The following is a 72,089-nucleotide window of genomic DNA, read 5'->3' as shown; positions in this document are numbered from 1 at the left end:
TTTTGTAAAAATCTAAATTTAGTTACATAGCCCATTGTGTTCAACTGACTAAATGATAAGCAATACAAAATTACATGTTTCTATTTTATTCCCCGTACCTCAAAAACAATCACAATATTTTTTATTACAGTTAACTGTGCTCTCTGCATTTCTGCTCCCAATCTATTGAAGCAACTCTAATTTAGAATTTAGAAATATAATGAGTGATGACATCCAGGAGGATCTCTATTCTTCTAGAACAGTGGTTCTCCACCTTCCGAATACTGCTACCCTTTAATAGAGTTCTTTATCATAAGTTATGGTGAACCCCAACCATAAAATTATTTTATATCTACTTCATAATTGTAATTTGCTAAATTATGAATCATAATGTTTATATCTGATGTGCATGATATCTTATATGTGACCCCAAAGGAATCACTACCCTAGGTTGAGAATGGCTGTTCTAGAATATTCTGATTCAAAATTTCATTTACATATAATACTGCTATTTTCTGCTCCAAATTCTAGCATAGCGTGTTATTATTCTAAAAAGAGAGGGTTTTTTTTTTGTTTGTTTACTTATTCATTCATTTTAGTTTTTGATGTTTGGTTGTTAGTGGTGATTGTAGTTGTTGTTGCTGTTGCTGTTGTTGTTATTGTTATTGTTATTGTTGTTGTGGCAGGATCCTGCTTATATAGACCAAGCTAGCCTGAAACTTAAATGCATCTTAAACTGGCTTCATCAGTGCTGGGTTCTCTCTCCTTCTTCCTCCCTCCCTCCCTCCCTCCCTCTTTCCTGCTCTCCCCCCCATTTCTCCTTCTTTTTCTTTGTGAAATCATGTTGAAGAAATCCTAAATATTTTTAAACTCACTAATTGACTTACTACCTGTCTGAGCAACATTGGCCAAACATCATTGGAAGGCTTATATCTGTGCTGAGAATTATTATTGGAATTCCTGATCATTGAAACACAAGTTATACCATGAACATTTTAATGATCCAAAAGAAACATTTTATATGCCCTTTCTCTCTAAAACTATGTTCAGCTCTCTATCCTCAGGTTAACTCTCTGCTTGTTTGACTATGAAAAAATCACATAAACATTATTACATTTGAGAAGGAATCACTCAGAAATTTTGTTTCCCATCAACAAATCTACAACCGAATGCGCACTTGAGCCTGTGAATTTTCCTTTCCATTTGATGTAAGTGTTGGTTCCACCAGAGCCACAACTACTAATGTCACTGTGTTCAGTGTTCAAGGTAAAGTTAGCCACTCTAGTAAGACTTAAATCGCTAGTCAGCCCCAGATTCCAACTTTTCTTTCCATTCTGGATCATCTATATCTATATAGAAATATGATTTAGAATGTACCGAAAGAGATGTACCTGAATGATTCTGAAATCTTCCATCACGGATCTGAAGTTTTTCTCATATGATACATGGTAAAAGCTTAGTCACCAGCCTGAGACACCAAAGAAGTGTTAGAAGCTTTAAGAGGTAAGACGCCCTTGAGAGGAGTTAGGCCGCTAGGGCATGTACTTCTAAGGGACATAGATACCTAAGCCCTAATCTCATTCATTCTCCCTCACCGTTATCTTTCTCTCCTGGATCCCCCATTCTATCTTTACTTGCCTTTTCCCCTTTCTCTTTTTCATGATCCCTTTCCTCCTTCCTGTCCTTCATGATGTGAACAGTTTTCTTTGTCGAGGGCACTTATTCCATGGTGCTTACAAAACTCCAACTAACCATAGAATAAAATTTCTGATACCAGTAAAAAAATTACCTTACTTTTTTTTAATATAAAATAGTTATCTAAGTTATTATTATCATAGCAGTAAACAAAATGACCTTCATACCTTCACTGATAAATCAGTCTGAAGTGTTTCCTGTGGTCAGCCCCAACACTTCTAATAAAATCTTATCCTCATCAATATTTTGCAGAGTCTGGCTTCATGGAACACAGTCTTTGCTATTTAAGTATTAATTAATTTATTGGAATGTAATTCATTTATCATAAAATTTACTGAAGTCAATATTTCAGTAGTTTCTATTATTTTCATTTAGTTTCACAAACATTGTCACAAAAACTTTAACGTGGTTTTATAACTTCAAAAAGAAACCCACACCCAGCCATTTTTTACTCTTGTGCACTGACATTCTGTCCCCCACCATTTAGTCCACTGCCAATTTTAGTGTTGTTTGTTTTAGATTAGTTTATCCTTGGTATTTCACAGACTGTAGTGATAATCAAAGATCCTTTATGAATACCTTTTTTCATGGAGCATAATTTTAGAAAAGATTATCTAAGTATAATATGCCAGGATTTTGGGTAATTCCAAAGAATAATTCATTGTATAGAAATTATTTATTAATTCATCAGCTATTGTACATTGGAGTTGATCCAGGTTTGGGTTATTATGAACATGTATGGATACACTTAGGAATATAGATGTTTCATTTTGTGGATATACATGGGAAGGGAATTGAAGGGTCATATGGTAGCTTTAAGTTTATCTGTGAGAAACTAACATTTTCAAATGGTTGTTGTTCCATTTTCTATGCTCATAAAACAATTTATGAGAGTTCCATCATCCATATCCTAATCCTATGATTTCTCTCATTTTTATAGGTTTTATTTCAGTCATCCTAGTGGAATCCTAGTGGCTTTTACGTGCATGAATTTGATGGGTAATCTATTGCTTTGTTATTTGAAAGATTTCTGGAGACAGTCTAAGAGAATGGTGACTACTACTCTAATAATTTCTTTTAGTTTCATAAATCACCATGCCTGTGTTGTGTCTAAGATCCCAGTGAATGTGACTAAGCTCAGAGCACCAATTCTCAGTCCTAGAGTCACTGAAAATCATGGCAGAATCTTATAGTAAATAAGAGCACTGATGTTGGTAAGAGGGAGTGGTTCATACTATCCATGCAGCAAGATTACTCCAACACTTTCGTGTTGGATATTTGTCCCTACCTCTATCCAAACCCACACAACATAAAAGGCAAGCATAGACCCTAATGTAAATACTGTGAGTGACACGGATGTGTCAATAGAGACTCATCTATTACAGTAAGTGTGCTAGTCACTGTAGATGTCCTACCATGAGAGATCATGCATGCTTGGATGCAAATAGTACACAGGAATTAGGTACTTTTCTATGAACCTGAAATGCCACTAGAATGAAGTCATATAAAAATGGAAAAAATGCTCCAGAGCTTCTGCTATTTTGCAAACTGTATCTGTTTCATGTCCATTTAAAATCCCTCTTTCACCCAAACTTGAAATATTTTATCTATATTCTCTTTCTAGGAGATTAGTCCCTGTCTTTAAATACCAAATATACTCTTACTAGTCTTCAATTTTAGTTTCTATCCTTGATCTTTTGACCTGTTTCAATTTTCAGGAAATTTAAACCTTGAATTTATTATTTCCAAATTAAATTTGCATAGCATCATCACCAGAATCTAGTTATCCTACTTTTTTCATCTAACTAACCCACACCATCATCTAGTCATTCAGGATCAAAACCCACACGATCTACCTATATTTTTTCTTTCCACACTCTGCCTGACAAACCAGTCAGCTTTGTCTTGAAGATGCCATTTAAATAGAAATCCATTCCTTTGTTTCCTCTTTGTCACCAGCTACTTGGCTTCACAACACACAAAGGCAGGCAACACCTACATTGTTATTTATACTCTAGCCAGATGTATAAGTTGATGTCTGCACAAAAGACACTACAAGCCTCTTCAAGTTAAATTGGATTCTACCATGTTCAAGCAAAAGACTGTCTTTCAATTACTTCTTCTTAGACCCTGGAATAAAGATGTAGGGAATTTTAAATGTAGATGGAGTCTATCTACTTACTTAGATGCCTATGGATAAAATATCTTGAGTATATTTTAGGAACACTATTTTATAATATTGGACTAATGGGTAGATATGGACATATTTTAATTATTATTTTATGTGTGTCATTGTATAAACCTATTCCTTAGAGTAATCAAAGTACTATTAGGATATTATGTATAAATAGCTATACCTTTCTGAGGTATGAGTTAGTTCATTAATTTAATAAAATAGTAACTAGATAAAGATGCATAAAGGAAGAGTAATGTAAGTTACTAAGGTTGCTGATCCGAACATGCTGGGGTGCAGGTAACTTTCCCCACATCAGCTTTGACATCATGGGAGTAACCTCCAGTGCTATGCAACTGCTCTAATCATGACTTTTACAAGATATTTACTGGAAATGTCTGACTGCTGATGCCAGGAAGCCTTTGGCACTATAAGTGCCATGTTTTGGTCCTTAGGAATACTGCCAGACTATAAAGAGTAAGCAGAGAACAAGCTGTTTGTGCTAGAGTAAGTACAGTAAAAGGAGAAGTGATTTTTAATTTTTAGACCAAATAATTAATTGGTCAAAAGTCAAGTGATTAAGAAAAAACTTATCTCCTTAAAAGTGATAATCTTATATACAAATGATCCTTTTAGATTCTGTAGAATTGTGATTAGTAGTTAAAGATAAATATCTCTACAACTGCAATCTCTATTAATTAAGAGAAACCTCAGGCAAAATTACACTCAGTAGCTTTATAATACCTTTGATTTGCAGTGCAGGTCTTGCAGAGAAGAGAAGAGAGGAGAGAGGAGAGGAGAGGAGAGGAAAGGAGAGGAGAGGAGGGGAGAGAAGAAGAATTTCTATGTAAATATTGTCAAGGTCACAGAAAAGGATAATTGAATGATACCTATTAACATGAGAATAAAAGTTTTAAATTACTTGTCTGAAGCTCCCACCATCCAAAGAGTACACATGGACAGACCCATGGCTCCAGCTGCATATGTAGCAGAGGATGGCCTTGTTGGGCACCAATGGGAGGAGAAGCCCTTGGTCCTACTAAGGCTAGACCCCCCAGTGCAGGAGAATGTGGGAGCAGAGGGGGTGGTTGGGGAGAGGGAGCACCCTCATAGAAGAAGGGAGGGGGATGGGATAGGTGGCTTATGGCCAGGTTACTGGGCAAGGGATTAACATTTGAGACATAAATAAAAATATCCAATAAAATTTTTTTTTATCTAGGAAAAAAGAAAGATGGATTGATATTGATTATTTATTACTTCACCAATGGCAGTAAATTGTATTCATATAGCCACAGAAATTTCAAGTTTATAGGCACCAAAGAAGAGCACAGTAGATTTCTAAATGTGAATTTGTATGTTGCACTGACAGACAAACTGAAAGATGGATCTGCTTTGTCTCTTTGAAATCTCCCACTCAGCAAAATAAGGTGTTCCTGATGTTAACATCACGTATATCCATGGACAACCAGAAGCTCTATATAGCTAGCTCCTGAACCCAGTGATGAGACATATTACCTCTAGGCATAGCCCCTGTGCTTGTTGCCATGGCACCCACTGCACATCCCTCCATGCTTGTGTCACATGCAGAGTTATTGGTCACCTTAAGTATTGGGATGGTTTCAAAGCTCTAGACTTATGTCAAAACAGATCATCTTGCCTTCTGCTTTAGACAGTGGCCTCAGCCTACCAACTTCTTCACATTACCCCAACTTCTCGCCTTGGCTATGTGTACCCCATGGAACTAACTATTTCCAGTTATAGCTTCTCCAATGACCCTGCCAAGTACTTCCCTGACCCTGCAAGTAACTTCCCCTCACCTTTTATCAGTTGCCCTGACTCCAGTGTTGCCAAGGACCTTATACCTTTTTCTATCTCTCTTTTTGGCATGGCCGACTGTTTTAAAACACTCAGGGCATGTTCTATAGGAATGCTAAGCTCTCTAGACTGCACCAGAACCAGAACCCTTGATACCTCATATCTGCCACAGTAACCTAGAGTCCAGAACAAGTCGACTCTCTGCAGTACTCAGGTATGTCATTGTCTACCTGCCAGCTGGTTACGAATTTGCACGTTGGTGTTCCTTTTCCCTGAATTAGGAGTAAACCATGGAAAAAATTGTCTACCAATCTCAATTGGAGACACAATACCTGCCCAACATAACAAGAGGGCAGTTCAAATCATATGATTCCTGGTCACTGCAAGAATAGCTATAGGTATTGGTGGTACTGAAATGGCAGAGCTGAGTACCTCCCTAACCTTATACAATAAGTTCTCTTCTCAGCTTGACAATGGTTTCCAAGAGGTGAGCTAAACTATGCTCTCCCTCCAAAGACAGATCTGGCAGCAGTGGTGCTTCAGAACTGACAGGGACTACACGTTCTTACAGCAAAAGAGGGTGGTTTTTGCCTGTTTCTCCAAGAATACTGCTTCTATTTCAACGAGTCTGGGATAATGAGAAACAAAATCCAGCAGCTACAATCACACATCCAAAAAGTAGAGAACAGTGCAATTCCATATATAAAATCCTATATGGAAGTAGCTACTGCCCTTCTTAATGCTTATTTTCCTCATTTTTAAGGCTTTACTATTTGCTCCTGCCTCATCAACCTCGTCTCCATAACAACTCAAAAAATTGTAATCGAACAATGAATTATTTCCTTTCACTGGATTATTAGCCACTGTCCACAAAGGAACCTTATTTGAACAACTATTGAATGAGCCCCAATGGTGAGGGTTGGCAGCTTCATCCCAAAATAAGGAAGCCAGTAGACAGCAGGAAGTAGTTTAAGAGATCTGACGCTCCTATTCCCACCTCACCATTACCCCCTTTCTTCCCTCTCTTTATAATAAGAAAAAGAGAGGAATATTAGCATCAGGTACATCCATGGACAGCCAGAAGCTCTTTATTGTTAGCTCCAGGACCCAGTCACAACACACATCACATCTAGGTGACAGCACTATTGTCATAGCATCCGCTGCACATCCCTTTGCTCTTGCATTACATGATAAAAGATTCCTACCCCGACCCACACCTCCTTCCTTTCTTCTACCCTTTTACCCCCTTAGAGGTCACCTCTACCAATCAAACTTCCCATGTGAGACCTGCAGCTTCGTGTGCTCTGTCCAGCATTGCACAGCTTATTCTAACCGCTGTCCCTGCAGGTGTGTAGGGCACCAGTTCTTTTAGCACTTTTTGAGAATTTAACAGAATTCTGGAAGTGGATATGATAGATTTAGGACAAGTTCACTTTGGAAAGTAATTTTACTTTTGTTCTTCTTGGCTTTATATAATTTTGTTGAGTTACAGTTAAAACCTGATACTGAAATTCACAGTTTAATTGCATAATTTGATCTGTTTGGACATAAATCAGGGGCTTTGAAACCATCCCGATACTTAAGGTGACCAATAATTCTATAACCCTACCTATGTTATCTGTGCCATCCATCCACTCCTCTGCCCATTCTTCTGAAACAATCAACCTACTTCCTGACAGTATAGATTACTTTTATTTTCAAAAGTTCTAAGAGAAGAGCATCAAGACCCTAGAGATACCTGCTTTGCTGGTTTTTTCACTTAAGCTCTTTCTTGACCAGGTCAAGATAGCCAAGCTTAGTCAGTAGAAAAAAAAGCTGGTTTACATCCAGACCTTGCTCACTAACACTTTTAGTACAACATCCTGCACTAGCTTTTATTCACAAATGGCATAGGATCTACACATTCTACAGGATTGCCTGAGCTAATGAGGAAGCTATAAGTATTCAGGTTCTACTCTCTATATTCATAACATTGTAATCGCACTTCTATTGTGACTTTATCTTTGCAACTGGGTAAAATTCTCTACTGAAGTAGATTCTATAAGGCCTATGCCCATCTCAGATGTTGCTCTGAAATTAATGGTAAGCAATGTGCATTAAATTACAGTTGAGCCATGTCAACAAATAATATGACACCAGCCAACAAAATCTAAGGAAAGGGAACACGTTTTAATTTCTATGAGCTTTAAAAATGTAATATTTGCATGATAATGAGTTGTAGTAATGAGATAGGCTTATCAGTAAAATCTTCAAGACTGTGTGGCTAAGATGAATCTTAATTTATTCATTAAGGCTTGTATTTATTGACATCCAAGCATCACACAGGGGGCAGACACAAGACAATGATTGACACTTGGGAGACCCTAAATCCTAAGCTAAAGAGGACACATTTTAGCATCACGTACTACAGAGTGAGACAGATACTCTGTCATGAGACCCCTTCCCTATCACTTCTGCCTATCACCCTAGTCAAATTTAAATGCTAAAGCATTTTATAAAGGATAGGGTAGTTTCTAGGCTGACTGGAGATATCTGTTAGAAAAATACTCTTCTTTTGAACTTTAAAACCAAGTATATAAAAGTTACCATGTTCATTACACTGTTTGGTTGAAATAATGTAGACTTTCAAACCAAATAAACAAATTCTACCATTGAGTAACTTTTGGCAAATTTGGTCAAGTTATGTAACTTGTATGGCCATATTTCCTCATCTGCAAACTAGAAAAGGAAATAAGAAAACATGGGGACACTACTGGATAGTTTATTTTTTGCCAGATGTGAAGGAAATAAGAAAACATGGGGACACTACTGGATAGTTTATTTTGTGCCAGATGTGTGGCTGATGTGCTGCCCACACTGTCTCATCTATTACCCACCCCCACATCTGACAGTATTGTATGAAAACTATTTCTCACCAGATCTGCCACAATATTACATACTAAATAACATTGAGTTTTAGCCTCTACCAGCCATCACTAAGTTAGCTTTTATATGTATTGATCAGTCAACACATTTAATCAATTTTTTCCATAGTCCGAGTCTTGATTTTTATTACTTAAAAAAGTTGCATATTTAATTTGCTTTCTGACTCTGTGCTTGTGCCTTCAACACTTCCACAACGATTTTCTGCTCCTCAACAAGAAAACCCCACTTGATCCTGTCATGGACACACTTGGCACACATAGAGCCACCATAGGCCCTGATAACGTGCTTCTTTGTCTTAGACAATCTCATAAGGACTTGGGTCTCACAGCAGGAACCCCTCGCAGTCTGCCTGGATGTAGGCCACATGCAGATTTAGGTGCTTTCCCAACCTTCTTGGTGTAAAGGTAAAGAATCCTGTTGCCAAGGGTTCCAGACAGCCTAGTTTTGTTACAGGCTGTATTGTAGGAAAGCCTACAACAGTATGTCAAATGCTGGACCATCCTGAGTGCCTCTAAGTACTGTCCCCAGAAGAGGAAAAGGAAGGGCAGGTGAGTTCAAAGGTCAAATGTAATGTAACCATCTTAATCAATTTATATACAGTGAAGATCATGTCCTGATTTGCTGCCAAAGTATTAATCTCGGGTTTGGGCTTGCAAAGAGAGATGAATTGTTCCTACACCAGATTGTGCAGGAAAATAGTTTCCACTGAATCGGGCAGCATTTATGCTTTCAACAAGTAAGTCATTTTCAATTGAAACATATACTCAAACTTAATAGTATGTAAAGAAAAGAAATAAAGATTGACCTTGCATGCTAAGTCTATAGCACAATAAGGAACCAGTTTATAAAGACAATATACAAGGATTAATCAACACTTTATATCGACAGTCTGGTGATGAGCTTTATGGCTACTGCCTTGTAGCAGCAAATACTTTAAAGAGTAAAGTATAAATTCCTATTTAATTTAATTTAGTATTTACATAAGAGTCTTAAAACTAAATCACAAAACAATTGCTTGCAAAGCAGAGTAATTTTAATATTCTAGATTAAATTTCCTAAAAATGTTTTCAAGTTAGAAAGTGAAAATATAGCTTATTGTATTCCCTTTGCAGTTTACATTCTAATAGTAGTAAAGACAATACAGGCAATGTTCTCTATGAGCCAGCTGCTGGGAGAAACAGAAGGAGATTTTGATTGTGCATTTTGCATTTAGCTTTAGGCAACGTAATTTTCAGTGCAGAAAACATAATCTTGTGCATACAAAAGGCTTTTTAATGGCATCTAATATTTCCTGGCTGTGGACTTCTGTGGACAATAAATGACTTTCTTTTCAATGATTCCTAAATTAAATTGGAAATGTTAAAACAACCAGGACACTCATTATTCTTCCTATTTCCTTGGTATAGAATATAGGACTTCCTGTAAAAAAGACATATGGAAGATATTTGTGATTGCATTTAGTGATGAATCAATTTTGGATGCTGAAGCTCTTTTAATTACATGATAATATGTAAACTGAAGAAGAAGAAGAAGAAGAAGAAGAAGAAGAAGAAGAAGAAGAAGGAGGAGGAGGAGGAGGAGGAGGAGGAGGAGGAGGAGAAAGAAGGCAGAATATTAAAGCATTAATGTTCATTTGAGGTATTGATATAATCTTCCATGGACAAGTTGTCCATAATAAACTTAGATGTGTGTCCAGAGTGAAAGATACATCCCTGCATCTTTGAATACCTCTGTGGTATTTTCTAGAGCATCAGTTTGATCTGTTCCAGTGAGGATTATGCGCATATCTTTTTGAAGAGTGAGACTGTGGTAGTCCTCATGGAGTTGCTTGGCATTTGTGTACATTTGACACAGGTTAGGTTTGGTTTCCCTTCTGTAGCCAAAGTATTTCATATAATTTTTGATGCATTTCATGGCTTCAGATTAGCCTTGTAAACAAGAAAGTCACGGGATATCAGTTATATATTTGACACTCAAAAGAATTTCTAGCCTATGAATAATGAAATAAAATGAAACATTTGCTGAAATTTCTGAGAAATGGGTTTGCAGTACTTTCATTGGCTCTTGAACCTGAGAGAATATAAACACGGAAGCTGCCAGTGTTGCTTGGTACCAGGCACAGACTAGCATTATTTACAGACAATTGCAAACAGAAATTTTCATTTTCAACTAGGTTTTTCTAATGCATGTACTAATATTCATTACGATACATTATTTAAGCCCATCACAATATAAAATTCTGTTACAAGCTTGTTATTTCAAAACGTTGTCATCTCACAATACCATGCCTTCTTTAATTGCTCTAGCTGAAATGGAGGCTTCTTAGCATGTGATTGTGCCACTGACAAAGTCAGCTTTGGGCAGAAAGTTATATGCTAATGATGTGCTCACCCATATAGCCAATACAATTATGCATTAATATAGGCTAATTCCCTTTCTACCTTCTTCCCTGGGGATGAAATCCAGGCAAGTATCTATGAGATACAAACAACTCAACTTTAGAGATTGAGAGGCTCAACAGAAACGCTCCAGTGCATTGTGATAATCAAGTGAAGCTAAGGGTAGAATTGTTGCATTTGTCAGAGTTCTCCAGAGAAAGAGAATAATGTAATGACCTGCTATAACTGTTGATTATTATGAGAAATTTATTATTAAGTCAGTTTACTTTAAAATTGTAACATCTGAATCATACCCAAGGGGCTGAGAATCCAGTAGTTGCTCAGTCTGTGGGCTGGGTGATTTGGAATCCTCAATGTTGGGCAGAAAACCTAAGGAATTCCGGAGGAGCTGCTGGGAGACATGAATTTTGATTTTGGAGTCACAGTCATCATCAGTAACATGCTTCAGAGTGAACAAACAGGTGGAAAATTTCCTTCTGCTATGACCCTTTTTATCTGGGCTGCTACCACAAAGCGCTGACCACATGGGGCGGGGTCTTGCCATATCAATTAATGCAGTTAGAATGATTCCTCAATGGATTCTCCCTCCTCAGTTGGTGCTAAGCAAGTTAACACTGAATCTGATCATCACTCGTACAACAGAAGAAAAACACATGCTTTCGCTTGTCAACTGTAGCCTTCTTGCCTTCACTTCTACCTTCCCAAGTGTAATCTCCCTTTCTACCTTAATCTCTTTCTGAGTTTCATACACATACATATTACACACCACACACACACACACACACACACACACACTACACAACACACACACACACATACACAGAGAGAGAGAGAGAGAGAGAGAGAGAGAGAGAGAGAGAGAGAGAGAGAGAGACAGGAGAGAAAGAGTACTCTGACATAATACTTTTCCCTAAAGTCTTTGCTGTGCACAAATTTCCCTTGCCAAAATGAAAAAACCTTTGCCTTTAGCAGGAAAAGCAATTTCATTCCATTTCTCCAATGTTTCTTTCTCTGCTCATTATACGCCCATTAACGTATCCCAAAGGACATATTAAAGTTCACTAAACATATTTTGAAAAAAGTAGTCTCTTCTGAATGAGGAAACAGCCACAATTCTAAAAACCATTAACTCCTCTTCAGTGGCAGTCATTCTAGAAAAGATTTTTGCAAAACTTACTGAAAACACTACATGTACTTCCTGGATCCCAGCCATCCCACTCCTGGGTCGACATTCTGAGGAACACTGGTTTGGAATTCTGGCTTTGTTATCATATGTTCAGATGCTTCTTCGTGCATTTCCTGGGAAAGAAATGTGGAAGGAAATGGAAGAATCTACCAGTAAGGGGGAGGATAAATGAATGTGGTACAGCAGAGTATTATGTGATATCATCAGCAATTTGAAATATGGATATGTCTCAGAAAACTAAAACTCAAATCTTAGCTTATAGCCTACCATGTCTGTAAAACAAAAATGACAATAACACAAAAAATACGTTCCATATTTTAGAATTATTATTTTACAGAAATAGACAAAAATGAAAAATGTGGTTCCTGAAAAAAAATCCCTGCATGTATAATTTCTAATTTTTGGTTGAGCAAATTCTTTATAGCTGACAAATTTTGCAAATAAAAAGTAAGTCAAGAAAATAAAATTCTGAATCGAATCATGAGTAGAGCAGCAGAGTTTACATGAAAGAAACACTCAAACTTGGCATGGCAGTCCACATTTCAGAGAGGAGCACTGTGAAATCAAACCTCTGCCACAGACATCCATAGCAATACGAAATGGCAGCCTGCTCCTGCAAACCCTTCAGACATTGTCACATGTAGTTTACAACAAATTCACTTCCCCAGTGGTACACAGATTCCTAAATGAGAGAATAGGAGCTGCCTCTAGTGGAGAGCCCCTCTGTTATGATTAAGGAAAAGAGCAGCACAGGCAGCAGATCAGCAGCTACTAGGAGGACATCTGAAAGGACTAGGAGGATGTCTGACAGGCACTAGGAAGGCATCTGACAGGCCCTAGGAGGACATCTGACAGACACTAGGAGGACATCTGACAGGCAGGTTTAGGACCATTCCTGTGACGAATTACTTGTGTGCAATGACATAACAACACCGATGTATATTTTACCACGAACAAAAATAGAATTATATTTAGATACTATAAATTGTTTTTATTTTACTTTATTAATCCACAGTCCACTAACTTTGAAGGTACTGTGTCTATATTATAAAATGTAGAAAATAATGAATTTTTAAAGTGTAATGGAAGATAACTTATATGCAGCTACAAGGGGGTAAACAGGTTGAAACACTTTTGAGGCAAGGTTTTTCTGGTATTCTCCGTGTGTACACATGAATGTTTTGAATAAAAATGTCATTATCCTTTTGTACAGAAGAGAAAAAATTAATGCTACTTTTCTATTCACTGCAAACAGCTATAACAAAGTACCATAGGCTGGGTGGCACATAAACAAACAAACAAAAAAACTAATTGCTTCTCTTCTGAAAGTAAGAATCCTGCGTTTGGTGTATCATCATGATGTGATTCATATAAGGCCCCTCTTCTATATCATAGAAGGCCGTGTTCTGATTTTGTTATGATATGAAGGAAATATCAGGAATCTCTTTTAGATACTTATTTTAAGGGATCTAATAACATTCCCGAGGGTTTCATCCTCACTACTTAATCATTTCTTAAATACAGGCCTTCTCTTCAATATTGAGTTGATGACCTAACTTTCAAACTGATGTGTGTGTATGTGTGTGTGTGTGTGTGTGTGTGTGTGTGTGTGTGTGTATGTGTGTCCATGTTTATGCATTTGTTCAAGTTGATGTTATGCTAGCCAGGTACTTATGGTTTGAAAATAATTGTTAAAACAATTATCTGACTTAGTGTTGAGCAAACAAAGCAGTGCACTATTACATTTTTCTGTTGTTTTATTCTTTGTTGTACGATTTGTTCAATTGCTGGATAACTAAATAGCAAATGATCATTGCTTCTCTTAATGCAAAGCAAGAACACATGCACATGCACATTTGCTTACAGTGATCTGCCCTATATTCTTTTATACCAACAACATGTACAATGTTCTGAAAAATTCCTTTTCACAACGCTTGGGGCCAAAGAACAAAGGATGTTATGGCCATGGGTTGTAAACTGTTGTTTTTTCCATGTCCTTTTAACATGGGTTGCCCTATGTCATCTAAGGAAAACTAACTTCAATTGCTTGCAAAGATAAAACTTAGTGACAGGAACCATGTTGAAATGCAGTTATTTTAGAAAGTTTGGCCTTTTTGTTAACTCCGTGTCTCAGATGATTTAGTTTCAAATATCTGTACTGAAAGTTCAAAGCTTTCAGTGCCAGAGCTATTTTTAAGTGAGTTGTATTCACTTTTAATTCTTTGTCTTGTGAGTGTGTGTGTGTGTGTGTGTGTGTTCATAAATACCTGGATAGGATGCTATTGTTAGAGTTTGCTGCATAAAAATTAACTTGATTTTTCTGGAGATGAGAAACTGTTTCATTTGGCTTAGTAGGTACACACTAGGAGCAAAAGGAGAGTTTCCTATGTTGTTGAGGTTTGAATTTATCAACTACTACATATGCTTTTCCCCCACTGGATTTAAGGGAACTGAGAAGAGAAGTACAGTGGATGAACAAATGGAGGTCAAAATATCGGCTTTCAGCTGGGCATGGTGGTGACCCTGTGAAATCCTAGTGCTCAGAACTGAAGCAAGAGGAACTGTACAATGTGAGGCCAGCCTGGACTAAATAGTGAGAGTGCAACTCTAAAAACAAACTGGTAAATCACTGTGAAAGGAGTTCCCATCTGCAGAGTTACAGAGGGCTTTTGGTGATTATGTTCTGTTGCTCTTCTATAACCTATGTTCTTTGCAAGGGCCTTGGCAAAGGTCAAAAAGAGGCTGGCAAGACTTTCTTGAGGTTTTAGCTGGTACATAAAGATAGCAATGAGAAGAGATTTTAGGGAAGGGAGGACAACTGCAAAAGCAGGCAGGCTTAAGCTCCCCACTGCTCAATTCTTTGCATGAAACTTAGTGCCATATGCATTTTGTACCCTCCTGACAAGTGTCACTGGCCTTCACAGCAGGAAACCAGAAGCAGGAGAAAGAAATTTACAGTGAGTTTCTTCATCTTCACTTTTATATTACTTCTGTGGAGGGTTGTGTGTCTCATGATACTGATTTGTAGTTGATTTTCCAGGCAGCCTTGGGATCTTTCTCAGTTATGAACTTAAATTCACTCCAGAACATCTAACTTCTGCCCTCCTCTGCCTCTCCCTGGGAGCAACCTTCTAACATGTGATATTGTGTCAATCATCTGTTTAAACACTCAAATATATATATCATCCATATACCAATGCTCCAGATATTCCTTTGCTGAACATCTTTCCAAAGAATATAATGTTACATGACAACAAAAGGGCTTACTTAAACATTGATAGCAGCCTTAATTTCAATTGTTGTACATGAAAAGAAATGCTAATAGCCATGAACTGCAGAGCAGATTTATAAACTGAATCAAAGTCATACAATTTGATAGTATGAACTAATAGATATTAACATGATAGTACTTAACTAGTATGACGTTTAACAGCAAAATAAAGATAAAAATATTGTGATATATCTCTTCAAAGGCAGACAAAATATTACATAGAATAAGACCTCATATAAATGAAGAATAAACACATGGAAGAAATTGGGAATTGGCCTCCATCTTTGGAGATATCAGTATTTTAGTTTTACTGTAAATGCTTTTTTCTCATATAATATATCTTGATTATGGTCTCTCCTCCATCTATTCCTCCTATAGTCTTCCTATCAGAATACATGCCATTTCCATCTCTTGTTAAAAAATAAGCAGTCAAAAACCCCGTGAGAGAGAGAGTTCACCGCCAAGACAGGTGGGCACTCCTGAGACTGCCCACCCTTGCCCACATCCCTGGCCCAGAGGAAATTATATAGGGCCTCTGGGAACAGGAATATAGGGGCACTCAAGCAGCAGGTCCCCTGAGGTCCAGACACTGCCCGGAACTGAAGGGACCCAGGCAACAGCTCCCTGCACCCAAATCCCATGGGAGGGAGAGCCAAACCTTCAGAGGGGCAGACACGCCTGGGAAGCCAGAAGAGACTACACTCTGCCCACATTTCTGACTCTAGAGGAAAGCACCTAACACCAGCTGGGACTCCTGTGCACAGGGGCCCAAGAAAAGGTGGGTCAGGAACTTCTGGTTGCTGCCCTCACAGAGAGCTGAAACACAGCACTCGAGGAGAAACTTCAGGCCCAAGAACAGAGGTAAGACCAACTTTTCTGCTCCAAATGACCTGCATGGTGGACTCAAGACATGTACCCACAGGAACAGCTGAAGACCAGTAGACAGGAAAGACTACATGCCTGAAAACAGAACACTCTGTTCGCATAACTGACTGAAAGGAAACAGGAAAACAGGTGCACAGCACTCCTAACACACAGGCCTATAGGACGGTCTAGCCACTGTCAGAAATAGGAGAACAAGGTAACACGAGAGACAACCTGATGCTGAGAGGCAAGTGCAACAGGAACCAAGACTGACATCATCGGAGCCCAATGCTTTCACCAAAGCAAACACGGAATATCCAAACACACCAGAAAAGCAAGATCTTGATTTTAAATCATATTTGATCATCATGATGGAGGACTTCAAGAAAGACATAAAGAATTACCTTAGAGAAATGCAGGAAAACATAAATAAACAAGTAGAAGCCTATAGAGAGGAATCATAAAAATCCCTGAAAGAATTCCAGGAAAACACAATCAAACAGTTGAAGGAATTAAAAATGGAAATAGAAGCAATGAAGAAAGAACACAGGGAAACAACCCTGGATATAGAAAACCAAAGGAAGAGACAAGGAGCCGTAGATACAAGCATCACCAACAGAATACAAGAGATAGAAGAGAGAATCTCAGGAGCGGAAGACTCCATAGAAATTATCGACAAAACTGTTAAAGATAATGTAAAATGGAAAAAGCTATGGTTCAAAACATACAGGAAATCTGGGACACAATGAGAAGATCAAACCTAAGGATAATAGGTATAGAAGAGAGTGAAGACTCCCAGCTCAAAGGACCAGTAAATATCTTCAACAAAATCATAGAAGAAAACTTCTGTAACCTAAAGAAAGAGATGCCCATAAACGACTCCTGTCACATAATAGTCAAAACAGCAAATGCACAAAACAAAGAAAGAATATTAAAAGCAGTAAGGTAAAAAGGTCAAATAACATATAAAGTCAGACCTATCAGAATTACACCAAACTTCTCACCAGAGACTATGAAAGCCAGAAGATCCTGGACAGATGTCATACAGACCCTAAGAGAACACAAATGCCAGCCCAGGTTACTGTATCCAGCAAAACTCTCAATTAACATAGATGGAGAAAACAAGATATTCCATGACAAAACCAAATATACACAATACCTTTCTACAAATCCAGCGCTACAAAGGATAATAAATGGTAAAGTTCAACATAAGGAGGTAGGTTACACCCTAGAAAAAGCAAGAAACTAATTGTCTTGCAACAAAACAAAGAGAAGAAAGGCACACAAACATAATCTCATATCAAAATATGAATATAACAGGAAGCAATAATCACTATTCCTTAATATCTCTAATCACCAATGGACTAAATTCCCCAATAAAAAGACACAGATTAAAAAACTGGAAATGCAATGAGGACCCTGCATTCTGCTGCCTACAGGAAAAACACCTCAGATACAAAGACAGACATTACCTCAGAGTGAAAGGCTGGAAAACAACTTTCCAAACAAATGGTCTGAAGAAGAAAGCTGGAATAGCTATTCTAATATCGAATAAAATCAATTTTCAACCAAAAGTCATCAAAAAAGATAAGGAAGAACACTTCATATTCAAGAAAGGAAAAATCCACCAAGAGGAATTCTCAATTTTAAATATCTATGCTCCAAATACAAGGGCACCTACATACATAAAAGAAACTTTACTAAAGCTCAAAGCACGCATTGCCCCTCACACAATAATAGTAGGAGATTTCAGCAACCCACTCTCATGAATGGACAGATCAGGGAAACAGAAATTAAATAGAGACATAGACAGACTAAGAGAAGTCATGAACCAAAAGTACTTAACAGATATTTATAGAATATTCGATCCTAAAACAAAAGGATATACCTTCTTCTCACAACCTCATGGTACTTTCTCCAAAATTGACCATATAATTGGTCATAAAACAGGTCTCAACAGATACAGAAAGATAGAAATAATCCCATGTGTTCTATCAAAGCACCACAGGCTAAAGCTGGTCTTCAATAAAAATAAGGGAAGAACACCCACATATACATGGAAGTTGAACAATGCTCTACTGAATGATAACCTGGTCAAGGAAGAAATAAAGAAAGAAATTAAAGACTTCTTAGAATTTAATGAAAATGAAGGTATAACATACCCAAACTTAATGAAAGCTGTATTAAGATGAAAACTCATAGCTCTGAGTGCCTGCAGAAAGAAACAGGACAGAGCATATATCAGCAGCTTGACAGCACACCTAAAATCTCTAGAACAAAAAGAAGCAAATACACCCAGGAGGAATAGAAGGCAGGAAATGATCAAACTCAGAGCTGAAATCAACCAAGTAGAAACAAAAAGGACTATACAAAGAATCAACAGAACCAGAAGCTGGTTCTTTGAGAAAATCAACAACATAGATAAACCTTAGGGAGACTAAACAGAGGACACAGAGAGTGTGTCCAAATTAACAAAATCAGAAATGAAAAGGGAGACATAACTACAGAATCGGAGGAAATTCAAAAAATCATCAGATCCTACTACAAAAGTCTATGTTCAACAAAACTTGAAAATCTGGAGGAAATGGACAATTTCCTAGATAGATACCAGGTACTAAAGTTACATCAGGAACAGATATAACAACCCCATAACTCCTAAAGAAAAAGAAGCAGTCATTAAAGTCTCCCAACCAAAAAGAGTCCAGGTCCAGATGGGTCCAGTGCAGAATTCTATCAGACCTTCACAGAAGACCTCATAACAATCCTATCCAAACTTTTCCACAAAATTGAAACAGATGGAGCACTACTGAATTCCTTCTATGAAGCCACAATTACTCTTATACCACAGACACTCAATAAAAATCTTGCAAACCAAATCCAAGAGCACATCAAAACAAACATCATGATCAAGTAGGCTTCATCTCAGGCATGCAGGGATGGTTCAATATACGGAAAACCATCAACGTGATCCATTATATAAACAAACTGAAAGAACAAAACCACATGATCATTTCATTAGATGCTGAGAAAGCATTTGACAAAATTCAACACCCCTTCATGATAAATGTCCTGGAAAGAATAGAAATTCAAGTCCCATACCTAATCATAGTAATAGTCATACGCAGCAAACCAGTAGCTAACATTAAACTAAATGGACAGAAACTCGAAGCAATCTCACTAAAATCAGGGACTAGACAAGACAGCCCACTCTGTACATATTCAATATAGTTCTTGAAGTTCTAGCCAGAGAATTCAGACAACAAAAGGAGATCAAAGGGATACGGATTGGAAAAGAAGAAGTCAAAATATCACTATTTGCAGATGATATGAGATGATATGATAGTATACTTAAGTGATAGCAAAAGTTCCACCAGAGAACTACTAAAGCTGATAAACAACTTCAGCAATGTGACTGCATATAAAATTAACTCAAACAAATCAGTAGCCCTCCTCTACACCAAAGAGAAGAAAGCAGAGAAAGAAATTAGGGAAAAGACACACTACATAATAGTCCCAAATATTGTAAAATACTTCGGTGTGACTCTAACCAAGCAAATGAGAGATCTGTATGATAAGAATTTCAAGCCTCTGAAGAAAGAAACTGAAGAAGATCTCAGAAAATGGGAAGATCTCCCATGCTCATAGATTGGCAGGATTTATATAGTAAAAATGGACATTTTACCAAAAGCGATCTACAGATTCAATGCAATCCCCATCAAAATACCAATCCATTTCTTCAGAGAGTTAGACAGAACAATTTGCAAATTCATCTGGAATAACAAAAAACCCAGGATAGCTAAAACTATCCTCAACCTTAAAGAACTTCCGGGGGACGCACTATCCCTGAACTCAAGCAGTATTACAGATCAATAGTGATAAAAACTGCATGGTATTGGTACAGAGACAGACAGATAGATCAGTGGAATAGAATTGAAGACCCAAAAGTGAACCCACACATCTATGGTCACTTGATTTTTGACAAAGGAGCCAAAACCATCCAATGGAAAAAAGATAGCATTTTCAGCAAATGGTGCTGGTTCAACTGTAGGTCAGCATTATAAGAATGCAGATTGATCCATTCTTATCACCCTGTACAAAGCTTAAGTCTAAGTGGATCAAGGACTTCCACATCAACCCAGATACACTCAAACTAATAGAAGAAAAAGTGGGGAAGAATCTTGAACACATGGTCACCAGAGAAAATTTCCTGAACAAAACACCAATGGCTTATACTCTAAGATCAAGAATCGACAAATGGAATCTCATAAAACTACAAAGCTTCTGTAAGGCAAAGGACACTGTTCTTGGGACAAAATGGCAACCAACAGATTGGGAAAAGATCTTTACCAATCCTACAACAGATAGAGGGCTTATATCCAAATATACAAAGAACTCAAGAAGTTAGACCACAGGGAGACAAATGATCATATTAAAACATGGGGTTCAGAGCTAAACAAAGAATTCAAAGCTGAGGAATGCTGAGTGGCTGAGAAGCACCTAAAGAAATGTTCAACATCTTTAGTCATAAGGGAAATGCACAGCAAAACTACCCTGATATTCCAATTCACACCAGTCAGAATGGCTAAGATCAAAAACTCTGGTGACAGCAGATGCTGGCCAGGATTTGGAGAAAGAGAAACACTCCTCCATTGTTGCTGGGATTGCAGACTGGTACTACCATCCTGAAAATCAGTCTGGAGGTACCTCAGAAAATTGGACATTAAACTACCTGAGGACCCAGTTGTACTTCTCTTGGGCATATACCCATAAGATGCCCCAACATATAACAAAGACACATGCTCCACTATGTTCAAAGCAGCCTGATTTATAATAGCCAGAAGCTGGAAAGAAACCAGATGCCCTTCAACAGAGGAATGGATACAGAAAATGTGGTACATCTACACAATGGAATATTACTCAGCTATCAAAAACAATGACTTTATGAAATTCATAGACAAATGGTTGGAACTGGAAAATATCATCCTGAGTGAGTTAACCCATTCACAGAATAACACATATGGTATGCACTGATTGATAAGTGGATATTATCCCAAATGCTTGAATTACCCTAGATACACAGAATACATGAATCTCAAGAAGGATGACCAAAATGTGAATGCTTCACTCCTTCCTAAAAGGGGAACAAGAATACCCTTGGGAAGGAATAGGGAGGCAAAGTTTAGAATAGAGTCAGAAGGAACACCCATTCAGAGCCTGCCCCACATGTGGCCCATACATATATAGCCACCAAACTAGAGAAGATGGATGAAGCAAAGGAGTGTAGGCTGACAGGAACCGGATGTAGATCTCTCCTGAGAGACACAGTCAGAGTATAGGAAATAAATAGGCGAATGCCAGCAACAAACCACTGAACTGAGAACGGGACCCCTGTTGAAGGAATCAGAGAAAGGACTGAAAGAGCTGAAGGGACTTGAGAGCCCATATGAACAACAATGCAACTAACCAGAGCTTCTCGGGACTAAGCCATTACCCAAAGACTATACATGGACTGACCCTGGGCTCCAACCTCATAGGTAGCAATGAATATTCTAGTAAGAGCACCAGTGGAAGGGAAGCTCTTGGTCCTGCCAAGACTGAACCCCCCCAGTGAATGTTATTGTTGGGGGGAGGGTGGTAATGGGGAGAGGATGGTAATGGGGGGAGGAGGGGTAGAGGCACACCCATATAGAAGGGGAGAGGTTAGGGAGATGTTGGCCCAGAAACCGGGAAAGGGAATAACAATCGAAATGTAAATAAGAAATACCCAACTTCATAAAGATGGGGGAAAAAAAAAGAAAAAGAATCAGTCTTCTAAGGGATAAAATTAAATTAAATTAAATTAAATAAGACTAAAACGAACACATTGGAACTGAAATTGGACAAACTAAAGCAAGGGAAGTACCAAAGAGAAAGCACAAGAAACATACCTACTCATTCACACAATCAAAAATCCCCTAAAACACTGTACTAGAAACTACAATACATGAGCTCTTTACTCCTCTTCCTCTGGATTCCCAGACTCAGGAAAGAAGGAATTTGATGGAGACATTCTGTTTAGGGCTAAATGTTCCAAGGAGTGATATCAGTATTAATCAAAGAGCCTGGAAGGGCATCTTCTGAGTTCTAGTAATATTCCATGTCTTGATCCAGGTGGTGTTTATACAGAAGTCATATTTTTATCTGTAATAGAAATAAGAGTGTTTAAAGTATTGCATTTTGAGGTGTATAATTTGTCCTTTACAATTTCTGAAAGATTTACATTTTGCTGTCAAGAACCTTCTAAAAACTCAGAAAATCAAAATTCATTGATTCAATTTGCTGCTAATATTTACAAGCCTATGTATTCAAATTTTGTCAGACTCACTAGGTAAGTGTGACTTAAATTACTACCATGTGGTTATTCTACACCATTCTAGCACCAAGATAAAAACCATATATTTTTTTCATTTTATCAGTGTACTTTTATCTTTCATTGAATTTTATTTTTATGTAATTAAGTCATAGTTATATTATTATATCATTTATCTTCTCCTTTCCTTCCTTCTATTCCTCTTAAGTTTGACACTCCTCAACAACAACCTCTGGCTTTCTCTCCAGAAAAATTTTAATTCAGCAACACGGCTACTCTAGCTGAAATATAGACATGATTTTAGCACCCACCTTTAATCACAAACAATGTAAGTAGGACTTTTTTGTAGAAGGAAGCAGCTGAACTGAGGGCAAGAGAAAGTGAAAAATCAGAGAATGATTTGACAGAATGAGTCAGAGATCATATATTCCCAACTCTCATGAAAACAGACAGGAAAGGGAAGCTACTTAAGAGCAGTGAAGATTTCCTTGTTACATGTTGGAACATCTTTTGGGTAAATGCCCAGGAGTGGTATAGCTGGGTCTTTAGGTAGTACAGTGTCCAGTTTTCTGAGGAACCTCCAGACTGATTTCCAGAATGGTTGTACAAGCTTGCAATGCCACCAACAATGGAGGAGCGTTATTCTTTCTCCACATCCTCACCAGCATCTGTTGTCACCTGAGTTTTTATCTTAGCCATTCTTACTGCTGTGAGGTAGGATCTCAGGGTTGTTTTGATTTGCACTTCCCTGATGACTAAGGATGTTGAACATTTTGTTAGGCATTTATTAGCCACTCAATACTCCTCAGTTCAGAATTCTTTATTTAGCTCTGTAGTCCATTTTTTAAAAGTGTTATTTGATTCTATGGAGTTTAACTTCTTGAGTTCTTTGTTTGTATTGGATATTGGCACGCTATTGGATGTAGGATTGGTAAAGATCTTTTCCCAATCTGTTGGTTGCTGTTTTGTCCTTTGCCCTACAGAAGCTTTGCAATTTTATGAAGTCCCACTTGAAGATCCTCCAACATATAACAAAGATACATGCTCCACTATGTTCATAGCAGCCTTATTTATAATAGCCAGAAGCTGGAAACAACCCAGATGCCCTTCAACAGAGGAATGGATACAGAAAATGTGGTACATTTACACAATGGAGTACTACTCAGCTATTAAAAACAATGACTTCATGAAATTCATAGGCAAATGGATGGAACAAGAAAATATCATTCTGTGTGAGTTATCCCAATCACAAAAAAAAAAAACCCACATTGGTAAGTGGATATTAGCCCAAAAGCTTAGATTACCCAAGATACACTCCACAAAAGCTCAAGAAGAAGGATGACCAAAAAGTGCAGATGTTTAAGTCCTTTTTAGAAGGGGTAACAAAAATATTCACAAGAGGCAATACAGAGACAAATTTTGGAGCAGAGACTTTCTTTCTGAAGGAAAGGCCATCCTGAGACTTCATCTGGGGATTCAGCCCATATACAGTCACCAAACCCAGACTATATTGCTGATGCCAAGAAGTGCATGCTGACAGGAGCCTGATATAACTGTCTCATGAGAGGCTTTGCCAGAGCCTGACAAATATAGACGTGAATGCTCACAGCCAATCATTGAACTGAGAATGGAGTCTCCAATGGAGGGGTTAGAGAAAGGATTGACGATGCTGAATGAAGGGTTTTGCAACCCCATAAGAACAGCAATACCAACCAACCAGAGCTCCCAGGACTCTGGTCTGCCATCCAAAGAGAACACATGGAATGACACATGGCTCCAGCTGCATGTGCAGCAGAGGATGGCCTTGTTGTGTACCAATGGGAGGAGAAGCCCTTGGTCCTGCCCAGGCTCAATATCTCAGTGTAGGGGAATGTCAGGGCAGGGAGGTGGGAAGGGGGATAGGATAGGGGAATTGTGGATGGGAAAGTGGAAAAGGAGATAACATCAGCAATGTAAATAAAACAATATCCAAAAAAAAAGAGGAGTCAGTGCAGTGAGTAGAGTGGAGCTAAGTTCTTTCATGATGTCATGCAGTTCAGTGCAGGTCAACAAAGACAACTGATGCTAGAGAATACGAAAGAGCTAGAAGATTAAAACAAACTGTCAATTTGAGGCCACGCAGAGCAATTCAGTGAGAAGCTGAAAGAAGCCAGATTGAATCAGTCAGCTTAGAAAGGAGTTTGAGCTAGAACAACTGAGTTGAATCATCTGGTCTGAGTTCAGAAAGAGCTAGAAAGGGTGAGCTTATTCATCAGTCTCAGAGATGGAAATTATTCTGGGCCTATATTAGATTGTCTGGAGTCTAGAAGCTTCCAGGACTTAGCCTAAGTTAGTAGATTGAAGCAGTAAGCTCTGAGATGACAATTACAACAGGCACATAAAAACAACATTTAAGTTTTTCTCCTATAATGATTCTGTTATATGCATATAAGCAAATCAGCGTATAAATAGAACCTGCTAACTCTGTTCAGTTGCCTAGTAAATCTGTTTCTAGGGCTGACCACTCAATATTGAATAATGAGTTAGGGAGGTTATCCCTAGGGAAAACTAATTCCTTAATTACCTGTTGTTTTTCTTAATCTAGGATGGAGCTCTGTAAGATTTCTCTCATTTAAACTGGAACGTCAACTATTGTTAGGTCTTATTTAGGAAGTCATGTTGTATCAAATTCATGGGTGTATCTTTGCTGTTATAACTAAAAGGCAAAATCTCATGCTCTTAGGCTCTTTCTGCCATCTTCTTTGCTATGTTTCCAGAGACTTGGATGCAGTAGCTATACTGTAGTAGTAACAACTGGGGATGGGCATACCAGAGTCATTTCTTCTTTACATTTGGCCAGCTCTATCTTTCTGTAATGGTCTCCTGTGCAAAAATACACTGCTTTGGTGAGGGGTGAGATTTACACTTAATTTTGATAAAAACATAAGCATTTAGAATATAGTTAGGAGTTATAGTGGGTTAGGAAAATGGCAGTAGTAAGTCTTCATCTAAGAGCTATGGCCTTACTAGCTAGATTTACAGTACTAGATATGATTTCCCACTTATTTTAAGCAGACTTTGAGTCCAATTATTCAGCTGATGCCACTTTTATACATTGGTAACAACATGCCCTGATGGTCAATGCTGTTCATAAGAATCACACCTACATAGAGCTACTAATTATTTTCTTCCTTTGGATATCTTTGCATCACTCTCTGGTACCAAGAGAGCTGTTCTTTGGGAAAGAGGCTTTTGGATTTTTTTAGTTCAGCTCAAATCTTTTTAGTTCTACATCCAAAACACACAGTGTATTCAGCAATAAGAACTTACCTTCAAATTTTGAGAGGAAACCAAGGCCAAGAGCAGTATCCTGTATTGCTTTGGGATACTGTTATAGCCGTCTGAACAACAACATGAAAATGTCTTTCCATACCTGGTTTTGGCAATTTCATTAGATAGTCTATGGCTCTTGAGGGAATTATTATCACCTAAACTAATATAATTTTATTAAAATATGTGTGTCTACTCATATATATGTGTATATATTACATATAATTTTATTCAGATTATTTTTTTTAGAAAAACAGACTTAACCTAAGAATAGCTTAAGCCATGCAGTAAAAGCCTAAGGAGGATGAAAGACAAAAATCTATTAGCTTTACCCAGTCATCCTTGGAATTATCACAGACTATGACTTACCCCAGCTTTTGCCATTTGGCTTGAGGCGTGGCCCACTCTTAATAGAACTTTGCCTGGTAACACCTTGATGTCATTTTGAAGCTGATCTTTGGAAGCAGAGGGTTCTTCACTGATTAAGAGAGACAAGAAAGTCCCAGTGATTCATGACTCATTGCAGTAACTAACACCAGATTACTGCTCAGGATCAGCTTAGATAAACCACAATTCCCACAGAAATAGACCAGGCTAACCTTGAATGCACATAGTAATTCTCCAATATCTTCCCCATAAGCCCTTCACTCCAGTGGCTACAGGTGCAAGACACTATACCTTGTCACATGGTACTTTAATCCTTCCTTGGTCACTCTGAAGTTACCATTCTGGTAAAGGCTAGAGCCCTAGGAAGTCACTATCTGATGGTTCCCTAGAAAGAGCTCAATGTACAAAGAAAAGCAGAAAAGTGGGAAAGTACCATGCTGTTAACCCCTTGGTAGCACACAATTATATATTCCATCTAAAATACGACTGTTTCTTATTAGTATGAATCGTTGATATTACTTGCAGTTAAGAGTCAAATTCATTGAGATGAGAATGAATTAAAACATTTCCAGAGTTGATTTTTTTTCTTTTTCTTTTTTCTTTTTTTCGGAGCTGGGGACCAAACCCAGGGCCTTGCGCTTGCTAGGCAAGTGCTCTACCGCGGAGCTAAATCCCCAACCCCTGATTTTTTTTTTTTTTTTATGATTTATTTTGTGCAAAAGTGAAAACTGAAGATTGGGGTAGTTAAGGAATTTCTTCTATGATTGTTGGACACAAAAGTATTCTAGCATACGGTTTTGACCATAGTTAGAAATTTAAAACTCAAGCCCCTGGCAGGACTTTGCTATTTGTGCCTGACAGTTTTAAACACTTGACATGTATTTTGCATATGAGTCTCTCTCTGTCTCTGTCTCTGTCTCTGTCTCTCTGTCTCTCTGTCTCTGTCTCTGTCTCTCTCTGTGTGTGTGTGTGTGTGTGTGTGTGTGTGTGTGTGTGTGTGTGTGTGTGTGTGTGTTTTACTGTGGGCTCAGTTGACGACAGTATTCAGGAATCAGTTATTTTCTATGGCAGGATCTAATTAACTCAGCTGATTGTATTGTAAGCACCTTCACCCAACAAGCCACCTCACTAGCCCTTAAATGCCTTAAAACTTCATTTCCTAATATATTTCTGCATTGAAAATGGCAAATGAAACAAAGTAAAAAGTCAGGCACTGCACTGGAGTTGACATCAAGTTGGGCCACTACTGATTTTAGTTATTTTTACAGTTTTCCTCTTGCTAGTTTTTTTTTTTATATAATATTTTAGAAATTCTTACCTGTCTCTAGCTCTTGATTTCTAGATAATTGCTTTATGTGATATAAACCATATAAATGGATCAGTTATGCAATTGACTTTCATTATACAATGAACTCACAACTCGCTGGAGATGACAGAATTCTTCCTCAAACAATTGTCACCAAGCATAGTGGTCTTCCCCTTGCTGAATACAGAGCTGGTGCTACATTTAGGAAATACCATGAAGTTCAGTTTATTGCAAGAAAGAAATAAAAATAAACACTGGAGACAGAACTCAAAGCAATGTCTCCCCAGCAAATAAATCAAGGCTTTTGTTGGAGAAGATCCAGCACATTCGTATGAACATCACCACTGTAAAGTAAAGCATCCTCCCTGAGCGTGCCCAGCCAGGGAAGATGCCTTTTTATTCAAACATTAAAAATAGCAAACTAGTGTGCCTCCTGGATGGAGAATTGAAGATTATAGTGAATGAAGTTAACTTTAGGGCACTTAGAATTCCTCAATAACTACAATTTTGACTGGTTTGTGGGTTTTGAGATTTTTCTCTGGAAGGCCTTTGTCTTAGTAAGGGTTTCATTTCTGTGAAGGGACAACATAACCAAGGCAACTCTTATAAAGGAAAACATTTATTGAGGCTGGTATACAGCTTCAGAGGTTTAGTTCATTATCATGGTGGGAAGCATGCAGCATCTAGACAGGCATGTGGCTGGAGAACGAGCTGACAGGTCTGTATCTTTTTTTTTTTTTGACATACCATAAAAGGGCATCAGATTCCATTACAGATGGTTGTGTGCCACCATGTGGTTGCTGGGAATTGAACTCAGGACTTCTGGAAGAGCAGTCAGTGCTCTTATCCAGTGAGCCATCTTGATCTGAAGTAAACTAGGAGGAGGCTCTGTTCCAAACTAGGTAGAGCTTAAGCACTAGGAGACCCCAAAGCCTACTCCTTTTCCAAAGAGACCACACCTCCTAACAGCGCCAATTCTCATGGGCCATACATTTTCAAAGGACCTCAATCTTATTTAGAAAGAGAGAGAGAGAGAGAGAGAGAGAGAGAGAGAGAGAGAGAGAGAGAGAGAAAGGGAAAGACAAACCACACAATCTTCTTTTGATGAAAGAAGAAACAAGACACTCCACCTAGCAACTGACTCAGACAGATGCAGACATCCACAGTGGGTGGAGCTCAAATACTCTTGTGGAAGAATAGGAGGAAGGATAATTAATAGGAACTCCACGGGAAGACCAACTGAATCAACTCACCTGAACACTTGGGGTTCTCAGAGAGTGAATCACAAACCAAGAAACATACATGGGCTGGACCTAGGCTTCACTGCACATATGTATTGGATCTGCAGCTTGGTCTTTATGTAGGTCTCACACAAGTGGAACTAGGCCATATTCCAAAATCTGTTACCTGCACTTGAGATATGATCTTCTAGCTGGGCTGCCTTATCTGGCCTCAGTGGAAGAGGAAGAGCCTAGCCTCACAAAAACTTGAGGTGCCAGAGTGGGTGATACTGAGAGGACTCCCACCTGCTCAGAGGAGAAGGGGAGGGGCAGGGGGAGGGAAGGATTGTGGACCTGGTGACCGGGAACAAGACAGTAAGCAGAGTTTAAAGTGAATAAGTATAAATTAAATAATTATTTTTAAAACCTTAATAGATAAATAAAAATGTATTTTCCTAAAGAGACAGACAGACAGACAGAGAGGGAGGGGAAGAGAGAGGGAGAGAGAGAGAGAGAGAGAGAGAGAGAGAGAGAGAGAGAGAGAGAGAGAGAGAGAGAGTGTCTTTCTTCAGAAATGTGGGAACTTGTCCAAAAAGACCATGCCTTGGATTCTACTGTGACAAATGTTACAAAAGATTTGATCTGCATAACACTAAGGTTTTAGATTTGCCTAAGATGCATAAGCATTACAAAGTATTATATTTATTATATTCTCAAACACTTAAAACATTCTGCCAACATTCTTTCTCCTCAGTTTGAAGATCTGCTTCCCTGATAGAAAAGAGGAAAGTGAACTGAATGCTATTATTCCCAGTTGCCCTGTCATACCTAAAGCCAAGACCATGTAAGTTCCAACAATTTGATTTCCTTTGCAGATAAATTCAGCCAATTGCCTGACTCCCACACCACCCTCACTCCCCCAGTGTAAAATGTAATTAACAAGAACACCTTGTAGCTTTCCTCCTAATGAAGGTTATATAAGGTTTCTCAGCAGGCTGTTGGATGTGTAGAAGTTATTCCCGTAATCGTGCCTCCTTTCCCCACTAGCAACTGACCAAGTGTTTCATCATTTATTTATGTGTTTTCTTCCTGTAACACAGCTAAAGAAACAGTTTTAGTTTCTTCCCTGGGTTTTTTGTTCGTTTTATTTTGTTTCATTTTGTTTTGTTTTATGAATTCAATCTTTAATCTTCTTGATCTGTTCTTTAAGATACTGTCTTGAGCATGCTGTGGTGGAACCATTCATGGACATCTTCATATCTCCTTGTAAGGTCAGAATTTAATAAAAAGTAATAAATTAATGATCTCTGTCTGTTTCTTTGGCTACAATTTGCCAAGTAGGTCATATTTCCCATGATAGATGACCATTGGAAAACATTTCACTTATTCTAGTTTTAACTATTAATATTGACACACATTATACCTCACACACTAAATATATCATATGTATATATGCAGGTTACAAAACATCTTCAGAATGGCAGAGCCAAGCTGCATGGGGCTTTAAGGATCCTAGAAGTACAGGCATTCACCAACATAACTGTAAGTATCCTCCTATCCATGAAGCCTGGATGCTGGATCAGAGTAATGTGCTCTTCCTTAGTCTGGAAGAATTATATATATATATATATATATATATATATATATATATATATAATTTTTAAAATGTCATGTGTACATTTGATCCTGGTATTATTTGATACATTTATAAAGTAGTGCTATATTTGCTCTTAGAAATAAATTAATTCTTTTTCTGTGCCTCAATATTACTTCTAATATGGAATCATCCATTTAAGTAAGTCTAAAAAAGCACTATTTAATACAGTATTGTGTCATTTAGAATAGGGCACTGACTGAGTTGAAAAGATTTGTAATATACTTTTCTTTTGTCTTTGTCTCTGGTTCTATGACCACTGCTAAAATATTATGTGAACAGCTCAATTAGTTCAGATCTCACCCAACTCTGTCCTATGTAGCAGCCACCTATCATTAACATGTTGCTAGTAGTTTTTAAATGAAAGTCATAAATAAAATCTATGTATACAAATGATATTTTCATTATTCATTCTCATTTTATTTCATTTAAGACTTTATTCCTTTGAATAGATTGTTTTCTCACTATTTGTCAGTTTTTTAAATCTCTTTTTCCTTCAAATTTTAAATTATATAGTGTACAACTAAACCATAAGACATTGGTCAGGCTTTATACTTTCATCTTAGATTATTTAGAAAGGAACTACTCTGCTAGTTTTTCCTAGAGTTCCCGAGACTAGGATTAGCTATACCATCTGTCTTGCTTAGGGTTACTCTTGATGTGATGAAACACCATGTCCAAAAGCAAGTTGAGGAAAAAAGGGTTGGTTTGGATTACACTTCCACATTACAGTACATAACTGAAGAAAGTCATGACAAGAACACAAAGAAGGCAGGAACATGTAGGCAGGAGTTCATGTAGAGGGCATAGAAAAGTGCTACTTATTCACCTGCTCATCATTTACTCAGCCTGCTTTCTTATAGAACCCAGGACCACCATCTCTGGGATGGTCCCACCCACAGTGGTCTGGTCTCTCTCCCATCAATCACTAATTAGAAAGTAGCCGACACATTCGTTTGTGTATAGCCCAATCTTCTAAATGTATTTATCAATCATGTTTCCCTCTTCTTAGAGGACTTTAGCATGTAACAAGTTGACTTAAAACTAGCCAGCACTGAGTCCTTCTGTGAAAGTTACATAAGAATCTCTTTGGGTTCTCCCTTTGTGCTTTCTTTATTGTTTCTATTTCCCTTTTTAAATCCTGAATAGTTTTGTTCAATTCCTTCACCCGTTTGGTTGTGGTTTTCTGTAATTCTTTCAGGGATTTTTGTGTTTCTTCTCTAAGGGATTCTACTTGTTTACTTGAATTTTCCTGCATTTCTTTAAGGGAGTTCTTTATGTCCTTAAAGCCCTCCATCATTATCCCAAAATGTGATCTTAAATCTAAATCTTGCTTTTCTGGTGTGTTTGGACAACCAGTATTTTCTTGGTGGGAGAACTGGGTTCTGGTGATGTCAAGTAGTTTTGATTTCTGTTCCTTAGTTCTGTGCTTGTCTCTAGCCATTGGGTTGTCTCTGGTGTTTCTTCTTCTTGATGTTTCTGAGAGTGACTTGACCCTCCTGTAGGCCTCTGTGTCAGCACTCCTCTAAGACTGTTTTCCTGTTTTCTTTCAGCCTTTTCTGAGAACAAGTGCTCTGGTTTCAGGCATGCCAGAGCTCCTGGTGACTGTCTTTCAGCTCTAGGCGCAGGCAGGAATCAAAGGGTCCTTGCCCCTGATTGTGTAGGTCCTTGCAACCAGCGGGCACAGTTGGCACTATGCAATTCTCTCTTGGGTCTGAACTGTGGGCAGACAGTATTCTCCTCTGACTTCTCCGGAGTATCCACACTTCTGTGGGTCCTGTTCTCTCCACCATGGGATTTGGGTGCAGGGAGCTGTTTGGCCAATTCAGTTCAGTCCTGGGCACAGACCAGAACTGCGGGTACCGGCCACTGACTGTTCCTATATTCCTGTGTCCAGAGGCACGTTGCAGTTTCCCATTGGACCAGGGATATGGACAGAGGTGTGCAGAAGTGTCTGTCCTGCGGTCTCAGGATGTCTGCACTCCTGGGTGTTTAACTCTCTTCCCCACGGGATTTGGGTGCAGGGACATGGTCTCACTTTTATGTATACATCCAAAGCTGTCTCAGCAATTGGTGCAGAAAGACTGTGCCTGTCTTATGTGTCCCTTCAAGAAGTTTAGCTCTGTCATTTGTACATGAATCCTAGCATTCATGCCCTGTCTTAGGTTAATCCACCTCTGAGAGTATCTTACCCCTTGTTTTTATCTACAAGAATCATAAAGTTTATAAATCACAGAGCAGAAAGTTGTGCCTGTCTTAGGTTGCCATCTGAAAACACAGCTCTTACGCATCATTGGCATGAGAATAATCTTGCATTCACGGCCTGGCTTAGTTTGAGAAGCTTTTCAAGACAATCTTACCCATCATTGACTATGCAACTCTGCTTTGATATCTGTAAAAGCTGTGATGGTTTCTCTCAAAAGGACAGGTAATAGACATGCCATAAGAAGGATCATAAAACCAAGTCCTGTTACATCCAACATGAGAGGGGTAAACGAGGACCATGAAGGAAAAGCAGCCTGAAACTTTTTAAGAATATTATTTGCAATGATAGCACTGTCAAAAGAGACAGTCTTTGCATTTCTTAAACTTACAACTTCATTATGAAGGGCTAACGAATCCAAAGAAGCATTAGTAGTATGCCTTTTTTCTTTGGTCTAATTATGTTAACTCTCATTATATATTTTGGAGTGATAAAAATCCACAAATATTGAGCATGACATTATAAATGACTTCTGAATTTCTTTCCTAATACCCCGATTTCCCATGATCTGTATTATATCGTGTAATGCATCAATTCTTTGTTCTAGTCATCTATTCGTATCCTGCTCAGGGCATTGGTTACATTTTTAGCAAGATGATTAATGAAGCTAGCTGTTTATACCACCTATACTAAAACTAATGCAGAAATAGTCACACTGATTATAAGTGTTACGAGAGCAACAACACTGGCAATGATCAACCCAACCAAACATTTGTTCCTTGCCAGAGGGTGATCTAGTTCTTCCAATATTTCTAAGCCTTTTTAAGAATACCGGGGTTCAGATACATAAACAGAAATCATAATAAAAGCTGGTTGGTATACTACCATTAGAAATCGACCATCATCCAGCATAGAAACACAATGGGACAAAAACAATTAAAATAAGAAACACTGAACTCATTATCAGAGCCAATAACAAACATAACATTCCCAATTAGTATAAGATTAGGTGGGGTAACATGGGATGTTACAGTTACCCTAACCCAAGAACCTGTTCCATTTTTATCCACAGCAAACATAACTTCATGCAAGGAAGCTACCAATTTCCAAATATGTTTCTGAAAATGTCCAAAACCAGTCCTCCAAATACCCACTGTTATTTTCTTCTTTCCAATATTGAATTAATTTCCAGAGTTGAAATAATCTGTCACATTAAAGATAGAGGAGGTTCATTATAACAACTTCTCCATTTGATTGATATTTCAAAGGCAGGTTCCACAGTTTTTGTGTTCTCTGCCCCACAATGTCTAAAAGCTTGAGGCAAAGCATCTTGTCCAGTCTGAAATACAGGTGTTCCCATTTTAATACAGTCTTAGTGATATTCTTCTTTCAAATTTGAGGGTGCACAGAAACCCATTCAATATCATGACTATTTCTAGTAAAATAAATTGGTAGGTATTTATCCATAGCAGTGTAACTCACCAATTTAGGTTACTTTTACTTTTAGACCAATGAAATCCCAATAGCTAAGTATTATTAGAGTTCACAAGTACTTCTGGCCTTAATCATACAGAATTATGTAGCAAAGGCTGGTCAAAAACATATGTCCAATACAGCTTCCCCATTACCATTATCAGGGTACTCAGAAAAATCATGGTCAGTATCATTCTTTATCTCAGCATCAGCATGTCTCACTAATCACTATGGCAGTCACCATGCCTCTTCAGCATCCTGTAGGAAAACACAAACATGGCCTCTTCCCCATATTAATACCAGATCCAGACCATGCCATATGCCAGTAAGCAGATCCTTCCATTTACCTGAGCATAAATATTCCTAGTTGTAGGGTGCCACAGACACTCAGCAGACCTTTGTATTAATATAGGATGTTGATCTAAGAGTGTCAGGAAGTAAACAAAAATAAAAGTTCAAAGAGCTGATTGCAAATGTTGCTCATCAAAATTGAGCTTGCTTAGTGCTAAGAAAGCCTGGAGTTTGGTCCTCAACACTGCAAAAAATAATTGATTGACTAATTAACTAATTAACAGAAAATACTTAAGTGCATCGCATATTTTCTAATGTCTAGTATAAATAATGACTAATACTTTAATATCTGGATAAGAAAGTAGCTAGATATATGTAGTGGTTGTCAACTTGTCTATATCTGGAATGAACTACAAACCAGAATTGGAAGGCTCACCTGTGATCTTGATCTTGAGGCTGGGAGATACAAGTTTCTGACCTTGATCTTGGTATGGAGATCTTGAGGCAAAGTGGCTATGAATCCTCAGAACTTAAGGCAAAGAGATCTCTGAGTTCAAGGTCACCTGGGAAAAAGTAAGTACCAGATCCAGGTTTTGTGGTTCACACCTTTAATCTCGGACACACCATCTGCTAGAGATTTACATAAGGACATTGGAAGAAGGAAGAGTCTCTCTTTTTTTCACCTGCCTGCCTTGTGGGACTAATCCTTGATCACCACTAGATGCTTGGACTTTCATTCATAACTGCTGCTGATCATTGTTAGGGAGTTAGGCTACTGACTGTAAGTCATCAAACAATTCTCTGACTATAAAGAGACTACCCATAAGTTCTGTGACTCTAGAGAGCCCTGATTAAGACAATGTATGAGAAATTCATCAAGGAAACTGGGTTCTAAAAATAAGTGAAATAGAAATAGGAGAAACGCATGATACAATAAATCCCATTAGAAAAGCACACTAGAAAACATCACCAATAAATTGGATTAAACAAAAGGAAGAAAATAAATACAAGGTCAAGGAGAGATTATAATCATATATCTATAAACAAATCTACTAACGATGTATATAAGAATTGTGGGACATCGTCAAGAGACTAAGGAATCCGTCGAGTACCAGAATTATCTGACATATACATTAAACACATACAATACCAAATGACTTTAAAGTAGAAAAATTCTCAACCTCTTGGATAAAATATGTACACTAAAGCCATTCAGACTCTCCAATAATTTCAATACTTCCTAAATAATTTTTGCTCTGCATAAGGAATTAATGCAAAAATCCTTAAAATAGAATTAACCATTTTTCCAAAAAGATAACATAAGCTTCTGGTCTATATTTTCACATACTGAAAAATAAAATTAACCATGTAGGAAAGTAAAATAAGAATTAAAGAAATCTAAAATAGACATGATGAGAAAAGAACTCCATATCACTTTATAGTCAAATGCTAGCATTAGCACTACAGAACAAAGACATACTGTTAACAACTGCAAGGACAAAATATTGATTTATGCATTATGACAAACTTCATAAGTATTATGTGACTTCTTGAAAGATATGAGCAAATTTCTATTTACCCCTAGATAAGGCATTTATAACATGGACAAGACATTGTTCTACACAGGTCAAGGTTGGTAAATCAACAAGTTTCTTAGTGTTACAGGACTATAACTATAGATGAGTAATTTCTTGTAGAAGGATGCGTAACTCATCTAAATTAAAGTCTCATCCAAAAACCATACTAATGTGTATCAAGAACTCAGGAAAGCTATGATCCTCGCGATTTCTTCACAACATGCAGTCACCTCTGTTGGACTAAGTATCCTCTCCTAAGAGGTCATTCACTATTTTTGCAGATGTAAAAAAGTATATTGTTTTATATATTATTATGTAGTGACTTTATTATATCTTCTGTCTTCTTTTGGCATTTGTAGCTGTCTAAGTTTTGTCAAATTCGTAAGACTTGTACATTTCTTGAGCCTTATAAGCTTCATTCCTTTCTTTAAGAGTAACTGTTTTAATTAGAGCAAACAGTTACACAAGAATCATAATAACAGCAATTTTCATCAGAAACCTTAAAGGCCAGAAATGTGTGTAATAATATAACTTATGACATAAGAGCAAATGGCTGTCAAAACTCATTACTGTATATATAAAGTTATTTTTATATTAACATAAACATAAACAACATATAGAACAAAATAGGTATAACAAAATTAAATAATTTGTGAGCATTTAAAAAAATACAATTGTAAACAAGAGGGAGAAAGAAGAAAAATAGTTACAAATACACATCTTTGGAAAAGAATATACTTAATGAGAGGAATATGTGAACAAATGATAACAAGGAAATGTGTTAGACTAATGACAATGAATTCTTGACTTGAGTAAGATGAAAAGGAACAAAAATTATTAAGAAAACAATAACAATTTAGAAGTTAGAAAATACTGCTCAATAATAACCCTAAATATAAATAGGCTTGACTTTCTAATTAAAAGATGAAGAACAACCAATTTACTAAACAATTGCATTTGTTTGTCTCCTACCAGAAAGATACCTTATTGGAAAATACATGCATAGATGAAGTGGAATGTATAGAAAATACAAGCAAGCAGAATCTGAAAACAAATAGTAATGGCTATACTTATATCTGAAACAGTAGACTTAAAAACCAAATAAAATAGAAAATATAATAAAGTCGCTAAATAATAATACATGAAACAATATACTAGTACAGTATAATAAGAATATACACTGAGAATTCTTTGTACAAGCCAGTGAAAGCTGATTGAGATGGATATCTTCTCTTCCTGCTCTAGGCATCCCTATTCTGTCCAATAATTCTCCTGATGAGTCAGGATGTGAAATCTTCAGGAAAATAATCCTCTCTGAAAGATCACTTTTCCTTCTTATCATATTCCAAGTAATCCTGAAATTAACACAGTTTAATCTACAGTGTTTCTTTTTCCATTTTATTCTTTGCACTACTGTAATTTCTTTTATGCCCATAGCATTTGGTAAGTCTTGATGACAGCACCACTGCCCTAGTCTCTGGTACCTGGTTCCTATCTAGTCATTGAAGACATTATATTTAATATATTTTATGTAAATATCCAGAGGAATAAAAATATAAAATCTCAGAGACTGGGAGAAAGTGAGGAATTTGGAAGATAGAGCTGCAGACCTTGCTCAGGCTAACTTCACCTTTTCTTTTGCCCCTTTGACTTCTCCTCTATGTTTTGTCTCTTCTTCTGTGACTACTTTTTTCTCCTTGGGATATTTTTCTTTCTCTTAGTATGTTTTGACTCTTCTCCCTTTTTTGAAGTTAGAAGAGTTCTTACAACCACCTTCTCCCTCTTCATGTAAATTGGAGAATTCTTCCTCACAGGCAATGCGTTTGTTACAGGAGCAGATGGAGATTGTTAGGGTCTTCTTTGTCCCCATCAACACTCTCTTCTGGGATGGCATCATCAGGTATTGCCTGCATTTGGACCCCAGGGACATGAGATAGCATCCTCAAATTATCAAAGAGCCTCTGTTTGATCTCTTTATGTATGTATTTGTGTTCTGGTTAGTCATATTGGATGGGCTGATGTGAAACTTAAAATCTGGCCCAAAGTATTCTAGGTAGTCATCGTATGGTAGCTCATTAGGGATCTTGTAGGTTGATGTCATTATACCGTACAAGATTATTATACAAGATAATTCAAGACCTGTCATTGGACCAAAGGGAAGGGAGGCAGGAACAGATGTTTTAGAAGCGAGGGAGAAGCTGTAGAGAGGGGGCCAGAGTGAAGAGGAGGAGCTGGGAGAACATGGCGGCAGATATTTAGATTCTTCTCTGTGCATAGATACAGGTTTTTATAACTATTTTTAAGGGGAAGATGTGTATAGGATTTTGTGCTGTCTAGATGGGCAAATTATATCTTATCAATTGGATCAGAGGTTATTGTGTGATGTGTTCTTTCATGTGACCACTTGAGTTCAAAAGAGTGTGTGGTGGCAGGACTTACAGGGCCCGCCATGAATTGAGATGTGTATGCCTGGCATGGTGGCAACCCACCAAGAGAACTGTGAATGAACAGCTTGCAACTGCCCAGGTCAGAGGGAGCCCGGAAGAGAAAGTGAGGAGCAATATGTGTGGGGGAAAAAGCCTGAAGTAGTGCCTGCACAACCAATTGCGAAATGTGCCTTTTTATTTTTACTGCAATAGCATCTCTGTGTCCAGGGCCATAGCTTTTTTGTAAGTCCAGCACTGAGCACCAGTATGGATGCTATAACAACCTCCTCCCAGAATTAGCATTGGCAAGTTGAAACTTTTCATGAACTTTACACATTTACATGCCATTTGATGGTCAGACTGAAGCAAGCTAACTGACCTCCAGACAGAATTGGAGCCACACTGTAAGATCATTGCACTAGGCTGGAACATCTCCTTTACTTTGGACATGACTGACTTGAAAAATATCTTCATAGGAGTCATCATGATCCCATCTCAGAGTGGTAATTTACTGCAAAGTACTTGCCTTTGCCAGCCTAATACGCCATAGCTCCCCAGTTCCTCTCCATATTCATGGAAGGACACAGTCATGACCCAGTCTGTCGTATATAAGACTTCTTCCACACTGTCAAGCTGGTGAATATCAATGTCAATGTACAGCACCCTCTGGTGATACTTCAGCAGTTCCAGTACGGCCAAGACAAAATACTTGATGTAACAGATGTCAGATGTTTCAAACGTGTTTGCATAATGCCAGACTGCAGGTCAGTTCACAGCAAGGTCTGTCTATTGCTTATTAAGTAAGTTTCATAGCGTTTGCCACAGAGCCACCAGTAGACAACTGACAGAACTCAAACAAGCCATCAGATACTGGACAGTCCTCACCAACATTGAATCTCTGCATGTACTTGCTCTATTCAGATGCATTATCTATGCAAATAAAATATAAGAATTTAATGTAGTCACCATTGTGGTACTTGGTCGTGTCAGCATTGGTTTTGTGAATCTGATAGATTTCCTTTCTTTGGTAGATATCATTGTTGAATATCAGAATGTGGTCATGTGGATTTGGTGAGGCTTCATTGGGTGGCCTTATTCATAATAGTAGTTTTCAACATGCCATTTTAGTAGCGACAGACTTTCCTCTTAGTGCCCTGGTCCGCACCATCTTGCTTGCCACCTAGCCCTCCTATCAGTCTCTGATGACCTCCTTTTTAATTCATCCTTCTAAGTTTAGGGAAATCAGTTGTTGTCACCATCCAACAAGACAAAGATGCTGTGTTAATGCCTCAGTTCAATGTGAGGAAGTCTGTAGGGCAGGATCCAGACAGTGGGCTGCTTTACCTAATCCTTTATCAGGTCTTATCTTGTCAAATATATATTCTCATTTAATTTTCCTTTGAAGAGTTGCTCTGTTACAAATTAAACTCTACCTTTCCACACTGGCACCTTTGTGCTGGCACATAAATCATCACAACAAATGCCAGTCAAGGAGAAATGCTGTCCATCAAGGTAATCATTAACTCGATCACATCTATGTTCAGAGGCTGATTTTCACTATCTGCTCCATAAAAATGATTTTGCTTTCGATTAGCTGTGTGATGTAGTACATGGCTCAGAGAGCTTTTGGAAACACAAATAGCTATTGCAACTTCAGCATTCATCATGAGAGAGCATCATGGCACTGAGAAGTTCAGAGGTTACCAGAGGAGATGTTTATTCCACAAACTCACTGAGAACCATGTGCTGCTTCTGTTGCTTGCTTTCGGATGGACATGGGATAAGGTTTTGGCTTTACACTCAGTAAAAATCAGCAATTGTGTTCTTCAGTTTTGTCGTGTTATATTTCCATTTTCAAAGCTTGCTCATGTGTTTCATCAAAACCTTCTGTGCTATAAATGTTAAGTTGATGGCTTTTTCATTCTAAATCCTAATATAAAAAGTTTATAATGAGATAAACCAAATTTATAGCTGTTGAAATTTGTTATTTTTCTGAGGTAGGATCAGACAAGAGTTTATCTCAACAGATATTTTAGGACTGATTGATTATTTAATAAAAGCGAATATATTGCTTTTATATTTGCTGTATTATAAAAACATTGAAGCTTTTTACCATAAAAAGCAACCATTACATTTTTATTTTCCTGTTTACTGTCTTCAGAGTACTTGTCATCTGTATCAAAAGAATTACTGTTGTAACAACAAAAATCTCAATATTATTATCTGCTTAAAATGGAAAATACATTCCCTGAAAAAGAGTGAACATAGCCACACTTCTTTCACTGTTCCTTGTAGCTTTTGTAAATGAACTGAGGGAAGATAATACCCAGGGGACACCCTTAGGATGCTCTCCCCCACAAGCCCAGTTCTCTATTAATAACCAGTCTTTTACATATTTTTATCCTTAATTGATGAGTGATGATTGTAGGAATTGTGGGATATAATATGAATTTTTGAGATATTTGCAGCATATTGATTGAAGAATTTCAACTAAATAGCATAGCCATTAATCTACATGAGTACTATTTTTTTATTGTTGTTGCTAGTATATTGAAAATCTCTCAATATTCATTAAGGAATTTTTTAGTATACCACATAGTTTTGATTACAATCACATTGTAATGTGAGTAGCAGAGGCCACATCTCTTATTTAATAGAAGTTTTGTTCCCTTTCTCTTATGTTCATCTCCCTCCTGCCTGGTAACCAGCATTCCCTTCATGTTTCTGAGTTTGATTTTTGTAGATATTATAAACATGTAAAAATGTGTTAGATTTTTGTGTTACTAGCTCATTTCAATTAGCATAATGCCTTCCAATGTCTGCAAGTTTCCTTTTTGAGGCTAGATAGTATTCTGATAGTATTCATATTTGTGTGACTCATAAAATGATATACCTTTATATAAATAAATAAATACCTATATACTATATATCTCAGTCTCTTATACACGCAAGCTCCCAACCAACCACAGTTTCATTTTTGCTGTAGCAATAATATATCCTGACAAAAAGCAACACAGAGGAAGAAGAAAAATGTCATTTGGATAATAGGTCCAGGTACAAGCCAACCATTCTGTAAGACAGGCTCTCAGGCAGCTAATCATATGACACTTACAGCTAAGAGCAGAGAGAAATGGGTGTGCTCATGTTGACTGCTTATTTCTGCCTCTGCTAGCTAGCTTTTTATATCCCTATAAAACCCAACCACCCCAATGTACAAAATACATTTATTTTACAATTTCATAATTTACTCATTTGTGATGAGTGTTAGTTGCTTCCAATTCTTGACTGTTGTGGACAGTGCTGCAATGAGCATGGGAGGCCCAGTGTCAGCTCTTCTGGGTATACGCCCAAAGTGGACTGGTCAGCAATTATGGAAATTTAGCTCTAGTGTTTGTATAAGGGATCTCCATAGCAATTCCCCAAATATCTGATTTAACATATAATCCATCAGTGACGGGAAAACATATCCTTCCCCTCTCTCTTGTAAATAACACTTGTCTTTTTTCCTCTTTGATAAATCAGTTTTAACAGTCATGAGATAATAGTTCATTTCAATTTGTAACACATATTCAATGATAGTTTTTAGACATCTATTGACCAATCATACATCTTCTTCATGGAGGTAAAATAATGTCTATTTATGTTCTGGTCTACTTCAATAGGAATTTTGTCTTTTCACATCTGGCATTTCAATTTCCTTCTATAAGTTAATACAGTGCTTCTAAATAATCCTGTTCCCAGTGTGTGGTTTCGGGGTCTCTTAATCAATTCTTCCTTTGCATGCAGAAGCTTTATAGTTTTGTGCAGTTCTATAGGACCATTTTTCTTTTGTTTCCTGTGCTTCCACAGGTCATCGGGGCAACTATTGTCACAGCTATAAGTCTGCTAACCTTTACTGATTCTTTTATCAGAGTTTTACAACTTCTTGTCCCATATTTAAGTGTTTAATTTATTTTGCTTCAAATTTATACCTAGTAATTTACCCTTAAAATTCAGTAGGCAATGCTTATTATATCCTATAGCAGATTCGTGCATAATCCCTGATGGCAGAACCTCCAAACAAGCTTAAAAGGGAATTGCTCTCTCTCTCTCTCTCTCTCTCTCTCTCTCTCTCTCTCTCTCTGTGTGTGTGTGTGTGTGTGTGTGTGTGTGTGTATTCGCATCTTCAGCATCTTAGGCTTCTTTATTACAGAACACAATATAGAAAATAATCAATCAAAATAAATTTAAAATACTAAATCTAAAATAAGGAATTCAGAGAACATATAATCATACTCCAAACTCTGTAATTCTAGAGAAGTACAGAATCAAAGCAATGAGACCTGAAACCTTAGTTATGTTTCTAATATATAAATTAGGGACTGAGTAAGTTAGCATATTGTTCCCACAGTGCAGTTCAGTCAGACTGAATGTGCCATATAAGAATTTGTTGCGGTAAATAATAAAAATCGTGGCACCAACCCTTGCTTTGCCAGCACCGGTGGGCCACATGATATCTGAGGGGTATTTTCATCTCAATCAGCAAATGTCTCAACTCAGCTCACTAAGTTTCCAATTTCCATCCCACTCTACCGCCAACTACTCTCTGAGCCCTGTGGCGATCTGGCCACCATAGCTAGTCCCAGAAGTGACCAATCTTCTAGTTCCCATGGCAAGGATTACCACCACACCAGCTCCATTTAGCCATCCAACTGCTGTTATAGTTACAATTCCCAGCATCCTGATAAAATTAAAACTCAATATGCTTCTAATTTATCAATCAGATTTGTATCAGTAAATTCTCACTCCACACAACGTCCTCACAATAAACTCACAACCAATTGATAATGATATAAACTGTCCAACTATGTAAGACAATTTGTCCTGTAACAATCCATACCTTATAGGATTTTCATAGCTACCTGTGACCATTTAATGACACACGGATCTGGGTCATCCTTCTCTGCCTCCATCTTGGTTCTCCCTTCTCCTTCTCCCCTCTCTCTCTTCTCTCCAAAACTCTGTGCCTGTCTTACTTTTTCACTGCCTAATCGCAAACCTTGCCTTATCTGTGCCTGCCCTCACTTACATATAGACATCAATCTACAAGAATTCCTTCTTTTCTGGTGATGTTCAGCATTCAAATTATAGTACACAGTTGCAAAGCTAATCTGATTTTAATTGTTGTATGTTGAGGATAGTTTTAGCTATCCTGGGTTTTTTGTTATTCCAGATGAATTTGCAAATTGTTCTGTCTAACTTTTTGAAGAATTGGATTGGTATTTTGATGGGGATTGCATTGAATCTGTAGATCACTTTTGGTAGAATGGCCATTTTTACTATATTAATCCTGCCAATCCATGAGCATGGGAGATCTTTCCATCTTCTGAGGTCTTCTTCAATTTCTTTCTTCAGAATATTGAAGTTCTTATTGTACAGATCTTTTACTTGCTTGGTTAAAGTCACACCGAGGTACTTTATATTATTTGGGTCTATTATGAAGGGTGTCGTTTCCCTAATTTCTTTCTCAGCTTGTTTCTCTTTTGTGTAGAGGAAGGCTACTGATTTATTTGAGTTAATTTTATACCCAGCCACTTTGCTGAAGTTGTTTATCAGCTTTAGTAGTTCTCTGGTGGAACTTTTGGGATCACTTAAATATACTATCATATCATCTGCAAATAGTGATATTTTGACTTCCTCTTTTCCGATCTGTATCCCCTTGGCCTCCTTTTGTTGTCTGATTGCTCTGGCTAGAACTTCAAGAACTATATTGAATAAGTAGGGAGAGAGTGGGCAGCCTTGTCTAGTCCCTGATTTTAGTGGGATTGCTTCAAGTTTCTCTCCATTTAGTTTAATGTTAGCAACTGGTTTGCTGTATATGGCTTTTACTATGTTTAGGGATGGGCCCTGAATTCCAATTCTTTCCAGGACTTTTATCATGAAGGGGCAACAAAACAAACAGAAGAAAAGGACACAAACATAACCTCACATCCAAATATGAATATAACAGGAAGCAATAATCACTATTCCTTAATTTCTCTCAACATGAATGGTCTCGACTCACCAATAAAAAGATATAGATTGACAAACTGGATATGCAACGAGGACCCTGCATTCTGCTGCCTACAGGAAACATACCTCAGAGACAAAGACAGACACTACCTCAGAGTGAAAGGCTGGAAAACAACTTTCCAAGCAAATGGTCAGAAGAAGCAAGCTGGAGTAGCCATTCTAATATCAAATAAAATCAATTTTCAACTAAAAGTCAACAAAAAAGAAAAGGAAGGACACTTCATATTCATCAAAAGAAAAATCCACCAAGATGAACTCTCAATCCTAAATATCTATGCCCCAAATACAAGGGCACCTACATACGTAAAAGAAACCTTACTAAAGCTCAAAACACACATTGCACCTCACACAATAATAGTAGGAGATTTCAACACCCCACTCTCATCAATGGACAGATCATGGAAACAGAAATTAAACAGATGTAGACAGACTAAGAGAAGTCATGAGCCAAATAGACTTAACAGATATTTATAGAACATTCTATCCTAAAGCAAAAGGATATACCTTCTTCTCAGCTCCTCATGGTACTTTCTCCAAAATTGACCATATAATTGGTCAAAAAACAGGCCTCAACAGGTACAGAAAGATAGAAATAATCCCATGCATGCTATCAGACCACCACGGCCTAAAACTGGTCTTCAATAACAATAAGGGAAGAATGCCCACATATACGTGGAAATTGAACAATGCTCTACTCAATGATAACCTGGTCAAGGAAGAAAAAAAAAAAGAAATTAAAAACTTTTTAAAATTTAATGAAAATGAAGGTACAACATACCCAAACTTATGGGACAGAATGAAAGCTGTGCTAAGAGGAAAACTCATAGCTCTGAGTGCCTGCAGAAAGAAACAGGAAAGAGCATATGTCACCAGCTTGACAACACACCTAAAAGCTCTAGAACAAAAAGAAGCAAATACACCCAGGAGGAGTAGAAGGCAGTAAATAATCAAACTCAGAGCTGAAATCAACCAAGTAGAAACAAAAAGGAAGAATCAACAGAGCCAAAAGTTGGTTCTTTGAGAAAATCAGCAAGATAGATAAACCCTTAGCCAGACTAACGAGAGGACACAGAGAGTGTGTCCAAATTAACAAAATCAGAAATGAAAAGGGAGACATAACTACAGATTCAGAGGAAATTCAAAAAATCATCAGATCTTACTATAAAAGCCTATATTCAACAAAACTTGAAAATCTGCAGGAAATGGACAATTTCCTAGACAGATACCAGGTACCAAAGTTAAATCAGGAACAGATAAACCAGTTAAACAACCCCATAACTCCTAAGGAAATAGAAGCAGTCATTAAAGATCTCCCAACCAAAAAGAGCCCAGGTCCAGACGGGTTTAGTGCAGAATTCTATCAGACCTTCATAGAAGACCTCATACCAATATTATTCAAACTATTCCACAAAATTGAAACAGATGGAGCACTACCGAATTCCTTCTATGAAGCCACAATTACTCTTATACCTAAACCACACAAAGATCCAACAAAGAAAGAGAACTTCAGACCAATTTCCCTTATGAATATCGATGCAAAAATACTCAATAAAATTCTGGCAAACCGAATCCAAGAGCACATCAAAACAATCATCCACCATGATCAAGTAGGCTTCATCCCAGGCATGCAGGGATGGTTTAATATACAGAAAACCATCAACATGATCCATTATATAAAGAAACTGAAAGAACAAAACCACATGATCATTTCATTAGATGCTGAGAAAGAACTTCGCAATTTTTTGAGGTCCTATTTGTCGATTCTTGATCTTAGAGCATAAGCCATTGGTGTTCTGTTCAAGAAAATTTCCCCATTACCTATGTGTTCGAGGCTCTTCCCCACTTTCTCTTCTATAAGTTTGAGTGTATCTGGTTTTATGTGGAAGTCCTTGATCCACATGGACTTAAGTTTTGTATAGGTTGATAAGAATGTATCGATATGCATTCTTCTACATGCTGACCTCTAGTTGAACCAACAACATTTGCTAAAAATGCTATCTTTTTTCCACTGGATGGTTTTAGCTCCTTTGTCAAAGATCAAGTGACCATAGGTGTGTGGGTTCATTTCTGAGTCATCTATTCTATTCAATTGATCTACCTGTCTGTCTCTGTACCAATACTATACTATTTTTTATCACTATTGCTCTGTAACACAGCTTGAGGTCAGGGATAGTGGTTTTACCCAGAAGTTCTTTTATTGTTGAGGATAGTTTTCACTATGCTAGGTTTTTTGTTATTCCAGATGAATTTGCAAATTGCTCTTTCTGAAACTAGGAAAACTTGAGTTGGAATTTTGATGAGGATTGCATTGAATGTGTAGATTGCCTTTGGCAAAAATGGCCATTTTTACCATATTAATCATGCAAATCCATGAGCATGGGTGATCTTTCCATCTTCTTAGATTTATCCTAGAAACACTCAATTGAGAATCTCTAAAGTGATTCATGATTCTCAGTAAAAATAGTTACTGTGGTAATATTTATCCAGAATATGCAAAATCAATTATGCATCTTTTTCCTAGAGGCTTCTGACAATTAAAGCAACTATTTAATTGGGAAATGCATAAACTCATATCTAGGTAAAATATATGCCAAAAGAAATAAGTTCCAGGTGTGAAGTAGAGTTCTGAAGTTCTTTTTGAGTGCATATTTTTATCTTTCTAAGTATAGTTGTTTCCACAGACACAGCTTTGGCTTCATGTAACTAACTACTCACTATTTATAAAACTGTGAAGAGTGATGATGGAAAAAGCAAAAATATGATTCTATCTTTAATCTCAGCCAACTAAAGAAAATTAATAGAATACGGGACAGCAATGTGGATGGAACTGGTTGGTTCTCAGTCTTGGCCTAACACCCCTGAGGTTCTGTAATTTTCTAATGACATTCAGAGTCACAGGAATTAGGCAGAGTTTAGAAAGCCCTGCTCCTAACTAATAGCCAATGCAAGGAACTGGGAAGACTCAGAGTGACCTTACAAATCCATTGACTTTGGGTCACCTAAGCTCCAATGGGGAGCCTAATTCATAGCAAAATAAGAGGAAAAACTGACAGCAGTACACCATTGTTTTCCCACTTCAAAGGTATTTAGTGTAAAACATGCACTTAGTGATAAATGTATAAATGAATTAAACCAATTTTTAAATAGAAAAACTACAAAGTTAGTGCATGGAAACATTAATTATGCAAAACTGTCTTGAGATTTGCTAGGCAAGAAAAAATAAATATAATTCCAACTAAGATCATTTGGCATATAACATGAAGTTATATTATGTCTTTTGGTCCATGGATGACATTTTAAATAATGTGTATCTTCTATGGCAAATAAGTGTATTGTTTCCAATGCAATAGTTGGGTCTGAGCAAGTGTTAGCAATTCATTTGCTCAATTTGCTCAAGATTATATAGATGTCAGTATACTTCTTTTTGAGCATGTCAACTGTAATATAACCCTAGACTCATCTTCAGTTCTTAATTATGTGAATTTGAGTAATGCAGCTCATGAAGGTACCTCTATCTTCAACTTCTCCAATTAACCCCTTCTTCCCAAGTTCCATACAACATAATGCCAACAATGGAGTAAACTCTAAAAGGAATTTCTAAAAGGAGACATTATTGAGCCACAGGTGGAGAGTCTCAGCAACATGAATTTCTTACAGTCATCTTTTGATTTGATTTATAAACAGTAGTAGACATCTATAATTTTGCTGATTCTGGAGTGCTATCAACATGTAGTTCTTTACTATAGTACTATGCACTTGCAATTCTTGATTATCTTTTCTGATTTCATAACTTGTTTCCTTATATGCCTAGAGGCAAAGTGTTAGAATCAATACCACCTTTTTGCCTTCTTTCAGAGCAGTCCCCACATGTAATCTCCAGAAAGATACTGGCTGCAGTGGGGCAGGTGTATACTGAGGAGTATATTGTGCAAATGCTAGCACCCAGTAGAAGAGAAGAATAGATTTCTGCTACTGCACACAGCCATACAATTTCATTTGCAAGACTGCTTGTATATATCTATGCTCAGCACAAGTCTAAGGAAAACAATTAATTACTAATGTCCTCATTATTGCAGGTTTTTATATTTATTTTCATAAAAGTGCTCTTTCTGAAGCATTGGAATGCCTTTGAAATATGACCTTCTATTATTCTTGTTCAGTTGGTGGCTTACTGCATTCAGAAAAAGAGGCTGGTAATATTTTGAATGTGACATACTGAGTCTATTAAAGCATGGCTGGAGACTGCTGACATTTGGTGGCAGACAGTGAAATGTACCAATAGAAACAGGGTTAGTATACTCCAGTTTTCCTAGACAGTTGGCTTTGAAGAAAGCACTTCATTCTGGCTGTACTCTCTTTCATATTCTCTCTCTCTCTCTCTCTCTCTCTCTCTCTCTCTCTCTCTCTCTCTCTCTCTCTCTCTCCCTCCTTTTTCTGGAACTATGAGAAAAGAATAACATCTTCAAGTTGACCTGTTAACTTTTAGAGATCTTGCTGTTTTCTTGATATGAAATGATATCAACTGATATTTATGCTCAATGCTCTGTTTTTGTTTTAACGAGACATCATACCATCTTCTAGTATTTTTTATTTGTTTGTTTGTTTTTTGTGAATCCATTTGCATGATTCAATACCAGTGAATTTCCAAGCAACCAATTTTATTGGATCTTAGCTCCAGACTCGTTGTGTCTCCTTAAATGTCTTCTGCATGATAGTAAACTGACAAAATCAACTTGAGAAGGCAAGGGTAATCTTAAAACTCCCAGGTTTCAGTCCAGCATTGAGGGAAGTTAGAAATTCCCAGGCCACAGTCAATTCACTGAGGGAAGGTAGAAGCTCCTATGTCACAGTCCGTACTAAGGGAAGTTAGAGTAGGAGCTTTAGACAGCAACCCTACTGCGGGAACTGAAACAGAGACCATGGAGATTCTGCTTATTAAGTTGGACCCAGACTCTCATTCAGGTACTGTTCCTATACAGTCCAGGGCCACCTGCCTAGGGATGGTGCCACCGACAAGGCTGGGCCGTCTACATCAATTAGCAATATACTTCGCAGACATCACAATATGACGCAGTCAGTGTTTAGCCTGATGTTCCCTCTTTCCAGGTATGTCAAGTTGATTAACCACCGCAAATATATCCTTTCCAAACCACAACCATTCCTAGTCCCGTGAACTCACAATAGTATCATAATATAAAACATAGTACAACTCTTTAAAAAATTCTACATTTTTTCAAATATTCTAATGATTTAAAAATCTGAGTTCTCTTTAAAAATAAAGTCTCTGAAGGATGCGAGTGGCCCTGCTTCTCTGCGTCTCCCAGGGACACATTACATAGCAGGTCTTGCAGGATCAGGCTAGCTCCACCCCAGATCTGCTGATGTCAGTTGTCCCATGATTCTGGCATCTTAAGTCTGTGCTGCAGCTGAAGCTGCACCTTCATCAAACATTCCTCTGGCAATCCAGCCCCACCACAGGTACAATGCCTCAGACGCTCTCTATGATCCATTCATGCCTTCAAGATCACTACTGTGCTGGAGACTCTTGTGTGTTATTTGCCAACTTCTGTTGCCAGCTTGATATGTCGCCTTGACCTTGGCCCCTTAAATAACAGTTTTTATGTACTGATTCCAAGGAAATACTTTTCAGAACATTTGACCTCAATGATGCTAACCTTTTCATAATTACTGCTGTTTTAGCCCTATTTGACCAATGTCCAATGACACAGAAAACACGTTTTTCACTTTTTACAGATTTGCAAAATTATTCCCTATAGAGTGGACACACAACTCAGATTTCCTGCAGAGCATGGAGAGTGACAGCAAGCCTGGGAAGGTTGAGCTAAGGCTTAGAAGCCCCGAGACCCTGAAGGGACAGTAGGAGCTTTGCCTGCTCCCGGCACCAGGCCCCCATCATGTAGCTGCAGCCACTGTAGAGAGACCTCTGACCATCAGTCCAAATAAGGGCAGCACCCCCAAGCACTTCCACATGTAGATGAGGCATCCCTAACCTCCCAGACCAAGTTAATAGGAAGCACCTACTTTCAGACCTCAACCCAACTCAAAAATGTATATAAATGTATCTATCCAGAAGGAAAAGAGTTGTGCTAGAATCACTCTGTCATCTGAGAGTGTCTTTCATAAGAGTTGTAAGTGCCAGGGAAGAGAACTACTCTCCAGAAATGCCGCCAGGAGCTCCCCGTACACACTCATTGGCTACTCAAGTTTCTGCCAGCTCAGTGAAGCACGAGCAGTTCTGAGTCTGAGAGCAACAGCAGAGACAGCAGGGGTGCAGACAGCAGCAGTAGCAGCAGCAGCAGCAGTGGTGGAGGCAAAGGAAGCAATTCCCTCTCCCCGCTCTTGTCTTTTCCCCTCTGCTTGAGCCCTCCCACTTGGCTAGACCAGAGATCTCCATGGTTAGCCTCCAGTACACAGGTCCACAATTTCCCTCTGAAATTTCCCAAGCCAAGCCTTTGCCTTACTCTCAGCATTCTTGTCTTCCCATCTCCTACAACATCCCATCAAACTCTGAGCATTTGAAGGCTTTTCTATCCCAACATTCCAAACGCTCCCACAATCCTCCAGCAAAATCACATGGTCCGATTCATCACAGCAATGCTTCCGTCATGCTGGTAATTTCTGCTCTAGTTTACTTTTCTGTTTTTGTGATAAACACCCAACCAAGAGTAACTTGGGTAGGAAAAGGTTTTACTTCATTTTCTAGATTACAGTCCATTATGAAGGGATGCAAATGTCGGAACTCAAGGAAAGAACTGGCCGAAGCACTGTGGCACCCTACTTTCGGCCTCGTGTTCTGCCACCTTTCTTAGACAGCCTAGTCCCACCTGCCCAGGAATGGCATTGCTTAGGGAAGATTGGGCCCTCTTAAATCAATTAGCAATCAAGAAAATGCTCTGTAGATAATGCCCACAGGCTAAGCCGATGGAGTCAATTACTCAAGTGAGGTTACTCTTCCAAGAGGTGTCAAGTTAACGACCAGATTAGGCAGCACATGTGGCCCGTTATTTGGAGATTTGCTTTCAAACTCCAATTTACAGTTCAATATTAGACACATTAAAAGAAAACAACTTGTTTAGTCAGAGAGAGAGAGAGAGAGAGAGAGAGAGAGAGAGAGAGAGAGAGAGAGTGTGTGTGTGTGTGTGTACTTCAGAGAACAACTTTGAGGAGCCAGTTCTCACCTTCACACTGAGGTACAGACTTTCAATTCTGTGGCTTGCGCTGTCGTGCTACAGGCCTCAGGCTGGCAGGCCCAGGAGCTGCCAAGCTTCCTGCACATTCGCTTGCTTCCGCTTCCCACTTTGCCCAGGAGTGCCGGAGTTATCGATGTGTGCTAACATCTCCGAATTTTTTTCAAGTGGATTCTGAGGATCGGACTTGGGTTGTTTAGCCTCCACAACAAATAAACTGTTGGGCCATCTTTTTGTGCCTTGGTCTTAGAATCCACTGCATATTTTATTATGAAAAATTGCTACTCTTGTGATAGAGCAAAGTAATTTATAGTTACATTAGTGGTTATGTATGTTTAAATTATTCACTCAGAAGTCATTAAACTGCAATTCTCCTTTTGATTTGTTAAGGTCTTTTCTTTTTAAAGAAAAAACTGTGAACTAAGAATGGTTTATGTTTTAAGTGGTCAATTTTAAATAGGATTAGTTTATACCCTTTACACTTCTGGCAATTACACTGATTACAAATATTAAAATTAATAACAAATGTGGTTATGCTTACCTCAGGTATAAAACATTATTTATACAATATATTGAAATCAGATATGGATCTTTGTCTTGGACTACCTCAGAATGTGGTCTTATTTATGTAGTGCTCTATTTTGACTTAACTGAGAGTAGGTCTTACTAAAATAGTTGAAGCCCCTGTTTCAGTATATACCTCCTTTCTTTACATCTGTGAAAATACATCCATATATACAAATCTTTATATAGCCATAAGACACATCACATTATAGTTCACATGTTATTTTATAATACAAAATAATGATTGTATGATGGCACAAAGAATTTTGATACTAATTTGAATATTTCTTTAGTTCAACATTTGTTGAGAATCTTAGTCTACATAGTTTTAGTGCCAATACATAATATTGACTTATAGAATAATAATTACTACTTCAATAATTTATGTTACTACTTTGAAATCCTACTCAGATAAAAAAAAACATTTATGGGACTAACCTGAACCTTGAATGTTGCACTGAAACGTTTCAACACCAGGGTTTGCAGTATCATTGAAACCTGACATTATATAGCCTTTTAGTTTCATCAAACTGGGAGCTTCACCTTCTCTGGTACAGTTGTCATGGAAACAGCACTTCCAGGAGTTTTGTTTTCAACCTCCATGCCAATATATTCGCACAAGAAAGCGAATTAACATGTGCAGTTCAGCTCTATTTTTAAACAGGAGAAGAAAGGGGTACAATAATGCTTCCATTAAACCCTCCAGGAGTCTTACTTAACCTTTGTGCCATACCTGATTCTTTTATTTATAGTCACCTTTGTTCCAGAAAGTGATTCAAAGAGCCCAAACCATTGAAGTTGTTATCAGATACAATTGGACAGATGTATACATGTGTGGATTATGCTCATACCCTCTGTAAGGTCTTTTTGTTGCATTCAAGTCTTAGGGGAGTTTGCTTTGAAGACAGCTATATCACTTCTTTATCTTTATTTCAGATTGTGTATAATGATAAAGCCAGGTGCCACAATATTCTTTGTGATTTTTAAATTTTATTTCTTCCTTTAACATCCTGATTGCGCTCCCCCTCATCTCTCTCCTCCCAGTCGCTACTCCTCACCTCGCCTCATCCTCTAGTCCTTCCTTTCTCCTCAGTAAAGAAGGGGCCTTCTGTGGATAGCAACCTGCTGTGGCATATCAAGGTGTAGCAGGACTAGGTGTATCTTCTGTTGTTCCTAGAGAAGTCACCCTATTAGGCGAAAGGGACCCAAATGAAGACAAGAAGTCAGAGACAACCTCTGCTCCTGTTTTAGGAGTCCCGTATGAAGACCAAGATGCACAAGTGTTACATATGTGCAGTGAGCCTAGGCCTGTCCCACGCATGCTCCCTATTTGGTAGTTCAGTCTCGGTGGGTTCCTATGGGCTCAGGTTAGTTGATCGTGTAGGTTTTCTATTAGTATCCTTGACATCTCCAGATATTTCAGTCCTCCCCCTCTCTCCCATAGGATTCCCCCAAGCTCTACCTAATGTTTGACTGTGGCTCTGTGCATTGGTTTCCATCACCTGCTAGGCAAAGTCTCTCAGATGACAAATGTAATAGGCAACTGTCTGCAATTATAGCGGAACATCATTAATTGTGTCAGCGGTGGGCCCCCTCTCCTGGGATGGGTCTCAAATGGGACCAGTCATCGGTTATCCTTTCCTTCAATTTCTGCTCCATCCTTACCCCTGCTCCTCTTTCAGGCAGCACAAATTGTAGGTCAAAGGTTTCATGGCGTGGTTGGAAGTCTTTCTGTTTACAAATGGCCCCTTCAGGTTCCATATCCCCCATTCCTAGGAGTCTTAGCTAGGGTCACCCTCATAGATTCCTGGGCATTTCTGTTGGCCTAGGTTTCCAGCTAATCCCAGAGATGCCTCTCACTGATTCTGGGTCTCTCTCCCAGGACTCTTCCTCCATCCTCCCTTCACTTGATCTCTCCTGCGTCCATCTCTAACCCTCTACTATGAAGATCCCTCCCTACATCTACCCTCATGTCTAGATGTCTATTCCTGCTCAGAGAGATTCAAGTGTCCCCGCCTTGGGCCGTCCCTGTGACTTAGTTTCTTTGGGTCTGTGGGTTGTAGCATAGTTATCCTCCACTCTATGGCTACTGTGCAATTATTAGTGAGTACGTATTGGGATAATCTTTTCGAGTTCCATTCATTTGTCTGCAAGTTGCGTAATGTCATTGTTTTAATAGCTGACTAATATTACATTGTAAATGTACCATTTTCTTTATCCATTCTCCCACCGAGGGACGTGTAAGTTGTTTCTGATTTCTAGCTTTTACCAATAAATCTGTTATAAAGATAGGTGACCAAGCATCTTTGTGGTATGATGGAGCATCCTTTGGGTATATGCTCAGGCATAGTATAGCTGGATCTTTAGGTTGAACTATTCCCAACTTTTGGAGAAACCATCAAATTGATTTTTTTTTCTTTTCTCTTTTTTTTCTGAGCTGGGGACCGAACCCAGGGCCTTGCGCTTGCTAGGCAAGAGCTCTACCACTGAGCTAAATCCCCAACCCCTCAAATTGATTTCCAAAGTGGTTGTAAGTCTGCATTCCCACCAGCAATTAAGGAGTGTTCCATTGTTCCACATCGTTCCAAGCATGTACTGTCTCTTAATCTTTGATCTTAGTTGTTCTAAGGGATATGAGATGGAACCTCAGAGTCGTTTTCATTTGCATTTCCCTGAAGAGTAAGGATGCTGAACATTTTTTAAGTTTTTCTCGGCCATTAGAGATTCCTCTGTTGAGAATTCTCTATTTAGATCTGTGTCCCATTTTTTTAATTGGTTTATTTGGGTTTTTTTATATTTTAGTTTCTTGAGTTATTTATATACTTCAGTTTACAGTTCTCTATAAAATATAGGGTCGGGAAGATCTTTTCCCATTCTATAGGCTGCCACTTTGGCATTTTGATGGTATCCTATGCTTTAGAGAAGCTTTTCAGTTACATAAGGTTCCATTTGTTAATTGTTGATTGTAGTGCCTGAGATGTTGATGTTCTAATCAGGAAGTTGTCTGCTGTGCCAACACATTCAGGTTTAGTGTGTCTTTAGTGTTCTTTGATCCACTTGGACTTGAGTTTATGCAGGGTGATAGATACGGGTCAATTTACATTGTCAAACATCCAATTAGACCAGGGGCATTTGTTGAAGATGCTCTTTTTCACCTTTGTATACTTTTGGCTTTGTCAAAAAACAAGTGTCCATGGGTGTGTAAACTTACTTCTGTAACTTTGATTTCATTAATTGACCTGTCTGTTTTTATGCAGTTACACTGTAGTTTTCATTACTATTGTTCAGTAGTAACCTTGAAGTCAGGGATAATGATATCTCCAGAAATTTTCTTTTTATACAGTATTTAGCTATCCTGGAATTTTTTTTTTTGCTTAGTTAGAGTTACACCAAGATATTATTTTATTTGTGGCTATTGGGAATTATGTTGTCCCACTTTCTTTCTCAGCCCATTTACCAATTGTATGTAGAAGGGCTACTACTGATCTTTTTAGTTAATTTTGTATTCAGCTACATTGCTGAAGGTGTTTGTCAGTGATAGGAGTTCTCTGGCAGGATTTTTGGAATCACTTATGTAAATAATGACATCTGCAAATACCAACATTTTGACGTCTTCCTTACAAATTTGTATCCCCTTGATGTCCTTTAATTGTCTTATTGCTCTAGCTAGAAATTCACGTCTGTATTGAATAGATATGGAGTGTCCAGCCTGTCCCTAATTTTAGTATAATTGCTTTAATTTTTCCCCATTTAATTTGATGTTAGCTATTGGCTTTCTGTATATTGGTTTTATTGTGTTTAAATACATGCTTTGTATCGATGACCACTCTTAAGACTTTTATTATTTCAAAGGCTTTTCCATCATTTAATAATATAATCATGTAGGTTTTTTCCTTTCAGTTTCTTTATATAGTAGATTACATTGGCTTATTTTCCTTTTTAGAACCATTCCTGCATCTCTGGGATGATGTTTTGATATGTTCTTGGACTCTTTATGCAAATGTTGTAACTGTTTGCACCAATGTTCATAAGGGAAATTCGTCTGAAATTCTTCTTCTTTGAATCTTTGTATGGTTTAGTTATCAGGGTAACATGGCCTCATAAAATGGATTTAGCAGTATTCCTTCTGTTTTTATTTTGTGAAATAATTTGAGGAGTATTGGTCGGGAGCTCTTCTTTGAAAGTGTGATAGAATTCAATGTTAAAACTATATGTCCCTGGGATTTTTTGGTTGGGAGACTTTTAATGAGTGATTTTATTTTCAAGGGTGTTAAAGGTCAATTTATATTGTTTATCTGATTTGTTTAACTTTTCTAAGTGTTATCTATCAAGAAAATCATACTTTTTATTTAGATTTTTCAAGTTTGTAGAGTACAAGTATTTGAAGTAAGACCTGCTTGTTCAGTGTCTTTTGTTATGCCTCCTCCCCCCATTTTATTTCTGATTTTGTTGATTTAGATGTTCTCTCTGTGCCTTTTAGTTAGTTAAGTTTAAGGTCTATTTATCTTATTGATTTTTCTTAAAAAAAAAAACATCTCTTGGTTTTGTTATACTTTTGTATCATTCTCTTTGTTTCTAATTGATTGATTTCATCCCTGAGTTTGATTATTTCCTACTGCCTATTCCCCTTTGGTATGTGTGCTTCTCTTTTATTCTAGAGCTTTTACGTGTACTGTTAAGACCCTAATATGAGATCTCACCAATTTCTTTATGAAGGTACTTAATACTGTGAACTTTCCTCTTAGCACTGCTTTCATGTGTCCTATAAATTTGTCATATTATACCTTCATTTTCATTGAATTCTAGAAAGGTTTTAATTTCTTTCTTTTTCTCTTCCTTGACCCAGTGGTATCAAGTAGGGAGTTGTTCGTTTTCCATGAGTTTTCCAGTTTTCTGTTGTTTCTCCTTCTGTTGGAAGTCCAGCTGTAGTTCATATTGGTATGATAAGATACAGGGGGTTATTTTAATGTTTTTTGAATCTGTTAAGACTTGTTTTGTGACCAAGTATTTGGTCAATTTTGGAGAAGGTTCAGTAAGGTGCTGAGAAGCCCATGTATTCTTTTGTATTTGGGTAAAATGTTCTGTAGGTATCTGGTAGACTCTGTTAGGTCTATTGATTCATAACATCTGTTAGTTGTATTATTCCTCTGTTTAGTTTCTTTCTGAGTGATTGGTGAGAGTGGTCTGTCCATTGATAAGAGTGGGGTTGAAGTCTTCCACTATTAACACATGGAGTTCATTTATGATTTAAGCTTTAGTTTTCAAGGAGCAACCTCTGCTAGGAGAGGGGTTCTGAGGAAGGTTGTCTGAGAGTGGCGAAAAGAAAGGCTCGAAGTCAGTGGGTTACAAGCTGATGACCTATGTTCTGCTCCAGACATCTTTGCTGATGGCTCTTGAGACACCATTTTCTTGAAGTTTCAAAAACTCTTTGGATAGCTCATCTCTTGCAGATCAAAAGTCTAGTCCTTTATTTAAATGAATACAATCATTATTACAGGTTCCCTTTTGATTAACACAAGAATCATTATCCCATTACCACAGCCCCCTGATTCTTAGAAAATCACAGTGAGCACATTTTATTTGTAATATTACAGATACTGTCTCTGAATATCATGGAGAGTATAATGGCAAGTAAGTCCTCAGAATTAGAATCTGCAAGAGATCTAGGTTTTTTTGACTTTTAAAGTATCTGTTCAGAAGTCAGGCAAAATTCTGATAGAACTGCCTTTTAATCTTACTTGACACTTTTCCTTAGAAACCTTTAATATTCTTTCTTTGTTATGTACATTTATGGTTTTTATTATTATGTGGTGGGAGGATTTTCTTTTCTGGTCTAATCTATTTGATGTTTTGTAAACTTCTTATTTGTTCACTGACATTTCTTTCTTTAAGTCAGAAAATTTTTCTTTTATGATTTTTTTTTGAAAAATTTCTGGAACTTTGAGATGAGAACCTTCTCCTTCTATTCCTATTTTTCTTAAGTTTGATCTTTTCACAGTGTCCTAGATATTTTTGGATGATTTGTGTCAAGATATTTTAGATTTAGCATTTTCTTTGACTGATATACTGTTTTTTTCTGCTGTATCTTTTATATTTGAGATTCTTCCTTCCGTCTCTTTTAGTCTGTTGGTGATATTTGCACCTGGATTTTCTGTTCTCTTCCTTAAGTTTTCAATCTCTAGGATTTCCTCATTTTATGGAGCTTTATTATTTGTTTTGTTTTGTTTTGTTTTGGGGTTTGGTTCTATTTCTATTTTCAGGTCTTGAAGAACTTTATTCATTTCCTTCATCCGTTTGATTGTATTTGCCTGTATTTCTTTAAGCAATTTATTAATTTCTTCTTTCAATGCCTTTCGACTCTTCATAAGGTTGTATTTAAGGTCACTTTGTTGTGCTTCAACTGTGTTCATATATCCAGGGTTTGCTGTAGCAGGATATCTGGGCTCTGGTGGTACCATGTTGCCCTGGCTGTTGTTAATCGTGTTCTTAGGTGTCCTTTAGCCATCTGAGTTCTATGATTATTGTAGATTTAGATGCTTATTTCTGAGTTTATCTTTGTTGGGTGTGTAGGGGTTTTCTGTCATTTGTTTTTGTTGTTGTTTTCCCTTGGTTTCTTTTTTCTCTTAAACTTCTGGCCTGAGTGGCCTGGTTTCTGGGGACTAGTGAGTCTTCATGCCTAGGAGCATACTTTCTTAGGGTTTTTTGAGGCCTTCATGGCTTCTGAGATGTTGGGTACAGACTTTTCTTCTGGGGTCCCCCAAGCATGGCCTGGTATCTGTGGTTACTGTGGGCGTCCAAGAAAGTAGGAGGATTTGTGGACTGAAAAATGGAGTCTACAGATTTGGTGTAGTTTAAGGTTTTAGATGTATTTTAAGGGGATATGGCAGGTAGGGTCCTGTGGAAGGGTTTTACCTGCTTGTATCTGGTACCAACAGGTCTCCAAGAAAGATGACGGAGTTGTGGGGCAAGGAATGCAACACCTTGTTTATGGTGCAGTTTACTTCTGTTGGATGTACTTTCAGGGGAGTTGGTGCACAAGGGTTCGGGGTTGTTACCTGGTGTTACTGGTTCTGGTAGGCCTTCAGGAAAGCAGACAGAGTAGTGAGATAGGAAATGGGGTTCAGTGTATGTAATGCAGTTTACTGCTGTTGAGTATGCTTTCAAAGGAAGTTGGCAGAGAAGGGCCTTGGGGAAAAGGGGTTTACCTGGTGCTACTGGTGTTGGCTGGCCTCCAGTAAAGCAAGGATAATAGTAGGGCTGAAAAATAGAACCCAGAGTTTGGGGTCTCTTTATCATCTTTTAACTACAATTTTAATCTGACTATATCTTTCGTTATAAAATAGCAGTAAGTTTCCTTACTGCACCTTTTAGGCCTGACATCATTGTTGCATCTTTGAACATCGAGATCACCAGGTTCAAACGAGAAGTACTGGAAAGCTCTCATATATTTGGAAGTGCAAGCTTAGAGAACTGAATTTTTGTCTGATCATCAAGATGACCTGGGGGTAGGGCCTGGGAGCGGCTGACTAGAGAGTTAATTGCATAGACCTAAGTCTGACCTCTAGAAACCCTGTGAAAAATATATATGTACAGTTGCTAACACTTGTTACTGCAATACTCTAGGAGATAGAAACAGGCAGCTCTCCAAAACTTGCTGGTTTCCAGGCTAGTAAAAGACTCTTTTTCAAACAGAAAAGATAGATGGTGCCTAAAGAATAATTCCAAGGGTTTTTCTCTGGCTTCTACATGCAAATACACACATTCTATAAAAGCTCTCCCCCAACATATATAAATAAACTGGCAAACGTGAACATGTATGTTCATGGACACATACACAAAATGACCTTGGGTTAATATAGAAGACATCTTGTAATGAGGAGAGTAATAATATATTGTAATAATATCTACTACAAATATAAATAGATACTTAATAACAAACAAGGCTCAGTAATTAAAGTAGGCACTTTTCATGGTTGCTTTCATTGACTGAAAGGTATGTTCCAAATAGTTACAATGACAAGAAAGTGATCATCAGTCATGTACCTAAGAATGGCATTTACAGGAACTTTTCCAAAGGGTCTTCTCTGACAATAAGACCCATGCTGTGTTGCAAGGGATAGTGAAGCAAACAAATCTGACAAAGGCTCTGAGATTTGCTCTACTAGTTCTATATAAGCTGTATTTATTCACTGTAGATGAACATTCTTAATCATTTTGGCATCATAAAAGATGCCAAACCTTGGGAAAGAACTACATGTATAACAGGAGCAAATCATCCCATTTCTGTTGACCTTTGCTCTCTTTAGCCAGGAAACCTCCCAGCAGGTAATAGATGTGCAGTAAGCCTGTGCTAATGAGGACCACTGGATGCTTTAATTTGTTTCTTGCTTGAAAGGTGATAATAAATCTCTCACATAACATTTTGAAGGTTAGTGAGAATGCATAATCAGTACACTATTAATTTTCAGTAGATAGCTCTATTTACTTTTCAATGAGACACTGGGTTACTTGAGGTCAGCAACCCTTATTTACATGTGCATCTCTAATTCCAAGCACTTCGTCTTACCCATCATAGGAATTTAGTATTTGTTGAAAGACTTCTACTAAGAAAATTCAATTGATGACAAACCCTAGTTTCTTGCCAGCACTGTAGTTGTTCTGGGTATTGGCACAGAACTCAGCTTTGTTCAGAGGTTGTGTTCATGATTTTTTTTATTATAGCCAGAAATAATGAGAAAGCACTTTCTATTTACTCTTTGTTATAAAGCTTTAGGGATAGAGGCTTGGTATGGTTACCTGTCACTATGATTTTGAGCTCCAGGGTACATCAAGGTCTTAGGAAGTTAAAGTGAGAGAAAAAAAGAATAAAAATAGAGTGTTATAAAGTGAGAAAATATGTTCCATCTGCATTCACTCATCCATGAAACTAGTCATTGCCAGCTATGGGTTGGTTTTATTAGGTAGAGGGATAATACAACTCCATATGGGCTGGTGAATATTTTTAACTGAGACTTGCTTGCAAGACTTTGTTTTAAAAAAGAAGAGTCTGATAAATACAGAAGTGGATGCTTGTAGCCCACCATTGGACTGAACATGGGTTCCTAATGAAGGAGTTAAAGAAAGGACTGAAGGGGTTTGCAACTCATAGGAAGAACAATATCAACCATCCAGATATCCCAGAGCTCCCAGGGACTAAATCACCAACCAAAGAGTAAACATGGACAGACCCGTGGCTCCAGTTGCATATGTAGCAGAGGATGGCCTTGTCAGTCATCAATAGGAGGAGAGGTCCTTGATCCTGGGAAGACTCAATGCCCCAGTGTAGGGAAATGCCAGGGCAGGGAGGTAAGAGTGTGTGGGTGGGTGGAGGAGCACCCTCACAGAAGCATGGGAAGGGAAAATGGGATGGGGGTTTCCAGAGGGGAAAATGAGAAATGGGATCCATAAGAGTCTGGAAAATGCATATACATGTACATACACATAGTCATACATGATTAATAAGTGCTTTTATACATCTAAGATGGTTATAACTAATCATAGTAGGAGATGTTTGTATAACTTGACAGAAGATGTGGCCTAGAGAATGCATACTAACCTTTGTCAGTGAACTATGAAGACAGCATACATTCCCAGAGTCATTTGTCATTTAACATGCATGCTCCCCACTTGGCATTCCTTATTCAAATTTCAACTTAATGTTAAAAAGTTGAGGCTCCAGAGTAGTTGAGGATACCAGGAGAACACAGCCCATGGGAACAAATAAGCAGAACTCACAGGAGCTCACAGACATAGACAGCTAACAGGGAGCCTGCACAGGTCTGCCCTATGCCATCTGCATAAATGTTGTGATTCTTTAGCTTGGGGCAAGGGGCATGTTTTTGGACTCCTAACAATGGGAGTGGGAATGTTTTTGACTCTTTTGACTGCTCATGGACCCCTTTCTCTCTGACTAGGTTTCATTGTCCACCCTTGCTTGATATGAGGGTTTGTGCCTAGTCTTATTGTACCTTGTTATGCAGTGCTCTCTTGCTATTACCAGGAGATCTGCTCTTTTCTGAGGGAAAATAGAGTAGCCATGGGTATGGAGAAGTGGGGCTGGGAGGAAGTGGGGAGGATGCAATTGGGATGTTTTGTATAAGAGAAGGATAAATAAATAAAATTAAATTTAAAAATATTGTAAAAAAAGTAAAGAGGAAACAGGATATTTTGCTTTGCTAGTAGTCTGTGGAAGGAGCTAATTTGGTGTGGAACACTGAAAATCTCTACTCTAAGAGATCATTGGACTCATGGAACTAGTTCTATGTGGAGGATAAACATAAAAGGCTCAGGAACTTTGCTGTCAGAGTCTTGATGCTTCTCAGTGGTATCTGAAAAGACTATCTGGCATCTTTGTAGAAAGTTTGGAATTGGGATATAAGAACTGCCACTCAAAAACCACGCATTTAAAAGCTGAGTCTGTATATAGTCCTTCTTGCTTCTTTGTAATGATGGAGAGCCATTTTCACATATTTTGCATGTTAGGTGAAAGTAGAGATCTTTTACTCATAACTGAAAGGCATAAAAAAGGAAAAGGCTGTCCTGGATTTTAAGCACAGTACAGCTATGATTTGAAATTCTGTTATTCTCTGGTGTTTCTTAACCCCTGGAATCCATACCTCAAATTTAATGGAGCTGAATATACGTGATTTACTGAAATTCAGACTCAATGTCACTTCATCATAGTAAAAGTAATTAGAGATACAAGGCATGTCTGGCAAGTGGTAAGGTCAAAAAGAAACCTAGTCCTGATTCCACATTTATCTTTCAATTGCTATTTGCCTTATCTCTCAATGAGGAATGTTTGTAACTTCTAGGAGATATCATGAACCAGTTCCCAGGAATTGAAAGCTGAGTTATTGGTGCTATTTTAACCTCTGGCTCTCTTGGATGCTTGGAACAAAAAGGTTACACCTCTTGACATTTGCCTTCTTGGAGAGATAAATATGTAATTTCTGCAAAACTAAAAACAAAACAAAACATTTTCTCCCCATTGGATAAATACTCACATTGAAAAGAAAGAGTTCTGATTAAGAAATATTTTTGTGACTTTTGTTTCCGTATTTTCCACAATAGTCACTATGAGTACCATAGCAGAAGTGTAAGAGTGCATTTAGCCTTTGAGTACTTTCCTGTAGCCCAATCTTCCCTGGTATTTAGCAGATTCTATACTATATGCCTGCACTTTCATTTGAATAGATTAGCACAAAAAGATGTACTGGCCAAACAGATCTTGAGTTCTAGCAATGCGTTACATCTTTCTCTCTCTCTCTCTCTCTCTCTCTCTCTCTCTCTCTCTCTCTCTCTCTCTCTTTTCCTTAAGTAGAAATTTGCTGATCCCTGAAGATGCTCCTCTACCACTCATGAAATTCTTTAGAGCTTAATCTGCAAAGCATGTCTCAGATCACAGATAATCCTCTGAGGAAGTAGTCAAAGTATGCAGTGTACTTTAGAATGGTAGTTGCCAGCCAAGCACACACAGATGGTTGCTCTCCAGGCCACTCTCTAGATCAAACAGAATTAAAATATTCTGTAACATTTTCAGATGAGAAGAGCCAAAAACACATGTCCTTTTAGAAAAGCGAAAATATTTTCTTCATCAGCAAGTGGACAGATCCAAGGGTTTCTCTTGAGCTATATTTGGTCCTCCTTTGAAAATACATGGAGAAGACCTATTTTGTACAAAAAAAAATCACTTTGCAATTTGAATATCACTGGGAAACAAAGGCGTTTTTAAGAACCCCATGGTATGACAAGGCAAATAAAGGGGAAGAAATCTGCACAACTACATATTAACCATAGTCTCACACATTACAAGATACAAGGAATAGCCAAGTAGACAAAAGACATCCAATCCACACTTTCTGTAATCAGAACACCCTATTAACAGCTAAGAATGGTCACATCTCCTGAGGCGTAATGCTAAGTGAGAAAAGTCACAGCTCACTAGATCATGATAAAAAGTTTATATTCTATAAGAGCAAGTATGGGTCAATAAAATTTCACATTTGGTTGATGAGGGACTATAGAAATTATAGATACAATGCTATTGATTAAGAGGAAAATGAAGTTTCACTTTTGAGTACAGCTACCATGTCATAAAAGACCAAAACTAAAAGTAAACAAACAAACAAAAAATCCAAATTCAAAACTAGTACCTGAGGATTTAGTTCAGTGGTAGAGGATTTGTTTACAATGTGTACGTCCCCAAGTTTGATTCCTAGAAGTACAACACAAAAAAGTGAATAAATGTGAAGATTATTTTAACTTTAGATCTATAAGTAGATATATCCATAGGTATAGACATCAAGACTTTAAGGTTATGGGAGAAGTAACAGAGAAGCATTAAAATCCATAAGTGGAAAAGAACTCTTCTTAAATAGGTCAAAGGTTGTTGGTAAATCTGGGCATATGCTAAAACTTGTGCATAGCACACGTTGTGAAGCACACGTCCCTTCATAAAAGGGAATATCCATGAAATAACCATGAAGAACAACTTGCTTTACCCTGGTTGTCATCGACGTAGGACATATCCCAACCACACTGCTACATCAGCACATGCCTAACAGGCAGGCTGAATGGAAACAACAAGGAAATGAAATAAAATAAAAAATTCCAAGAGCTGACAGACTGTAAAGCCTGAAAGTCATACCCTGCTGGGGGAGCTCTACAGAAGTACAGCACATTAGACATCTGCCTCGGCTTACCAACGCTAATATGGGCATCATCTAAGCCAATTAGAAATGTGTGAATATATTCAGTAACAAATACAATCTTTCTAAAAGATCATTTCAAGTAAACCCACCATTTTCCAAACCCTGTGAATAATGAAACTGATAAAATAATTATTCTATACTCACTCAAGTTAGTGAGTGATCACTGTGAAGATGACACTAATCTTCCATTGGTTATGACAATGTAAATGTTATAAGACTAATGCTGAAGAAAAACAAACACAAAGATCACTGTGCTATTTCATAAATGTAAATTGTAAAACTCAGCAAAGCCAATCTGGACCATTAGAAATGATAGCTCATTTTCTTTGGGGAAGAGAAGTGTGCACTAGAAACAAAATATGCTGGGGGATTAATATTGTTATATTTAATGTGGTTACAGATGATGGCTATGTTCAGTGTTTAAAATTAATTAATCATACTTATATTCACATTTTAAAATATTTCAAAGGAAAGGTTAAAGAAAGTAGACTGTTTTTCCATGAGTTAAGTTAAAAGTCAAGTAATTTGGATTGCCTGTTTAAAGGCTGGAACTATGTATAGAAAACTATAATCTATGAACAATGACTATTTAAGATTATTTTTATATTTGTATTTCTATGTATTAAGCAAAAATAGCTTCAAAGAGAAAACCATTTTCAACTGAAACTTCTTTTGGTAATGCTAAATTACATCTATCTCTCTATCAGTTTTGGGCATGGGAACATTGCTAAGAGATTTGTGAGACCAAAATTATGATATTTTAAGTGTCACTTGGTGACTTCATCGTACAAAACTGTATTTCAGAGATAACTAGTACCAAACAAGCAGCGAATGCAAGAATATAAAAGTAAATGTAGTCTGTCTGCCTTGCCTGCCCCTTGGTGATGACACAGTGTACTAGAAGTGAAAGAGAGCTACCTCATGGCCCTATTTAAAAGTTAAAGCTTTTACTTCTATACAACAGCGAAACTTCCTAGGCATGTTAGGTGTGCATAACTTAATGATTATATATGTCTTCAGATGTATGATGCCATCAACAAACTCAAGACATATTCAGCATGCATGTGGGTTTGCTTCTTTGTAGTCACAACTCTTAACATGACCTAACATCTTTTAAGGCATCTTAAGCTATCTTTAAAGGATTTTCTCTCCCCAGGACCAATGTGCTAACTAATCCCACTCACCTCTTGTCAGGGCTTTCATAATGCATCAAGCTCATGCAGATTTGCACACTCTCTTCTTCCACCAGTCATTTCCACGAGTCTATGGCTATCACGAAGAAATATGTAATCTTAAATAAGTATCTGTTCAGGAATGGTTAAAATGTAACTGATGTCAAATTAACTGCCTCAAAGGGGAGTAAAATTTATTTTTTAAAATAGGAATGTTGCAAATTATACTGCCTCGTCTAAACCAGTAATAATAATTATGATCATTATTTTACAAACACAGAAAATGAAAATCAAACCAAGGAACATACCTGTGAGAGATCATATAGCTGCATTTAATGTTTTGACTCACTATACAAAATTACAAGAAGTAGGAAAACTGGTTTGAGCCAATAGAAATAACGGTAATAATTTAGTGTAACCCGAGTAATAGTTGACCCAATTTACTTATTAAGATATATTCCAGACCAAATTCTAAGAAAATAAGAATGTAATAGCAACTAAAATTTCAGAACTAATCATGTGCATTAAATGTGACAAGGAGTCTAGGCAGTGTCAATCAAAATAATATCACATTTTTATTATTTCTTTTATGTTTTAAGATTATAACTACATCATTTTCCCTTGCCTTTCCTCCCTTCAAGCCCTCCTGTGTATTCTACCTTTCTCTGTTTGAAGTTCTCAGTGTAAATAACTGGTTTTCCTTGAATCTGTTAAACCATCAAGATTTATTTGTGATATAGAACAGATTAAGTACTAAGAAGCTCATAGAATATGGAAAGGTCAAACAGGTGCCTGCACGGACCCTTTGCCCCTATTCTATAGTCTCTTTGGAGCAGGAAGGTACTTTGCAGGTTACAGAAAGAGAAACCTGGGCCCCAACCCAGCCACAAAACCTTCAACCTCCATCTGTCATACCTGCAAGGTGGCCCAGGACTTGTGGGAGTGGCCAATCGATGTGTAGTTTAACTTGAGGCCTATGCCACAAGAGGGCGCTCATATTCAGCACTGTCTGATAGCCAGGAACCAGACTGGTTATTTCAGAGACCTAGGGCAGAAAAAACTGAATGAATGAATGAATGAATGAATGAATGAATGAATGAATGAATGAATGAATAGATTCCTAATGATATTCTGCTATACTCACAGATCTGTGCCTTGGCCAGTTGTTATCAGAGATGCTGCCTCCAGCAGCAGATAAAGTGGGTGCAGAGACCCACAGACAAACATCACGCAGAGAATGAGGGTCTAAATTAGAGGTCTCCATTGTGTCAGTCAACTTGGAGCGCAGGGAAAATCTTGAAAGAGGGGAAGGAAAGATTGTAAGAGTCAGAGGGGATGGACAACACCAGGAGAACATAGCCCACCAAATCAATGAAGTAGGCTCATATCGACTCACAGAGACTGAAATGGTAAGCATGTGGTCTGAAATAGATCTGCATTGGGTCCTCTATGCAAATATTGTGGCTGTTAGCTTGGTGTTTAGTGGGACACCTGACTCTGGGAGCAGGAGTGTCTCTGACTCTTTTGACTGCTCTTAAGACTCTTTTCCTCCTACTAGCTTGCCTTGTCCAGCGTCTATATCCAGACTTTTGCCTTGTCTTGTTTTATCATCTTTTGTTGTGTTTGGCTTTTGTCTCTTGAAGGCCTGCTCCTCTCTGAACAGAAACAGAGGGGGAGTGGATCTGGGTGCGGGCAAGCTGGTAGGGAGGAGAAACTTTGATCTGGATTGATTGTATGAGAGAAGAATCTGTTTTCAATAAAAATTTCTCTTTAACCCCACAATAAAACAAGCAGTAGCCATGTTTTCTAACACTTGTTTCTATTTGGGGTGACATTTCTTTTAAGATATCTTGTACACAAGAGTAAATATGTGTGCATGTTTTAACTCATGTATATACACACAGAGATTTGCTATGCTGTTTGTTCATCCTTAACACCAACAATCAAAATTAGATTTCTGCCATCTGCTACCTATTCTCTTGTTAAATTCCATGAATAGTGGTTTCAGAACTGGTGGAAATCCTATTATCATCAAGTGTTTATACACCAATTATTTTGCTTCAATTTTAGGTTCCATTTATTCCCGAAGCTGTTTTGTTCCTCCACCATTTTCTGTGAGGTTCCTTCTGGAATGTAATAATCCAGTTAAACAGCTTTGTTACATTCTATTACCCATGCTGGCATCCTAAGTTCCTAAATTATTGTTTAATTTGCATTCATTAGGCTCCTCCTTTTGGTCATAAAGAAATCAGTTTCGGTAAAAGTTCAGTATCTGTTATCTACTCTTACAATACTATACAAGATAGATCTCTCTATCTTAAAACTTCCCCCAATAAGATTTCAATTGTTTATTTTTTAATTACTTCTTATCTCCTATATTATACCCCAAACACACTTTTCCCTCCCTCCTCCACTGCCAGTCACTCTTCAAGCCCAGCCATTCTTTTTTTTTTTTTCAGAAAAAAAGACCTCCCATGGATATCAGTCAAACATGAAATATCAAGTAAGAGTGAGCTGGAGCCCTTTCAAAGCTGGATGAGGCAACCCAGAGGGAGGATGGGGGTCCCAAAAAGCAATCAAAGGGTCAGAGATAGCTTCCACTCCTACTGTTAGGAGTCCCATAAGAATACCAAGCTACAGAACCATAACATATTTGCAGAGGACCTAGGTCAGATTCATGCAGGCTCCCTGATTGTTGGTTCAGTCCCCGTGAGCCTCTATGAACCCAGGTGAGTTGATTCTGTGGGTTTTCTTTGGTCCCTGTACCCTCTGATTCCTATAATCCTTCCTCCACCTCTTTAGCAGGATTCCCTGAATAATCCCAAACTAATATTTGGCTGTGGGTCTGAGTATCTTTCTTTCTTTCTTTCTTTCTTTCTTTCTTTCTTTCTTTCTTTCTTTCTTTCTTTCTTTCCTTCTTTCTTTCTTTCTTTCCTTTCTTTCTTTCTTTCTTTCTTTCTTTCTTTCTTTTTCTTTTTCTTTCTTTCTTCTTTCTTTTTCTTTCCTTCCTTCCTTCCTTCCTTTCCAGTTCTTTTTTTTTTGCCAGTTCTTTTTTGATTCTAGGCTGAGTCCAGGTTCCTGACACTTCAGGTAGTGTCAGGGGTGGGCTCCCTCTAGTGGCATGGATCTCAGTCTGAAGCAGTCATTGGTTGGTCACTGCACATCTGTAGGCAGGAAAAGTTGGTAGATAGTTTTGTGGGTGGTTTGATGTCTCATTCCCTCCACTGGTAATCTTGCCTAGATACAGAAGATTACTGGTTCAGACTGTATCCTCCATTACTTGGCCTCTTATATAGATTCCATGGCTCTTGTAAATTCCTGAGAGTTTCCAAGAAAATTGGTTTCCAGGTCATCCCTGAAATTCGTCCCAATTTCAGTACTCTCCATCCTCCCCCATGTGATTCCTCCTATTTCCATCCCAACACAACAGTTATTATTCCTCAATCTACAAATATCTGGCAATGAATGATCTGTTTATATATACTTTGTCACTCACATTGTTCATCTAAACAATGTTCTACATTATGAAGTCTTTAAAACTGACTGCTTCACGTACTAACATGGAGGTAATGTTGGTCAATGTCTATGTGGCTTAGTCATTATCCAGTGAATACTATTCGATTAAGTAAATCCATTCCAGTTCATCTATTCACTTATTAAGGGACATTGATTGCTTCTAATTTGGGAATACTGAATAAATTAGGCATACATATTTAGGTCACTGTTTTTGCATGAGCATAAAGGTTTTTTGTTTTTGTCTTTGTTTTATATCAGTTGGAAATATTTCCACAACCTCAGTCACGGAGCTCAATAGTTAAATGATGTATTGTTATATAATACATTGCTAAACTGGACTGGGTTTTCATTATCCTACCTTTTGCCTGCACATGGGTGGTCATTTAAATTCTTAGCTGTACCCAATTGAGATGACGTTATTTACAGGGGCTAAAATAATAATTTCCAAGAGTAACATTTATGCTCCAAATGAGTGGTGACAATTCTCCCTGAGCTAGAGTTAACAAGTCTAGAAACCAAAAGGTATAAGTTTCAATGACTGTCCACTATTTCCATAATGATCTACCAGTAAAATGTTTGTTTTTCTTCGCTACAGCTTCAGTCTATGGTTGTCTCAAAGTCTTTGTTTGCAATTGCGATATGTTTCCTATAGTGGAAACATATATAGAAATTGAAATTTCGGGGTTAGGATTTAGCTCAGTGGTAGAGCGCTTGCCTAGGAAGCTCAAGGCCCTGGGCTCGATCCCCAGCTCCGAAAAAAAAGAACCAAAAAAAAAAGAAATTGAAATTTCTATCTGCCCACTTTACATTCCCAATGACTCCTCATCATTAAATAAGCAAATAAACAAACAAAGAAGCCAAACACAACAATACAAAACCTTGCTCTGTTGACTAGAGTGGTTGATTTGGACAGACAAAGGTAAATTTTTTGGCTTTAAACAACATAGTTAAGAAACCATAAGTCAATGAAATGCCAATGTAGATGGGAGAAATTTCACAGGTTCCAAATCTAGACAGATTAAAGAAAAATAATAACTATCGACAGAGAAAGAATTAGTCTTCTCTTGGGATGAACACTGTAATTAATTAAACCACTACCAAGTGTCATTATTCAATACACACACACAAACACACATACACACATACACACACAGACATATACGTATGCATTTATATTCCTATATATGAGAAGCTCCAAATGGCTCAGCAGGTTACACACACACACACACACACACACACACACACACACACACACACACACACAAGCAATAATATAGTAAAAATGAAGCATGAATTTGAGAGTAAGGGGTAGTACAGGGTAGGAGTTTAAGGAGTAGAGAATGATTTAATGACTGTGTTAGCATATACATCAATCAGTTAATATTTTCATTTCCATCTCTTATCTCCTTGTCAATTAACACAACATGTTTTATAACAGTTAAATTTTCATGATAGAGGAAAACTGGTGAGAGGTAACAATGCCTTCATGAAAAGTGGGGTTGGAATATTCTTGTTATATGTAGAATGATCGTATTATATTGGGTTGAAGATGGCTTTGTTGTTGTCTTTATTTGAAGATAAATAAATAAAAACTAAAAAATGCATTTAAACTCTACCAAGTTGACTGTGAATTGTAGTAATGGTTTTAATACATCAACTTGGTTAGTTAATGTTTTCTAGTTTCATATAAGTGTAATAAGGGTGTTTTGAAGGTATTTTATAGCCATCAACATTTACTTTTAAGGGTGGTTTTACTAGACAGCCTGAATGTGCCTGAATCAATAAACTAAAATGAAAGGCTTAGGGAAATAGTTCAGAATTCCCCAACAAAGCAGTAATTCTGCCTATGGTTGGAAAATTCCAGTTCTTTCTTAGTTTCCTGATGCGTCTGCCTAATGAGAAGCTTTATGGAATTTGACTTGTTTCACCAGCTGCTATCGATCTGCCCTGTGGCCAGTGAGGCTAAGTCTTCAAGGATCAAAATATCCCAAAGACATGCACAAGGTACCAGGGGACTCAGACTTTTGAGCTCAGGAATAGTGGAAAACAAAGCACTTCTTATTTTTATTATTAAAGCAAGAAAATCATGAAATGATGTTTACAATTACCTTAAGCAAATACAAGTACAGAGGGAATACACTTAGTGTTATGTCTAATCATCTTTGGCCACAAAAGAAGGGCAAGAGTATTCCTCACAGGGTTTTGCCTTTCCCATCAGACAATATGGATTTGTCAGAACATCCTTCATGTTCTTCCTTTCATGTGTATTCTCTTATCATAGTGCAATTCTTTACAGAATGCCATCATGTGGCAAGAACAGTTTG

General features: G+C 37.7%; 3 pseudogenes; all 3 read right to left on the bottom strand.

Annotated features, from left to right (window-relative positions):
- Positions 1-5,734, bottom strand: part of LOC116895956 — a 22,901-nt pseudogene extending 17,167 nt beyond the window's left edge.
- Positions 5,735-8,734: 3,000 nt separating this feature from the next.
- On the bottom strand, positions 8,735-9,087 carry LOC116895955 (annotated as a pseudogene).
- A 28,706-nt stretch (positions 9,088-37,793) lies between these two features.
- Positions 37,794-67,513, bottom strand: LOC116895954 (annotated as a pseudogene).
- Positions 67,514-72,089: the final 4,576 nt, after the last annotated feature.

Source organism: Rattus rattus, chromosome 3 (assembly GCF_011064425.1).
Source record: "Rattus rattus isolate New Zealand chromosome 3, Rrattus_CSIRO_v1, whole genome shotgun sequence".
Classification (NCBI taxonomy): Eukaryota; Metazoa; Chordata; class Mammalia; order Rodentia; family Muridae; genus Rattus; species Rattus rattus.
The sequence above is the reverse complement of the archived record's forward strand: the minus strand, read 5'-3'. Positions and strand labels throughout refer to the sequence as shown.